The following is a 60,948-nucleotide window of genomic DNA, read 5'->3' as shown; positions in this document are numbered from 1 at the left end:
CCTGTATTATGTCATATTTTTGAAAGCACAAGGATTCTAGAAAAAGCTGGACTTTTGGTCAAGATGGCAACGTAGAGGCAGCAAAAGTTCAGACCTCTGAAAACTCTTCCTAACCGATCACAAACTGAATGCTCCTAGGGGACTGAAATTCAAACTTAACAACAGAACAGAGCTGGGGATGCCTCCTTCTGGGCTAGGATCAAAAGGTATGCCCCCCAAAAGCCAGAATCCTAGATCACTCAGGTCTAAGGGGAAGGCAGAAGGAAGGTCCCAGGACCCCTCCCCCCCCAACCCAGAGCGCTGAGCCCGCGGCAGCAGCGGAAAACTCAGGGCCAGCAAAAGGGCCTCAGGGCCTGCTGTTTGGAAGGGCACACCTTGAAAGCAACCTGGGCCAGTCTCAGGGCATCCAACAGAGATGGCAGGGAATCAGAAAGAGACGGGGGAGCCTGTAGCCCCCTGGCTGGGTCCTTCCATCTGAGTCTCACTGGAGGTTTTTGCTTTGGGGAACATCCAAACCAACCCAGCTGAACCTAATCCCATCAGGAGCCCTCAGAGCTCAAGGAGACCAGGACCCCTCCCCCCATAGAGTGCAGGGCCCTCTGAAAGGACAGGAACCTCAGGGCCGGCAAAGGCACTGAGGTACCTTGTGGACAGTACTGTGCCAGGCTCAGAGCATGGAAGTAAGGCAGCAGAGAAGCAACTGGAGGGAACTGAGAGCAGTAACACCTGAAACTCCGGCAGGCAGGGGAGGGCAGACCCTGGGCTTCCCCAGGAAGACAGCGCAGCTGCGGAGAATGGACAATTTGCCTGGGGCTAAAGCCAATGACCATCAGACAGATACACGAAGAGATAGTCCTCCTCACTCAGATAGAGATGGCAAACAGTACAGAAGTGCAAAAGCCTCCAAACACCAAGAAAAGCAAGAAGAAGGGGGTGACTTTGGACACATTTTATGGAGCAAAAATACAAAATTCAGAGGAGATAGAATAAGAAACACAAACAAATGCTCCAAAACCGTCCAAAGGAAATGGAAATTCTCCACAAATTCTTGAAGAATTTAAATTGGAAATTATCAAAAAGATGGAAGCCTTCTGGCAGGAAAAATGGAAAACAATGCAAAAGGAACTCAGCAATCTGAGAGACCAAAATATACAAATGCAGAAACAGCTTGAGGCCTCAAAAAACAGGTCAGACCAAACTGAAAAGGAAAATCAGTCTTTAAAGGTCAGAATCAGGCAACTGGAAGACAATGATCTTGCAAACGAGCAAGAATTATTAAAGCAAAGTCAAAAGACTAAACAATTAGAAGACAACATAAAATATCTTACTGACAAGGTGACAGACCTGGAAAACAGAGGAAGGAGAGACAATCTGAGAATCATTGGTCTACCAGAAAAGCCAGAAATAAACGATAATCTTGATATTATAATACATGATATCATCAAAGAAAACTGCCCAGAGATTCTAAAAAAAGGGGACAAAATATGCATTGAAAGAGTTCACAGAACAGCCACTACACTAAATCCCCAAAAGGCAACTCCCAGGAATGTAATTGCCAAATTCCAAAGCTTCCAAACAAAAGAAAAAATCTTACAAGAAGCCAGAAAAAGATAATTTAGATAAAAAGCAACACCAATCAGGGTCACATAGGACCTAGCAATTTCTACTCTGAATGACTGTAAGGCATGGAACATGATATTCAGAAAAGCAAGAGAGCTGGGTCTTCAACCAAGAATCAGCTATCCATCAAAACTAACTATATACTTCCAGGGGAAAGTATGGGCATTCAACAAAATACAAGATTTCCAAGTGTTTGTAAAGAAAAGACCAGATCTCTGTGGTGTAACCCTTAAAATTTCTTAGACTTATAAATATTGGAAATTTCACCATTGGGAAATTTCATACTTGAAAAATTTCCTATTGATAGTGGGAACTCTATTGGAATGTGAACCCCATTGGCATGGGAGGTTCCTCCTCCTCCCTTCTTAAGATTACTTTAGGACAGAAACCTTTTGCTGAACAATGGAAAGGGCTTTGACCTATGCTTAAGTATAGAACAGGAAGTTCTTTGAGTCATGATTGATTTTAGAATTGATACAATAGAGATACTTGGAATGACAGAACCAGGTCTTGGAAAATACAATTTCCACCCCACTCAGTCCTAACAGGATTTAGGAAGGGCTGCAGCAAAAGATCAAGATTTAATTATTTGAGAATATGACCTTCAACAGACATGTGCAAAGCCACAGACCTCTGGGCGGTCCTGGGTTAAGCTAGAGCCACCACTGGCACAGGGAAGACATGGACAGTGATTGGTAGATGTGAGAACTGAGGGGAGGGAACTTGGATGGTTTCCTTAAAAATAGAGGGGTCTGAGGACTGAGGGGTGGTTGGTTGGAGAGGTTTTTGCTCTGAGAGGTGGTGCTTTGAGAGTTGGCTCTGAAGGAAGCTGGAGGTGGAGGCCCCTGAGACTGTTTCTCCATTTTGGTCATGTGAGTGATAGGGACTGATCTCTTTTCTTTGCCTCAGCTATCTAAGGGCTTGGGCCTTTTGGCCCAGCCTAAACAGAAGGGATATTTAAGCCCTATTCCCTTCTCTCCCCTTTCTCTCTCCCTCTCTCTCTCTATCTCTAATTCCTTTCCTCCTCCTGTTTTTAATTAAACTCTATAAAAGGTTGACTGCTGACTTGAGTTTTCATTTAGGAATTACAAAGCTGAATTCCTTGGCAACCTTAAATTAATATATATCAGTCTTTTAAAGTGATTTCCTTGTCACAGTGGAAAGTTTGATATCCAAACACAAAGAGCAAGAGAAACATGAAAAGGTAAATATGAAGGAAAGGGAAAAGTAGAAAAATGTTATCTTTTTCTTTTATTCAAACTCTCTTCTATAAGGACTACATTTATATCAATTTATATATATTAATATGTGGTAGAAATGTAATGTGTAACTCTCAAAAATTGTATGCATCATTATTACAGTAGTAAGAAGAATCACGCATAGGGAAAGTTTGGGGCATCAAGATGATATGGAAAAGGGGAGGAAAGAAAGAAAAAGGGAGGGGAGGAATCGTTGATGGTACTAAGATATACTCCAAGAAATAGAAAAAAAACTAAATAGAATAATCTTTCTCACACAAAGATACACATGGGAAGGGGAGGGGAAGAATTCTCCTATAAGAAGGAGAGGAAGACAGTTTTTACTTAAACCTTACTCTCAGTGAAATCAACTCTGAGAGGGAAGAACATCCATATCTATTGGGATCTTGAATTTTATCTTATCCAACAGGGTAAGGGAGAAGGGAAAACCAAGGGGGGTAGGAGGGGAGGGAACAGAAAAAGGGAGGGTAGGAGAGGGGGGAGGGGAAGGGAACAAAAAGGGAGGGGCTAGAAAGGGAAACATATCAAGGGAGGGGACTAGGGGGACTGATTTAAAGTAAATCACTGGCTTAAAAGGTTATAGCTAAAGAAGAAAGGTCAGAATTAGGGGAGGATATCAAAATGCCAGGGAGTCCACAAGTGATAATCATAACTTTGAACGTAAATGGGATGAACTCACCAATAAAATGTAGATGAATAGCAGAATGGATTAGAATCCAAAACCCTATGATATGTTGTCTTCAAGAAATACGCATGATGCAGGTAGATACTCACAAGGTCAGAATTAAAGGATGGAGTAAGACCTTCTGGGCCTCAACTGATAGAAAGAAGGCAGGAGTTGCAATCATGATATCTGACAAAGCCAAAGCAAAAATAGACCTGATTAAAAGGGATAGGGAAGGTAAATATATTTTGTTAAAAGGGACTTTAGATAATGAGGAAATATCACTAATCAATATATATGCACCAAATAGTATAGCACCCAAATTTCTTTTTTTTTTAAACACTTACCTTCCATCTTGGAGTCAATGACTCCAAGGCAGAAGAGTGGTAAGGGTTAGGCAATGGGGGTCAAGTGACTTGCCCAGGGTCACATGGCTGGGAAGTGTCTAAGGTCAGATTTGAACCTAGGACCTCCCATCTCTAGGCCTGGCTCTCAATCTACTGAGCTACCCAGCTGCCCCCAGCACCCAAATTTCTAATGGAGAAACTACGAGAATTGAAGGAGGAAATAGACAGTAAAACCATATTAGTAGGAGATTTGAACCAATCACTATCAAATTTAGATAAATCAAATCAAAAAATAAATAAGAAAGAGGTAAAAGAAGTGAATGAAATCTTAGAAAAAATTAGAGTTAATAGACATATGGAGAAAAATAAATAGGGACAAAAAGGAATATACCTTCTTCTCAGCACCACATGGCACATTCAGAAAGATTGACCATACACTAGGTCACAGAAACATGGCATACAAATGCAGAAAAGCAGAAATAATAAATGCAGCCTTTTCAGATTATAAGGCAATAAAAATAATGATCATTAAGGGTACATGGAGAATCAAATAAAAACTTAATTGGAAATTAAATAATATGATACTCCAAAATCGGTTAGAGAACAAATCATAGAAATAATAATTTCATTGAGGAAAATGACAATGATGAGACATCCTTTCAAACCTTATGGGATGCAGCCAAAGCAGTAATCAGAGGAAAATTCATATCCCTGAGTGCATATATTAACAAATTAGGGAGGGCAGAGATCAATGAATTGGAAATGCAATAAAAAAACTTGAAATCTAACAAATTAAAAACCCCCAGAAGAAAACCAAACTAGAGATCCTAAAAATTAAGGGAGAAATTAATAAAATCAAAATTGATAGAACTATTAAAATAATAAATAAGACTGGAAGCTGGTACTTTGAAAAAACAAACAAAATAGACAAAGTACTGGTCAATCTAATTTTAAAAAGTAAAGAAGAAAAGCAAATTAACAGCATCAAAGATGAAAATGGGGACCTCACCTCCAATAAAGAGGAAATTAAGGCAATCATTAAAAATTACTTTGCCCAATTATATGGCAATAAATATACCAATCTAGGTGATATGGACGAATATTTACAAAAATACAAACTGCCTAGACTAACAGTAGAAGAAATAGAAGTCTTAAATAATCCCATATCAGAAAATGAAATCCAACAGGCCATCAAAGAACTCCCTAAGAAAAAATCCCCAGGGCCTGATGGATTCACAAGTGAATTCTATCAAACATTCAAAGAATAGCTAATCCCAATACTATACAAACTATTTGACATAATAAGCAAAGAGGGAGTTCTACCATATTCCTTTTATGACACAAATATGGTACTGATTCCAAAACCAGGCAGGTCAAAAATAGAGAAAGAAAATTATAGACCAATCTCCCTAATGAATATAGATGCAAAAATCTTAAATAGGATACTAGCAAAAAGACTCCAGAAAGTGATCAGCAGGGTCATTCACCATGATCAAGTAGGATTTATACCAGGGATGCAGGGCTGGTTCAATATTAGGAAAACCATCCACATAATTGACCATATCAAAAAAGCAAAGCAACAAAATCACATGATTATTTCAATAGACGCAGAAAAAGCCTTTGATAAAATACAACACCCATTCCTATTAAAATCACTAGAAAGCATAGGAATAGAAGGGTCGTTCCTAAAAATAATAAACAGTATATATCTAAAACCATCAACTAATATCATCTGCAATGGGGATAAACTAGATGCATTCCCAATAAGATCAGGAGTGAAACAAGGATGCCCATTATCACCTCTATTATTTGACATTGTACTAGAAACACTAGCAGTAACAATTAGAGAAGAAAAAGAAATTGAAGGCATTAAAATAGGCAAGGAGGAGACCAAGTTTTCAATCTTTGTGGATGACATGATGGTCTACTTAAAGAATCCTAGAGATTCAATCAAAAAGCTAACCAAAACAATCAACAACTTTAGCAAAGTTGCAGGATACAAAATAAACCCACGTAAATCATCAGCATTTCTATATATTTCCAACACATCTCAGCAGCAAGAATTAGAAAGAGAAATCCCATTCAAAATCACCTTATAAGATATAAAATACTTAGGAATCTATGTCCCGAGACAAACACAGGAACTATATGAACACAACTAAAAAACACTCTCCACACAACTAAAACTAGACTTGAGCAATTGGAAAAACATTAACTGCTCATGGGTAGGATGAGCCAATATAATAAAAATGAACATCCTACCCAAACTTATTTATCTATTTAGTGCCATACCCACTGAATTTCCAAAAAAAATTTTTACTGATTTAGAAAAAACCATAACAAAGTTCATTTGGAAGAACAAAGGGTCAAGGATATCCAGGGAAATAATGAAAAAAAATACAAAGGAAGGGGGCCTTGCAGTCCCAGATCTCAAACTATATTATAAAGCAGCAGTCATCAAAACAATTTCGTACTGGCTAAGAGACAGAAAGGAGGATCAGTGGAATAGACTTGGGGCAAGTGACCTCAGCAAGACAGTATATGATAAACCCAAAGATCCCAGCTTTTGGGACAATAATCCACTATTTGATAAAAACTGCTGGGAAAATTGGAAGACAGTGTGGGAGAGATTAGGTTTGGATCAATACCTCACACCCTACACCAAGATAAATTCAAAATGGGTGAATGACTTGAACATAAAGAAGTAAACTATAAGTAAATTAGGCAAACACAGAATAGTATACATATCAGACCTTTGGGAAGGGAAAGACTTTAAAACCAAGCAAGACTTAGAAAGAGTTACAAAATGTAAAATAAATAATTTCGACTACATCAAATTAAAAAGCTTTTGTACAAACAAAACCAATGTAACTAAAATCAGAAGGGAAGCAACAAATTGGGAAACAATCTTCATAAAAACCTCTGACAAAGGTCTAATTACTCAAATTTATAAGGAGCTAAATCAATTGTACAAAAAATCAAGCCATTCTCCAATTGAAAAATGAGCAAGGGACATAAATAGGCAGTTTTCAGATAAAGAAATCAAAACTATTTATAAGCACATGAAAAAGTGTTCTACATCTCTTATAATCAGAGAGACGCAAATCAAAACAACTCTGAGGTATCACCTCACACCTAGCAGAGTGGCTAGCATGACAGCAAAGGAAAGTAAGTAATGCTGGAGGGGATGTAGCAAAGTCGGGACATTAATTCATTGCTAGTGGGGTTGTGAATTGATCCAACCATTCTGGAGGGCAATTTGGAACTATGCCCAAAGGGCAATAAAAGACTGTCTGCCCTTTGATCCAGCCATAGCTCTGCTGGGTTTGTACCCCAAAGAGATAATAAGAAAAGACTTGTACAAGAATATTCATAGCTGAGCTCTTTGTGGTGGCCAAAAATTGGAAAATGAGGGGATGCCCTTCAATTGGAGAATGGCTAAACAAACTGTGGTATATGTTGGTGATGGAATACTATTGTGCTTAAAGGAATAATAAAGTGGAGGAATTCCATGGAGACTGGAACAAACTCCAGGAAGTGATGCAGAGTGTAAGGAGCAGAACCAGGAGAACATTGTACACAGAGACTGATACACTGTGGTACAATCGAACATAATGGAATTCTCCATTAGTGTCAATGTAATGTCCCTACACAATCTGCAGGGATCTAGGAGAAAAAACACTATCCACAAGCAGAGGACAAACTGTGGGAGTAAAAACACCAATGAAAAGCAACTGCTTGACTACATGGGTTGAGGGGACAGGTCTGAAGAAAGACTCTAAATGAACACTCTAATGCAAATACCAACAACATGGAAATGGGTTCTAATCAAGAACACATGTGATACCTATTGGAATCGCACATCAGCTAGGGGAGAGGTGGTGCGAGGAGTGGGGGAGGAAAAGAAAATGATCTTTGTCTTCAATGAATAATGTTTGGAAATGAGCAAATAAAATAATGTTAAAAAAAAAGAATTCTAGAGAAAACAAAACTGTGAACCTAAAGATAATATATGGAGATCAATCAATTGATTAAATATTAACATTTTTTTCTATTTGTAATATTGTGTTTATTAAGCATCTGTTATCTGTCAGGCATTATGCTAAGTATTGAAGATAAACATATATACATACATGCATATAAAATACATACAAAGTAGAAGGAAGGTAACCCAAAAGTGGAAGATATTAGCTCTAGGGCAGTGATGGCAAACCTATGGCATGGGTGCAAAAGATGGCACCAGAGGCTTCTCTGTGGGCACTCTGCCACCAGCACCCCCTAAGAATTCATTACTAGAAAGGCAGAGAGACTTAGGCACAGCTACTCCCTTCTCCCTTTCCACTGTGCCTGATGACATTTTCTCACATCACCCACCCCAGCAGCCCAATGCAGAGCTGGAAGGAAACAGAGAGCTTGAGACCCTTCCTTCTCCCTCTCTACACTTGCTGAGGACATTCCTCACTTCACCTGTCCCTCCATCCAACAGCCCAATGGGGGAGTTCCCTCTCTCCCTTCCCTGTGTGGGGTAAGGCAGGGCACTCAGTCTAGGAGGGTGGGGTAGAGGTGGATCTGGCACTCTGTCTCTAAAAGGTTCACCACCACTGCTCTAGGGGGTGCCAAATGGAACCAGGATAGCCCTTATACAAAAGAGAGCATTTAGGTTGTGACTTGAAAAAAAAAAAAGCAAGAATTCTAACAGGGGAAGCTAGGGAGGGAATTGTAAAGTATGAGAAATAGTAGAAAGCTAATGCAAAGTCCTTTGAAAGGAAATGGCACATTGAATGTGGAGAACAGCAAGCCAACCAGTATAGCTAGACCATAGAGTGAGTGAGGGAATGGATTATGCAAGATTAGAAAGATAGGACAGGCCACATTCAGAGGAAGAACTGTGGGAGTAGAAACACAGAAGAAAAACAACTGCTTGATCACATGGGTCAATGGGGATATGTTTGAGGATATAGACTCTAAGCAATCACCCTAGTACAAATATCAACAATATGGAAATAGGTCTTGATCAATGACACATGTAAAACCCAGTGGAATTGTGTGTCAGCTATGAGAGGAAGTTGGGGGAGGGGAGGGAAAGAACATGAATCTTGTAACCATGAAAAAATATTCTAAATTAATTAATGAATAAAAATTTTCCCAAAAAGGAAAAAAGAAAGAAAAAGACAGAAAGAAAGAGAGAGAAAGGAAGGAAGGAAGGAAGGAAGGAAGGAAGGAAGGAAGGAAGGAAGGAAGGAAGGAAGGAAGGAAGGAAGGAAGGAAGGAAGGAAGGAAGGAAGGAAGGAAGGAAGGAAGGAAGGAAGGAAGGAAGGAAGGAAGGAAGGAAGGAAGGAAGGAAGGAAGGAAGGAAGGAAGGAAGGAAGGAAAGAAGGAAAGAAGGGAAGAAGGAAAGAAGGAAAGAAGGAAAGAAGGAAAGAAGGGAAGATAGGATAGGGTCAGGGATTTGAAGGGCTTTCAAAGCCAGAGGATTTTGCATTTGTTCTTAAGGAGCCACTTGGGTTTACTGAGTAGGGGGGAAGACACAAATTGATCAAGATGTGATAGCTTTGTGGAAGGTGAATTGGAGTCTGAAAGACTTGAAGAAGGAAGACCAGGTAGGAGGCTATTACAATAGATAATTATAGATCTTCCCAGAGAGCATGAAAAAACTATGCTGCAAGGAAAAGTACAAGTAACCAAATTAGCCATAAATTTTTAATATAGCTAATAAATGTATTGATTCAAATCTCTAGAATAATTCCAAAGAGAAACTCCATGCTTGCAACCTTTAAGATGCAGTGTTTATATTTCACAATTTTTGCACCAAATAACAAAATTTTATAGTTGCTAGGGAAAAGATTTTAATCTATTAAGGAACATTACTTAAAAAAAAAAAAACTTACCTTCTGTCTTAGAATGTATTGGTTCCAAGGTAGAAGAACAGTAAGTGTTAGGCAATTGGGATTAAGTGACTTGCCCAGGATCACACAGAGGAATATTATTTTAAATAGCTCACAATTCCTCTTGATGCCACAAGAAATCACAGAACTCAATTAAATATACTATTCAAAAAGCATATAAGGTCAAGCTTATATAGTCATATAAGATCAAGATATAGATATAGATATAGATATCATCATTATCATCATCAAGAAACTTCCCAAAGCTATAATATATCTTGCAAAGTGAAACCATTATAAATGGAATATCAACAATAAAAAGGCATCTGGTGCATTTTTATACAAATGGTAGCAACACGAGCTGTACGGCAACTAGGTGGTATTGAGGATAGAGTACTGGGATAGAGTCATGAAGTTGAAAGTTCATATTTGGCCTCAGGTACTTACTAGCTGACCCTGACCAACTCATATAACTCATGCTTGCCTTGGTTTTCCAAATGGGAAATAACAGGATTGTGAGAATCAAATGAGATAACATTTGTAAAGTGCTTAGCACACTGCCTGGCACATAGTAGATGCTAGATAAATGCTTATTCCTTCCCTGCCCTCCTCAAATAGGTCAATAGTCAAAGGAAATGACCAAGCAATCCTCAAAAGAAAATAAAACAAACAAGTTTTCAATAGCCAAACTTTTTTAAAACTCCAAATAATTAATAGATAAATCAGAATTAAAGTAACTCTAAGGCTCCATCTCATACCCATTATGCTTCCAAAAATGATTCCAAAATAGGGAAAATGTCACATGTTGAAGGGACTGTTTGTAAATAGACACTAATGCATTTATGGTGGAGATCTCGATTGGTTCAGGGATTCTAGGAAGTAATTTAGGACTATGCCCCCAAAGGGCATTGAGCTTATGTATACTCTTTAGCTTGGCAATACCACTATTAGACCCGAAGAAATTAAAGAAAGAATAAAAGGATCCAAATTGCAAAAATATTTGTAACAGCTCTTTTGTATTGAGTGCCAAAGAACTTGAAACTAAGATAGGGTACATTAGTTGAGGAATGGCTGAATAAATGATATTATATCAATGTAATAGAATACCTTTATGCCTTAAGGAATCAAAAAGTGATAGTTTCAGAAAAACTTGGGAAATTTTTAAATGGGCTGATAAAAGTATTCAGATGCAGGAGAACAGTTTCTACAGCATTGCAACATAATGAAAAACAGCTTTGGAATTTTTGAGTACTCTAATAAATGTAATGACCAGTCATGTTTGTATCAGTGATAAAGGATGCTAATCACCACCTGACAGAGAAGTAATGGACTCAATATGTAAAATGATGTGTACATTTCATACATATTTAGTGTATGAATGTTTTGTTTCACTATGTGCTTACTGGTTTAAAAATGTTTTGTATTTGGGCTTTTTTCCCGACTGGAATGAAGGAATATGGAAAGGGGAACAGGACGGGGAAGAAGATCCCTCTCCCTTATCTCCTCAAAAAAAAAAATGAAAAGAGAATGGAAAGAAGTTGAAAAAGAGTCACCAAGCTGGATAGCTTTGAAATCTACCTATCTGGAAACTAAGGAGCTAAACAACTGATTCCAGGGAAGAATGATACTCAGCTCATAACAATCACAATGAATTAATTTGAACAATTACAAACTTTTTTAATATGACCAATTTGAAAAATAAGTTTTGCTTGATTTTGCTTGATACTATAATTTTGTATTTTTTTCTTCCTTTTCCTTTCTTCCTTTCTTCCCTATCTCCCTTTCTTCCTTTCCATATTTGTTTCTTTCCTTTTTTCTTTCTTTCCCTCTTTACTACCTCCATTCATTCCTTTCTTCCTCCCTTCTGCTTTCCTTTCTTTCCTCCATTCCTTCTTTCCTCTGTTTCTTCTTTCTATGCCTCCTTCCTTTCATTCTATCCTCCATTTCTCCCTTTCTTCACTCTCTTTCTACCTTCCTCCCTTCTCTCCAGTCTTTCATTTGTTTCTGCCTTTATTTTCTAAAATGTTAGGAAGTAGAAAAGAAATAAAATAAATGATTAATCATTTAAAAATTTATCCATTCTTTTCTTTATTTTTTAGAATATTTTTCCATGGTTACATGATTCATTATTTTCCTCACCCCTCTTCCGTCCCCACTCCCAGAGCTGACAAGCTATTCCATTGGGTTATACCCATTTCCATGTTATTCATATTTGCAATAGAGTGATCTTTTAAAATCAAAACCATAATCATGTCCCCATCAAACCACATGATTGATAATATATTTTTCTTCTGCGTTTCTGTTTCCATAGTTCTTTCTCTCGATATGAATAGCATCTTTTCTCATAGGTTCCTTTGGATTGTCCTGGATCATTGCGCTGTTAGTAGAAAAGTTCATCACATTCTATTGTGCCACAGTGTATCAGTCTTTGTGTACAATGTTCTGGTTCTGCACCTTTCTCTTTGCATCAATTCCTGGAGGTCTTTCCAGTTCATATGGAATTCTTCCAGTTCATTATTCCTTTCAGCACAATAATATTCAATCACCACCATAAACCACAATTTGTTCAGCCATTCCCCACTTGATGGACACCTCCTCATTTTCCAATTTTTGTCACCACAAAAAGCGCAGCTATAAATATTTTTGTACAAGTGTTTTTCCCTACTAACTCTTTGGGGTACAAACAGCAGGGATATGGCTAGCATTCTTTAAAACCCTTTGCACATAATTCCAAATTGCCCTCCAAAATGTTTGGATTAATTCACAACTCAACCAGCAGTATATTAATGTCTCAATTTTGCCACATCGTCCCCAATATTTATCACTTTCCTTTGCTGCCATATTGGCCAGTCTGCTAGGTATAAAATTTATCCCTTCTTAAAAGGAAAAGCAGCCTCTAAATAACAGAGACTGACAATTCCATAGACATGCTCTTCTTTTCTAGAATATACATGGAAATAGTTCATTTTATTTGGTGTTTGCTAATTCAGAATTATTACTTACATTTATCTATTTGTTTGTTACTCAAAGTCCCAAGTATCTGCCTCTCTCCAACCCACCCTTCATGAGAGAAGGCATCATTTGACAAAAACTCAGTTGTTTCTATCTATCAGTTAATTTCTCTATAGGTAGACATATACAAATCATTATTCAATCAATATTTCTTTTGCTGTATGTTATGTTCTCTTGGTTCTGCTCACTTTACTCTTTATAATTTCATGTAGATCTTCCCTTGATTTTTAAAAAATTAATTTGTTCCCTATTTCTTATGGCATAGAAGTATTCCATCACAACATTAGGCACAAATTGTTTACTCATTCCCCAACTGATGGATATCCTCTCAATTTCTAGTTCTCTACTAACACAAACAGAGCTTCTATAAATATTTTAGAACATATAGGTTCTTTTCCTTTTTCTCTGATCACCTTAGGAAATAAACCTGATAGTGATATTACTGAGTCAAAAAGTATACAGAGTTTTATATCTCTTTGGGCATAATTCTAGATTGCTTTCCAAATTGGTTGGATTGGTACACAGTTCCAACAAAAATATGTGTCCCCATTTTTCCACACCTGATCCAATATTTGTCATTTTGCCCTGTTATCATTCTATCCAATGTAATAGGTATATATATATATATATATATATATATGTATATATATATAATTTTTTTGTTTAAATGGATATGAGTAGAACCTTTGAATTGAAAACACAAAATAAGAGAAATATAAGAAAGGTAAACAAGGTCAATTACAAAAAAAAAAGGTGATCAGTGAAATAAAGTCTCATGTCTGTACATTATTGTTTTGTTGTTTTTTAAAAACTTGGAATAAGTTATTTTTTTAAAGTGATCATTAGGGGGCAGCTGGGTGGCTTACTGGATTGAGAGGAAGACCTAAACATAGGAGGTCCTGGGTTCAAGTTTGTCTTCAGAAACTTCCCAGCTACCTGATCTTGGTCAAGTCATTTAACCCCAATTGCCTATCCCTTACCACAATTTTGTCTTGGAAACAATACACAGTACTGATTCTAAAATAAAAAAATAAAGGTTTAAAAAAATTATTGTTAAGAGTCAAAAGGGGACTAATGATGTATGAGAGACCTTAAATATTCAGGAAAAGCAAAAAAAAAAGAAAAACTAAAATTACATTCAATGGAAAAAATTCCATGTTACCTTATAAGTGAATCAATATCTCTTATGCAAGGGATTACATAATTGGAAGGCATATACCTGGGAAAATGGGACACAATAAAAAGAGGGAATCTGAGGGTGTGTCCCCACTTTACCCTGTAGTAAAAAGAGAAGAGGGGATGGTTTTTTTTTAGTCTTTCAATAAGAAGGGAAACTTGGGAGCGTAAGATAAAATCATTGGATGAGAAGGCTGAAGGGAGTAGAAATCAAGTCTCATCCCAGAAGGGGAAGTTGGAGGAATGCAATTAAAAATGCTACCATATCAGAAAGGTATGAGTAGAAGGAAAGACTATGAATGTGTCACATGCAAAAAGTATTTTATATTGAATATCATATGAATGGAATAGGCACAATGAGAGGTTGCCTCATCTCAAACAAGGTTATACTACTCAAGACTTCATTTCAACCTAGAAAAGGGTATATATAGGCCCAAGGGGCAACCAGAATCCAAAAAGATAGAAGGACATGGAATCAAAGGTAGAATAATTTGATATAAGGGGCAATGAATGATCATAGTAAGGACATGGGGAAATAGCCATCCTATCTCAGGAAATTAGAGACCAATGTCATTAAATATTATTAATGCAAAAAACCTTCAATATCATCCTAGAAAAAAGTTATTGGTTATATCTAGCCTGCCCTAGACCAGGTCAAACCATGTTTTATATCTCATCCAAACAAGCATCCCGGGATACTTACTGAGATCCATCATTTATTATGTGCTTTCTCTTACTGTCTGCAAGCTATAACCTCTTCACCCAAATTTCTTCTACTTGGTCTAGGAATCATAATCAAATCAATGCTAGCTTATTTCTCATAAAGACCTGTCAATAAATTATCCCATGGATCTACTTGCCATCCTATGACTTTCCAGATCATAACATCCTTCTTTGGCCCCAATTCTCTGTTAGTGATTACTTAGTTATTATTATTAGTTATATTTAGTTTTTATTGCTTCTTATTTGAATAAGTATTTTCTTAGGGAAGGTTCTGTTTTGATTTTATATCTGAGTAATAAGCACAATGCTTGCCACATGGTTAGGGCTTAGTGAATGTTTTTCATTAATTCATTTGGAAAACTAGAACGTTGGACTATGAAATTGCTATGGTCCTTTCCAGTTCTAAATCCTATGACCCTACTTTAACAAACAGATGATGCCCACAGAAGTCCTTATATAAAATATCCTAATATACTTACAGGTGGGGGTTCATAATGGCCCAAATTTGGGAACTACTAATGTAATCACAGCTGAGTAAGCGAGAAGCAGTTAGCTAAATAAAGGTACCTGATGACAGGGGTGGAGGGAGAGGTGGCACCGGGTTTGGTTGAGAATGAATCAGACTATCCCACAGAAAGGGTGTTGCCATCATAAAATGGACAATTAAACACAGTATAAAAAGCCCAGCATCCCAGAGAGTTGATCTACTGCAAGTTGCTTTCATCTCCATCCTACTATCCTTTGGTGAACTAGGTAAGTGGGAATTTCCTCAGGCTTGCTAAGGTTTCAGGCACATGGTGTTTATGTAGAAGTAAATTCAGGAATTAGGGTGAATGGTACATGAACCTCAAATTGGAGTTAGAAGAACAGGGATTAGACCCTGGATCCTCCACTTAGTGGTTGTGTGATCTTCAGCAAGTCACTTAATCACTGATTCCTCAATTACCTCCGGTGTAAAATGAGGATCATAATAGCAACTACCTTTCACGTTTGTTTTGTAAAGACCAGAAGAGTTCTTTTTAGAGATCTTGGCAGTGCATAACACATAGTAGGCACTTTATAAATGCTTGTTCAATTTCCCTTCCCTTATGTCATTTGAACTGTATAAATCTCACTCTCCTTATCTATAAAGGGAATATGAAGAACCAGACAATTTATAGATGTTTTTTCCCTGACTGTTGTGATGCCTATAATACACTTAGGTACCATAAACTTCTGGGAGCTTTGATTTTATCACATTTTAAGGCCATTCTAATGGGAAGGGCAATATTTCCTTTCAGTGAGTCTTTACTGGCCTACTGTAGTAAGTTGGACCTTAATATCTCTAGGAACATTTCATTGCATTGATGAGGATGAATCATCCTTACATCTGCTTTTCCTGGCTGACTGCTACCAAGATTAAAGAGATAATAAATGGGAAATAAATTCAAGAATATTATTCCTAATAAATACCACTGACCATTTTTAAAGAAGGAAAAAATGATAAAGATTCTCATTTCTCCCCTATAGGTTCACTGAGTTGTACACCAAGATGTCTCAACTCTTGACAAGTATGGCCACCATCATGGATATTTTCTACACATACTGTGGCAAAGATGAGGAGTGTGACACAATGAACCAAAGTGAACTGAAGGAATTTCTGGAAAAAGAGTTGCAGTTTATTCTGAAGGTGAGATAATGCTGTTACATCTAATGGGCTGTGACACTACACAGGCCTGTTTTGATTTTTAAATTTGTTATCCATAATATTCAGACTCACCTAAAAGAGGGAGCTGAGTGGTTAGGTAGATAAGAGTAGTGGAGCTGAGGTCAGATCCTACACATTAGTTTTAAAACCCTGAGCAAATCATTTAACCTGTTTCAGCCTCAGTTTCTTCATCTATAAAATGGTGTGAGGTGGGGAACTAGCATCTATCTCACACGGATTTTGTGAGGATCATCAAGAGATATTAGGTTAAACGTGCTTTGCAAATCCTAAAGAGCTGTAGGAAATATTAACTATCATTTGTTTCTAATAAGGGAGAAGCAAATGATTCACATCATTGTTCTAACTCCTCTAGAAATCATTCTAGAATCTAGCATAACAATAATATGTGCTATTCCACAAATAAGGTAGTAGATAATAAGTTGACCTTGAAACTGGCTCATTATCCAGAGGGATAGTGGTTAATGAGTTGGCATTGAAATAAAAAAAGATATGTACTCAACTTTTGTCACTAAAAAATAGAGGCTGTGGGATGCTGGGCAAATTACTTAATCTCTACGTACTAAAGGCAACTCTCTGAGACTATGCTTTGGTAAAAAAAATTTCTTAACCTATATTGGTACAGGTAAAAATTCCTCATTTGGGAATTTCCTATTGGGAACTGCCTTGGGATGTGTGTTGAAAGCATACATTTAGTGATTTTGGGAGGGCCAGAGAGAAATCCAATTTCATTTGCTAATTGGTTATTCCCAAAGACATGATGCAAATTTAGTATACTGTTTGTGTTGTAGCCATCATAGGTTAAAAAAAAAAACACCAGCTATCATACATTCACTGAATTCACCAAGCTCTATTCCCACCTACCTAATGCTGTCAATTCCCTAATAATGTCCGCCTATGGAGGAACAATGAACAGGATAAGGGCAGGGTAGAGAAACTAGTTGGAGTCCACCTATTTGCACCATTATGGACCATTGCACATTTTTGCAGTGAGTGGGGATGTATTACAGATTCATTGTTTTCTTTCTGCATCTTGTTTTTGTACAGAATCCAGATGATCCTGAAACCATAGATATAATGATGCGTAATATGGATCTAGATCATAATAAGAAAATAGACTTCCCAGAGTTCCTACTGCTGGTATTCAAGCTGATAATGATTTTAAACAAAACCTTCAAGAAGGAGTACTGCCAAAGTCATACAGAAGAGCAGAGTGAAAAAGAAGAGGAAGAAGAATCAGATTCCAGCAAGTCAAGTAGGAATAGCAAACAGGGACGAAAGAAACAAAATTCAAGGACAAGGCACTCAAGAAGACATAGAGGGAAAGAATATGAATCTGACTCTGAGAACTCAAGTCAGCATCGTGGAAAAAAATGCAGATCCAAAAAGAATCAAGAAGATGACTTAAAGAAACAAAAAAGTTCAGAATCTGACTCAGATCATTCTCCAAGTTCTAAGCAACAGGGCTCTAGAACAAGTCACTCTTCCAGTTCTGGGAGACATAGTTCAGGTTCAAGTCAATCCTCAAAATCTGGTAAACATGAGTCAGGTTCAGGTCAGTCATCAAGCAGCAAGGGACATGGATCTAGTTCAAGTGGCAAGTCAAACAGTTCTGGAGGAAGAGGACATAGCTCCAGTTCCCACCAATCCTCCAGTTCTGATAGCCTTGGATCAGGCTCAGGGTCTGGCTCTGACTCTGGCTCTGGCTCTGAATCTGACTCACAGTGTGGCTCTGATCACTCTTCAGGCTCTAAGCAACAGAGATCTAGATCAGGTCATTCCTCCAGCTCTGGCAAACATGGTTCAAGTTCAGGTCAATCCTCCTCTCAGAGAAGACATAGGACTCAATCGGGGGAGGAATCAGAAAGCAGTGGAGGAAAAAGAAGCAGTTCTGCTTCACATAAGTCCTCTAGCTCAGGGAAATGTGGCTCTGGCTCTGGATCCAGTCAGTCCTCTAAATCTGGCAAACATGAGTCAGGTTCAGGTCATTCATCAAGCAGCAAGGGACATGGATCTAGTTCAGGTGGAAAGTCAAACAGCTCTGGAGGAAGAGGACATAGCTCCAGTTCCTCCACTTCTCAGAGACATCGCTCTGGCTCTGGCTCTGGATCTGGCTCTAGCTCTGGTTCTGAATCCTGTTCATGCTCAGGCTCAGAATCTGGCTCAGGTCACTCCTCAGGCTCTAAGCAACAGGGATCCAGATCAGGCCATTCCTCCAGCTCTGGAAGACATGGTTCAACCTCGGGCCAATCCTCCTCTCAGAGAAGACACAGGTCCAGCTCAGGGGAGGAATCAGTGAGCTCTGGCCAGAAAGGACATAGTAGTTCCAGTTCCCATCAGTCCTCTAGCTCTAGCCAGTATGGCTCAGGATCAGGGCGGTCATCTAGCAGCAAGGGACATGGATCTAGTTCAGGGAAACATTCAGGAAGCTCTGGAGCCAAGGGAGGCAGTTCCAGCTCCCATCAATCCTCCAGCTCTGGCCAATATGGCTCTGGCTCTAAAAGCTCTGGCTCTGGATCCTGTTCAGGATCAGGCTCAGGCTCAGGCTCAGGTTCAGGCTCCAGTAAGTCCTCTAGCTCTGGCCAATATGGCTCTGGTTCTAAAAGCTCTGGCTCTGGATCCTGTTCGGGATCGGGCTCAGGCTCAGGCTCAGGCTCAGGCTCAGGCTCAGGCTCAGGCTCCAGCAAGTCCTCTATCTCTGGCCAATATGGCTCTGGCTCTAAAAGCTCTGGCTCTGGATCCTGTTCAGGCTCAGGCTCAGGCTCAGGCTCAGGCTCAGGCTCAGGCTCAGGCTCAGGCTCAGGCTCAGGCTCTAGTAAGTCCTCTATGTCTGGCCAATATGGCTCTGGCTCTAAAAGTTCTGGCTCTGGATCCTGTTCAGGCTCAGGCTTAGGCTCAGGCTCAGGCTCAGGCTCAGGCTCAGGCTCAGGCTCAGGCTCAGGCTCAGGCTCTAGTAAGTCCTCTATCTCTGGCCAATATGGCTCTGGCTCTAAAAGCTCTGGCTCTGGCTCAGGATCTAGCTCAGGCTCAGGCTCAGGCTCAGGCTCCAGTAAGTCCTCTATCTCTGGCCAATATGGCTCTGGCTCTAAAAGCTCTGGCTCTGGCTCAGGATCTAGCTCAGGCTCAGGCTCAGGCTTAGGCTCTAGTAAGTCCTCTATCTCTGGCCAATATGGCTCTAGCTCTAAAAGCTCTGGCTCTGGATCCTGTTCAGGCTCAGGCTCAGGCTCAGGCTCAGGCTCAGGCTCAGGCTCAGGCTCAGGCTCAGGCTCAGGCTCCAATAAGTCCTCTAGCTCTGGTCAATATGGCTCAGGTTCAGGTCACTCATCAAGCAGCAAGGGACATGGGTCTAGTTCAGGTGGCAAGTCAAACAGCTCTGGAGGAAGAGGACATAGTTCCAGTTCCTCCACTTCTCAGAGACATCGCTCTGGCTCTGGCTCTGGATCTGGCTCTGGATCCTGTTCATGCTCAGGCTCAGAATCTGCCTCAGAATCTGGCTCAGGTCACTCTTCAGGCTCTAAGCAACAGGGATCCAGATCAGGCCATTCCTCCCGCTCTGGCAGACATGGTTCAAGCTCAAGCCAATCCTCTCAGAGAGGACACAGGTCCAGCTCAGGGGAGGAATCAGTGAGCTCTGGCCAGAAAGGACATAGTAGTTCCAGTTCCCATCAGTCCTCTAGCTCTAGCCAGTATGGCTCAGGATCAGGGCAGTCATCTAGCAGCAAGGGACATGGATCTAGTTCAGGGAAACAGTCAGGAAGCTCTGGAGCCAAGGGAGGCAGTTCCAGCTCCCATCAGTCCTCTAGCTCTGGAAAATATGGTTCTGGCTCTGGCTCTGGATCATGTTCAGGCTCAGGCTCAGGCTCAAGCTCCAGTAAGTCTCCTAGCTCTGGTCAGTGTGGATCAGGATCAGATCAGTCATCAAGTAGCAAAGGGCATAGATCTAGTTCAAAAGGCAAGATAGGCATTCCTGCAAGAGAAGGAGATAGTTCCAGTTCACACCAATCTTCCAGCTCTGGGCAACATAGCTCAGGCACTGGCTCTGACTATGGCTATGGCTATGGCAGTAGTCAGTCCTCTATCTCTGGTCAGTGTGGATCAGGATCAGATCAGTCATCAAGTAGCAAAGGGCATGGTTCTAGTTCAGGAAAAGAATCTGAAAGCTGTGGAAGTAAAGGAGAGAGATTTGAATCATATTAGTTTTCTAGCTCAAAAAAGTATGTCTCTGGTTCTGGTTGTATTTACTTTGCTAACTTATCAACAAAGATCTAGTTTAGGTCAGTAATCAAGTAGCAGGAGACATGGATCCAATTCAAGTTGCAAGTCAGAAAGTTCTGGTGGTCAAGAGAGTATTTCACATGTAAAACCTTTTTCAGATTGCTTGCATTTTAAGTGAAGAGACAACATAGGGAGGAAGGGAATGAATTTGGATTGCAAAATGTCAAAAACAAATCTTAAAAATTGTCTCTACGTGCAATTGGGAAAAACACAATAAAATATAAGATATTTTTTTAAGTATCTCTTACTTTTTAAGTGATAGTGAAGTCACAGGTGCTATTTCCCTCCAAACCACAAGAAACAAATTTAATGATTGGTTCATCACTCTATACAATGCACAAATAGTCAAGCAATGTTGATTTCAGCATAAAGAGAGAACAGGAATCTTGCTATAAGTTGCCACATTCTAGTTCTAAATGATCCATGTTCTTCTTCTAGTTAACCAGATGCAGTGGCTAATATACACTATATTTCCATGATTCTTCTTAGTAATAGGTATCCATTTATGGGAAGGGACCTATTCATTTTTTCACTCCACCTTTCATATATTTTTGATAATTACTATATCATAGAGTATGAATGGTATTACTTAATTATATGCCCTCAGGAGCCTGACCAATGAAATTAGCAAAGAAATGAAAAACACAAGCTGTGACCCACTCTTTCATTATAACACTTCTAGTATCAGAGACTCTTTTTTTTAATCATTCTTTCATTCAGCATAGAATTTTATGATTTAATTTCTATTTGCTCTTGATTTCTTCTAGCTATGCTATTTAGTAATATAGCTTATAGATTCCTTTATTAGCATATTGTGAAAGGCATACATTAAATGAGGTAATTATCCCTGTAATTGATTAGGAAATCAAATTAGTAAGTTTCTTGGGTGCTTGGCATAATAATGGGATTATTCTTCATTTGAGAACTCAATTTATGTAAATTGACGGATATGGTTGATCAATAATCTCCAGATCACTAAAGATAATTGACTAGATTCTCAGTCCTGAAAGCCAAGTTTGTATTTCTATCCTATTGTTCCATGCTGTGGGAAAATGGGTGTGGACCATCAAAGAAAAAAGAAGAGATGCATCTTCAGCATTTTTAAAGCTCATTATGGTCACCAAACCCTGATTCCTTTAAAGCATCTTAGATAAGCAAATCAACAATTTAAAAGGGAAACTGGCACCATGCCTTTCTCCAGCAGAAGTTGATAATGTGGTTATAGTTGAAAGACAGAAATTTCTCTGATACTGTTCCAAAGAGCAGAAATGTGAACTCTAACAACATTAACAGATTAACAGAAACAATTGCAGACTGGATAGAAAATCAGAAAATTATTCATGGACCTCTGGCATTAGACTACTTCTTCCCTTCATCAGCCTTTTTTCCCTAAAGAGCATTATCTATAAGGAATATATTGTTATTGTAGCTCTTATAATTCATTGCATCAACCTCAAGATTACTGAACCTTCCTTTAGGACATTTGGTAAATTTTCAAAACTGAATTTCACTGAAATTGACAATAAACAATTGGTTCTCAAATACTTCAGTCTGTATTGTCTCTGCTTCTCACCAACAAAAGTCAGAAAGTATTGATTCTGCCCAACTGCAAAAGTAGGAAGACAGAAACGAGTGGAAGGCAGCAACCCATAGATAAATATGAGATGATTCAAGGTCCTCTGATCCTTCTACAAAATACAGCAATGAAGTTGAATGTTGAAAAGAACACAAATTCTAAGAGGAGGTAAGAAGGGAATTTCAAGTGACAGAGATAGATAGCTAATAGAAATGGAGACAGGTACATTGAGCGTAGAGAACAAAGCAGATCAGTATAACTAGACCAAAGAGTGGGTGAGGGAAAGGATTATGTGAGAAGATTCAAAAAATAAGAAAGACTTTAAAAGCCAAGTAGAGGAGTCTGTACTTAATCCTAGGGAGCAGTACACTGCAATCTACTGAATAAGGCTGAAGGGGCAATATGGTCAAATATGTAATTTAGTAAAAATCTCTTTGTCAGTTTTGCGAAAGGTGAATTGGAGTATGGAAAGACTTGAGGTAGGAGAACCAGTTGGGGGCTATTGTAACAGATAACTTAATCATGGATCTTCCAAGAAGAATAGTATAGAAAATTGGTCATTAACTTATGAATATAGACAATAACTGTATTGACTCAAATCTCCAGAATAATTCCAAAAAGAAACACCAAGCTTGAAATCCTTTATCATGTAGTGTTTATATTTCACAATTCCAATACCAAATAATAACACTTTATAGTTACTTGGAGAAAGATTTTCATTTATTAAGAACTATTATTTTAACGAGTTCTCAATCCCACTTCAGCCACAAGAAATCAGAGAATCAAATCAAAATAATAAAATTGCAAAAAGCTTACAAGGTCAAGCTGCAATCCAAAGTTATATGTTTCACAAAGTTGAGCCTAATTATAATTATAAGTGGAATATCAACAACAACAAAAAGACATTTGTCACATTTCTATACAGATGGTAACGATATTTTAGATTCAAGGCAGCTAGGTGATATGGAGGATAGAGTGCTGGGCCTGGAGTCAAGAAGCTTTAAGTTCAATTTTGGCCTCAGATACTTACTAGCTGAGTGGCCATAGTCAATATCTACTTACCTCAGTTTACTCAGTATTAAAATGAGGATAAAAGCAATACCAAAATCCAGGATATTGTAAAGATCAAATGAGATAATATTTGTGAAGTGTTTAGCACAGTACATGGAACATGGTAGACATTATGTAAATGCTTATTTCCTCCCTCCCTTCCTCAAATGAATCAGTGGTCAAAGGATATAAACAAGTAATTCTCAAAAGAAAAAAAGTTATCAATTTGTGGTGACTGTTGTTCAGTCCTTTCTATCCTGTTTGACTCTTCATGACCCCATTTGGAGTTTTCTTGCCAGATATACTGGAGTGGTTTGCCATTTCCTTCTCCAGTTTATTTTACAAATGAGGAAATTGAGGCAAACAGAGTTAAGTGACTTGGTCACCTAGCTAATATGAGGCCAAATTTGATGAGTCTTCCTGATTTTAGTACTGGCACTCTACTATGTCACCTAGCTCTCCAAAGTTATCAGTAGTTAACTTTTTTAAAGTCTCAAGTCATTAATATTTAAACAAACAAGAATTCATGCACCTCTCAGGATCTTTCTCATACCCATCATCAGACTTGCAAATATGACCCAATTATAGGGAAAATGACAAATGTCAAAGGGACCAACTGTTAATCAACTAGCACATGAATGCATACTTGGTGTATATCTGGATTGGGATTCTGGAGAGCAATTAGGAACTAATGACCAAAAGATAAGTTAATATCTTTTATGACATGGATTACATAATGGGAACTCATATATATATATATATATATATATATATATATATATATGTATGTATATATACATATATATATGCATATATATGATGAGAGACAAGAAAAAGAGGAGATATGGGGGTGTATTCCCGCTTGACCCTGTGGTGAGCAAAGATAGTAATGTTTGTAGTCTCTCTACTTGAAGGGAAACTTGGGAGAGTAAGATGCAATCAGTGGAGGAAAGGGTTGGAGGGAATAGAAATCAAGACTTGTTCCAGAAGGGGAAGTTAAGGCCATTAAAATCATTATCATATCAAAGAGGTGGAGGATGGAAGTGAAGAAACAAATTGATATTATGGGAACTTACCCTCCAGATGATACCCTAATGGTCCCCTTATCCCAAGAACTAAAAATGACATATCCTTATTTATGTAGATTCACAAGGATATGTTATCTCAGGTTTCACAAGGATATGTTGCCCCAGGGTTCACTGACCTGACCGATCAGACCATATGTTAAAAGGAGCCATAAAGACCCTGACTCCAGGAGTTCTTGTCCCTCCTCCTCCTGACATATGCCAGGAACTGATAAGGATCCCAGCCCCAGGAGTTCCTGTTCACTCCCCCCACCCCAGGAATCCAGGAATTCCTCTGTACTCCCACTACCCTAAAAGTGTATAAAAAGCCTGCAAGCCCAAGACCCAGGACTAGCACTTTTGGTGCTCAGCCCCAAGCTATAGTTTGGTTAATAAAGTACCTCTTGTGTGTTGCATTACTGTGTGTGTGTGTGTCCTCCATGGAATCGGAACCAGATCCGGACATTACAGAAGGAAGGGCTATAAATCTGTCACACAAAAACAGATACCTTATATTGAATTTCATATGAGTATGTTATGAGTTGAAAGGAATCATAATTCTCAAGAAATCTACCTATTGGGAATTACAAGGTGCCCCAATAAATTTAAAGAGATTTATTAGTGTGATTAATGGTCAGAAGGCAAGCTTACAGGAAGAAGCTTGCCTCTTCAAAGTAACAAAAGATGGAGTTATTTTATGGGTTGAACCAGAGAGCTGGTTACATGACAGAAAACAAGGTGGTGAGGGAGCATGTGATTTCAAGGACAGGTGATCTTTGGGGGGAAAGAAGAAAGAAAGGGGGACTGAGGTTTGGGAATGCAGTCTATCACAGAGATTCACAGATCTCAAAAGAATGGAACTCAAATTCCATCTTTATCTATTTATTGGGGCTTATCAGGAAAGATCTTGTCTAGCCATTCTGCATTTGTTAGGTCCAAAACTCAGATGATTCATGTGCTCTTTCTCATCTAGGATCTTTCTGGTGACTTGGGGTTATCAGGAGACCCAGTGCCCCCACTTCTTGTCTGCCTCTCTAATTTCTGAGGGATAAAATGTTGGCAGTCTATCTTCCATAATTTCTTCATGGCTGAAAAATGGGGTGTAGAGCTATACCTGCCTATGAAGGAGAGAGAGAAAGTGACTGTGGGCACAGGGATCATAGGGTCATGGCTTCAGTGAATGCTTGAGTCCTAGAAGTCACAAAAAATCTGAGGGGCCAGCCTTGGTTGATGGCTTCTCTTAGTTTACAGATGGAGTGCAGGTGGGATAGTTTAGAACCTGAATCAGCAGGCAGTAATAGGAAAAAAGACCAAAACAATAGATATAAACAGAAGAAATTAGTACAGTAGCAACTGGCAACATTGACTAATATCTTCTGACAGTCAGGGATAGGTCTCAGGAAATTTGCTTTTTTGGTTCTAAGTTGCTTATAGAGATTCTTTAAAGGTTCCTGCTAAAATCTTTTACAAAGCAGATCTCAATAGAGATTAGTTCAGCTATTAGGAACACATAAATAACAACACTTTTACAGATAGATTTCTCTACCCCAGGTTCTGTAAGAAATACAGAAATTTCTCAGCCATAATTCTGAGCCAAAGATCCAAACTTCAATTGTGGTGAATTAAAGCTGGAAGTCCCAGGGTTTTCCCAGGTGTTTCTACATGCCCTTGACAGCTAACACAAATGACTGATTAGCAAAAACCCACATAATTAAAATATGTTAGCTAACAATTCATAAATTCTTGTCTTATGACTGATACTCTGAGACAATAATTCTTAGGAAGAGACATAAAGGAAAGTCATTTCTCTTGGGCAAAATATGAGGACCCTGTTATTGACATAAATTTCTAGGAATGCAGATACCATTACCTGCTTTTACAACTGACTCTATGGTTGCTTTGGTTATCTTTAATCAGAATCAGTATTTAATCAAACTGCACAGTTAGTATTCCAAGGCTGGTAATAGGTGCTCTAATGTTTCTATGAGATGACTTGATTTTTAAATGGTATGAAAGCAATAAACAAAATTGCATCCTTTTCAATTCAATGGATTTACTTACAAGAGATTAATTACATTCCAATTAAAACAAGCACTTGGAGTGGGGTACAGACAACCTTAAGTAATTAAATTCCAATTGTATCGTATGTATCAATTGATTTGCTTATAGTAGAATATATTTGGTTATTAAGCACATTCAAATTTCAGAAGATTTCATCTACCAATTCATTTGATTGTTTGGGATATAGAATGTATACACATTTGAGTGAAAACTATTACATCTTACAATTTGCATTATGCTCATATCTTCCCTTGACCACTTGCTCTAATAATAAAAATTTTTCATAAAAGGAAAAAGCAGGGAATTGATTAAACAACATTAGCACTAGTCCTTCTAGGCATAAACCTTAAAGGCAGAATGATTTGACTCTTTTTTACTTCAGGTAAGAGTCAAAGCTATGAAACATTCATGAAGTAACCATTGCACTTCATAGTCAGACTCAGGAATATTCAGAATCAAGAGGGAAATATTTCAACCAAGTCAGAAGGATACCATCCCAGCTTGGACTGAGATTGTCATTTCAACTTTTATAAGGACCGGCACCTGTAACTGTTCATATTTGTCTGAGTACCTTGTGACATCAATGGTACAGTACTGGGACGATCCAAAAATACCTGAATTCAAAACTCAAAATAATCAGTTGCAAGCCCAATAGTTTTTTACCTCAAATGGCAAATCTCACCAATCACAACTTGGAGCTGAAAATTTACATTTTTAATAATCCAGTTTCATTGTCTTGGAATGCCATAACCCAACCTTTTTGTTTTACAGGACTGGTGACTGCAAAACAAATTTTACCCTCTGTGTGCTGATAACAGGGCTTACTTAGTATGGCCCTGATCACAGCTCTGACAAGCAGCAGTCTGGCTACCTATTTTCAAGATTCAGAAAGACACTGGTCAATTTTCAATTTGAACTTACCAGTATGAAAACCATTCATGATATGTGAAGAGAATGCAAAGAACAAAGATCCGTGAGAAAAATGATGTTGCCACACTGACTCTTAAAGCAAAAGCAAGGATTCAGTAAAAGACAAGATATTATTGTGGAAGCAATTGTCTTGTTTTGACAGAATCATAACACATCGTGAGTTTCCTAGACTTCTAAAAAGATTTGGACGACAATTTTCGAATTCCTATAAGTCTATTCGTTGGCAATATGGCTAAATTCACAATTGAGATTCAGTGTCTTCAAGCATCCTTGGACTTAGTATTTCAAACACTCCCCACACTACTAACCTAGGAATTTCCAGACCCAGTGTCTCAAGTTCCTCTTTGAAAACTTACTTATCAAAAGTTACATAGCCATAAAAATAGGAGCTTTTCCTGTAACAAGAATTTGGCTAACCTGTGTTAAACTGGACCTCGTATCTTTGATGTAACCATCTGTGTTGTTTCTCCTGTCTATTACTGATGTCAATCATGGATCAATGTGTACTTGTTTTCCTAATAAGGACCTCAAGCTGGGGCATGTAAGTATTAAACTGTAGGGTCTGGGAATTTTTAAGGTTCACAGGCACCAGGGAGAGCACTTTTCCAACCTCTATTCTGGCTCCTTGTATTTTTCTTCCTCTTTCTCTTTCCTTCTTTCTATAATTTCTGCCGCATCATGTCAGTTGTTTCTCCCCAGTCAAAACAACCCTTTCTGGGCCTCATTGTACCAGTGGTGACAATATGTTTAAAAGTTTTAATCCTTTTGAATGTTGTAGTTGGAGCTAAAGAGTCCTGCACTTGAAATCATTTAACTATCTTAGTCACTCAAGTCTGCATGATAAAAGCATCCTTCACACTACTAAACAAGAGGCTTATTTGCATCATACATTAAAACTTCACATGGGAGAAAGTTATAGAAACCTCACTTTTTATCAGAAATCCTTCAAAAGTACTTACAATATTTTCTCTAATAAGAGTAGATTGGTGAAGTTTGTTTAAAGCATGATAAAACCACAGTCAAGCTTAGAGAAAATTTTCAATAGTTCAAGTGACTTTATAACACTTCCATGGATAACTAACAGACAAAAAACAAATTTGAGTATGGTGCTGATCCAAAAGAAGATCAGAAATCTATACTTTAACCAACAAATTATCACATTTTAGAATATGTAACATAATGTTAATAAACACTGAAGGAAACAAAATCAAAATCCCACAGATGAGAATTCAATCTTATATCACAAACTCTTTCATGATAACTAGAAAAGCGTTAAGGGTTTTTTCTTGTTTGATTGGTTTTTGGCAAGTCTTTAGAATATCACAATTTGTAGGCTGGAGCTGATTAGATCTTACCATTAAGTATTTTAAGAAAGTACCAAGGAGTTTTACAGAAACCCAAGAAGTTATCAGAGCCACGTATCTGTGGTAGCATGGGCATTGCTTTAAAAACTCTCTCAAACCTTAATTCACTTTGTTCATCATTTAGACCCCTTAATGAAATATTTCACAGCATCAACTCTTTTTAGGAAGGTAGATTAAGAAATTACACACTCTTTTACCTTTCAGGTTAAAATCAGGTAGGTCAAATAATTTCCAATAAATCCTTTGCCATAAGTTAGAATAAAATCTTTTAAAAGGATAATTTTACAAATATAATTATATGTAGATAATGTTTACCAAATCTATGATCATTACTGAATATGAGATTCTTAAAACTTGTACAATTAACAGTACACACAGCTTCTACAATTCTATGAAATCTGATAGACAATTAGCAATACCAAATTTTTACTTCATGTTCAGAATCTGAAACTTCCCTGAGTTTCACAAGCACAATGGATGCTATTTTCAAAACCACATGTACACACATTCTAATTCTGAAATAAACACAGTTTAGGAAATCCAACTGAGAGATTAGATATTTCTAGTCGTCAGATGATTCATTTCCAATTACTTTCTGTCTATTCTTTGTTTCTAGTCTCCTTCAATATGGATGGCACTGAATAAGAAGGGAGAGAACATACTGAGATTTTTTTCCCTATTCTTTTCGCCTGCCTCTATTTAGGGTCCATCAGGCCCAAAAAAGAGAGTAAGGCTGATGAATAATTCATTTTTTACTGGTTAAACTAGTTTCTCTTCCTTTAGAGTTTAAGAACTCAAAATTTAAGGATTTTTAGCTCCACACCTAAATTCCATTTACCCCTGATTTTGCTCTTACTTTCTTGTCCTCCAAACATCTTCAGCATTCAGGAATGCTGAGAGACAAACAAATCACAAAAGACACAGAGATTTGCTTTCTAAAATTCTAACTTGTGACAGACAAACAAACCAGTGAAATGGTTAACATTTAACATTCTTCTGCCTGCCTGGTTTACCAGCTCTTAGAAAAAGTTACATAGACTATTTCCACAGGCTCAAACAAGCTGAAAAACAGTCTGACATGGAAAAACACTGAACTTTGAGGTTTATCTCTTTGTTCTAGACTTTCCTGTACTGCTGGTACAAAGAGGATAGGGGAGGGAGAGGCATTGGGGTACCAGGGCCTGAAGCTACAGAGCCTTGGTGGGAGGAGAGGTAAGGCACATGCAAAAGGAATTCCACAACTCCAAATTTTGACTTAGACACTAGAGACTTCATCCATTTGCCCTTTATCCTTCAAAATGAGTCCAATTGAAGGATGGTGTGATAGTTTAGAGTAGTGTTAACCTGCCCTCTTTCTTGAGCTATATTGCAGCCGTGTAAATAATTTGTTTCTTTTTAAAAACTATTTTGACAGTTATTTCCAGTTGGCCCCAAATCCACCAGAGTGGAGGATCGAATGCTTTCCTCTCTGTCCCATACTAGAGGTTGTGCTAGACCACACCCAGAATCATAGTGGGCCAAGGCAGGGGGACCTCACCAAGAAAAAAAGCACCCTACACCTGCATTCATATGAAGCATGAGAAAGGGGCAGTAAATGCCACAGTGCCCCTCTCACCTTCCCCCAATATAAGAGAGGTCTGGCTAGTCTGATCCTGAGACCATGGGTAGCCAACAGAACAGGTCTGGGGATCCTGACAGGCAGGAAGAAAAAACAATGAAAATCCCAAACTCAGAGGTGGGGTAGTATTAGTATTGGGGCTGGGATTGGAGTTATAAGGATGATATTAGAAATTAAGTCTTAATTTGTTTAGAGATAAGAAGTGAAGAAGCTGGTTTGAGAAAGAATTAGTTTGAAACACATCAGAGACAGAATGTCAGTTTCAAATGTTGACAGTGTACATGGGAAGGGTAATGGTTTTTCTGTGACAGTTGGTCTCTGGGAGTGGCAGTTGACTCTCTCAGAGTGGTGGGAGTAAGTGACATCTTCTTTTATCTCTCTCCTCACTATCTGAGGTATAAGGAAAGAAGGGAAAAACTTGAAGGAGCTAAGTGATTTTCCTTTTCCAAATTATGAAATATTAGTGACTATCTATTGCTGTTGCATAAACTGTTTTATCTTTGATAAGACCAAAGAAAGACCTGGTCTTTGGTTTAGACTCTGAGTCTTCTAAGGCTCAGAGTCCTAACTTGGTTCTTGCTGAGGCTCAGCCAGCTAGCTAGCCTTTGTTATTTTTTTTATAACTTGGAGACAAAGTTAAGAATTATATACTTCCTATAAGGATAATAATGTTTAGTTTATTGTAGAACAGTGGAAATTTGGGTAAGTCAGATCAGGAAGGATCAGTGTAGCCTGTGGAAATAGGAAAAGTGGTTCCTTGTGGAACCAGGGAGTTTTATTTGGGTGGAGTTCGAATCCCTTAGAGTTAGAAATCCTTTTTTATCCTTATACTCTCAAATAATTTATTTTTTGCCTATTGTTTTTACAGGGTTGGGGTTGGGGTTAGAAGGGGCCAGATGGACTCCTCTTTACCTGAGTGGCAATCTTGTTCCTGGGTTTCAGCACCAAAATATTATGGAGTAAAAGCAATCCTGATTCTCAAGGAGTCCACACCTAAGGAATTACAAGACACACCAATAAATTTATAGAGATTTATTAGTGAGATTGATGGCCAGGAAACAAGCTTGCAGGAAGAAATCTGCCTCGTCAAAAGTAACAGAAGTTGGATGGGTTTGACAGGAGAGCAGGTTACATTAAGAGGCCATGTGACTTCATGGACAGGTGGCTTTTGGGGGGAAGAAAGGGGAGAAAAGGAGCCTGAGTTTGGGAAATATAGTCTATTAGAGAGATATGCAGGTCTCAAAAGTATGGAACATGAATGCCATCTTTATCCCCCAAATCCAGAAAAAATCTAGGAGAAGAAAATGGTTAGCAATGTCAAATGCTACTGAGAGTAAAGGACCAAGGGCAACAGAAGCTATTACCATACCAAAAAACTAAATATTTTAAAGGTTGATTCATCTTTCCCTTTTTCTTACCTTTTCTTCTTTTTCAGAAAATGTGTATGTGTATTTTACATATATATGGCAATAAAAATAGCCATTCCCAAAATCTGTTTGGAAATGTATTCTAGGGTACCCAGAAAATAAAACAGTGCCTGCCTGCCCTCAAGGAGCTTACAGCCAAGTAAGAGAGATAAGATAGCCACACAAATTAGAATGTTTTAATCACCTAGAATCATAGGATCACAGTGGTAAGGGAAATAAGAAATCATCCACTCTATCTCTCCCATTTTGGGAACCTCCTTTACCAAACTGCCAAGGACTGATTACATGACAACTTCTTGTAAAAAGAAATCCACTACCTCCCAAAGTGTACCATTCTACTGTTAGATTTCATTGTTAGGAAATGAGCTACACATGGGTGGCTTTGTTGATAGAGTACTGGACCTGGTGCTCCATCTTCCTGAGTTCAAATCTAGCCTCAGACGTTTACTATCTATGTGACCCTTGGCAAGTCATTTAACTCTGCTTACCTCAGTTCCTTAGCTGTAAAATGAACTGGAGAAGGGAATGGCAAAGAACACCAGTTATTTTTTCCAAGAAAACCCCAAATGGGAATACAATTGTTAAGAAATATTTCTTTATATTAAATCTAAATTAGACTCTCTGCAATCTCTTTCTTTTGCTCCTAATTCTCCCTTCTGGGACCAAGCAAAAGACATCAAAACCCCTCTTTAACACAACAGCTTTTAAATTAAAGAGATTCTCTGTCTCTAACCTCAAATCCTTTTTTCTCCTGGCTCAACATCCCCAATCCTTTGAACCACTCCTTATATAATGTAGATTCAAAGCCCTTTCCCATTCTGGTTGCTTTCTTCAGGACACTCCCAACTTGTCGATGTCTTTCCCAAAATATGATTTGTTTGTTTTTTAATAGGAATTAAAATAGTATTTTAGGCATTAACCTTCCCCCACCATTGGCCATGATCTTTAAATCTTGCCTAGTAGGAAACACTACACCCATCAGAAAGCAGGCTTGCTGAGCCAAGGAATAAGACAAAAGGATCTTGGTGAGCTGAGAGTTCCCTGGTGATCAGGATTTGAGCTGCAAAAGCCCACAGTGCTCTGCCCAACAGAAAAGCTGCACCCTTAAGAACAGAAGGTCTCAACAATGCTGGAGGTATGAGTATCTTCATCCATGTGTGTTCTCTGTATAAGTATCTAATTTTTCCCCAAGATATAAGGAAAGCCAAAGACTCGTTTTCTATGACACTGTTCAGTATCCTCAAATTTAAAAATTGGAGGTCTTTGGAAACATAATCTGCTTCATTCTGAAAAGACCTTCTCTGTGCCTATGTTCTCCAGAGTAATAGCACCTGAATTAAGGAGATCTGGGAAATGGACTCATTTTTCCTACTTTCATTTATTAATGGTTACACACATATACATATGTATCTTCTACAAGGGTAGATTATCTTGTGGGGTTTTACACTTTGCAATCTCATTATCCACCTCTGGAATTCTTCCTTTAACTCTCCTTTTCCCTCAAACAAGCTAATGTCAGCTGAAAGACGCAGACCTGTATGATCTCGCACTTTTCTTATAGATACATCATTCTGACTCATATTGCATGTCTACCATCAAAAAGAACGAGGGAATTAAAAATGCGATACTAGAAGCACCTCAGAAAAACTTGATCGTTTTGACCAAAGTCAACTTTCTTCTCCTTCAAATACTTCCCAAGAGATAATAGGAGCATATTGAAATATTGTTGTCTTACATAGTCATATAGGCATGCAGCATGACAAAAAATAAAACACCAGCTTAAACTCTGCTATGAGAGAATTCATTTGGACTAATCCCAATCTAGAAACAGCTTCTCTGTGGTAATAGCCAGCTCCTGAAGGAAGTTGGGGCTCACCAAACAAGCCCTATGCCAACTCCCCTTCCCTCCTACAATCTCAGGCACACCTCTACAATAGCTGTTCCCTAAGTGAAGCAATGGCTACCTAGAAGAAAACAACATCCCAGATACCATATAGAAACAGGAACAGTAGTGAGTAATTTGCCCAGTGGGTAGGTTCTTGGAAGAAAATGAGCCACAATGACAGAAAGTAGTAGAATACTTCTTTGGAGGTCTTCCAACAAAGGATAGATGTCCATTTATTATAAAAGCTTGCATTTATATAGCACCTTGAAGGTTTATAAAGCACTTTGCAAATATTATGATCTTTTATTCTTACCACAACTTTATTATTTCCCCCCCCCATTTAACCATAGAGGAAACTGAGGCAGGCAAAGGTTAGTGACTTGTCAATGGTCACACAGTTAGTAAGTAACCAGGATCTGAACACAATTTTCCTAAGTCCAAGTCCCATCCCATATCCACTGTGCTACAGAATTGTTTACAGGGTATGTTCCTGAAGAGGACCATTTTATTCAGTATGAACTAGACAAGATGGTGGATAAAGTCCCTTTAAAATCTAAAATTCCATGATTCTATGATAGATAAGTTAAATTTGGGATCATGTCATTTTGAATTTTCCAATATCCTCATCTTTGCTAAGTTCTTTGTCCTCTGACCCTTAGCAAACCCTGGATAGCCAAGTCTGACTCAGTAGAACCCAACTGAACTTATTCTGTCACTGTGTTGGTGTTTACTATCAGGTCACAGTAGGATACAAGACAAAGGTTCACTCATTGACATTACAAGAGAAGTCCAATATTCCCCTCTAATCTGAATATTCAGTTAAATGTCTCCCCTAAAGAAAATCATGTTCTAGGATAGAAAGAGGTTCAGAGTGCCTCTCTAGCTGTTCCCCATAGGTAGTGTCCCGTCTCTTCTCTCCTTTCCATTGCACAAATGATCCCCTATTTCTGAATTTACTTCACCTCTACTTCTTAGAATTCCCAACTTTCTTTAGGACACCATTCATAGTACAGTAGAACATTAACTCAGGATTTAGAGGAGCCAAGGTCAAATGCTACAACCAAAATTTAGTACTCTGGGCTTCATTTTCTTCATCTATAAAATAAGGAGTCTGGACAAACTGGACCCTGAAGTTTCTTCCAGCTTAATGTTGTAATTCTATCTCCCAAAGAATGTAAATTCTCTGGGAGCCAAGCTGGTTTTCATTTTTGTCTTTAAATCCCCAGCACCAAGCACTAGTCCTGGACATAGCAGGAAGTGTAATATTGGTGGAACTGAGGCTAGAATGCCTCTAGCATTAGTTGTAAAGGCAAGCATAGGAGCCAAAGCTGAATCTCACCCTCCTATCCTTGCCCAACAGTGCTGAATCTCTTTATTCCTTGATCCCTGCTATCCTGAAGATGCTAAATGCAAAGCTTGCATGGATCATGGAACCTAAGAAGGTGCAACAAGAGCAACAGCAGCAACTCTTCCCATGTAATCTCTATGACATTTCTCTCAGGAGTAGCCCATTTCTACCTCCCCACAGTGTTCCAAGTATCCTTCTGCCCTAAGACAAACAGATTCCAGGTTAAGGTGTTTCCTGGGTGTGGGATTCATTATAAGGAGATCACCCATCTTAGAAGGGACTTTTTCCATGATTTCATAGCCATGTTGCTCTGCTTGGCATCCCAGCCCAAGGCTGATAAGGGTGATCCATAAGCTGGTAAATTATTACCAAAGAGATGCAAGTGAACACGATTGGACTCCACCCTAATTTCTGTACCCAGCCTGGCCTGTTGGGTGGATTTACCTAAACTCCATCATCAGCTCTTTGGGACTGACCCAGATTAATGACAGATTTTCCATTCACAGAGCTGTGCCACATATGGTTTACATGATGCCCTGTGCTCAAGTTCATGCTCTCAAATAGGCAAAGGTTGGCAGCTGGACATGGCTGCTAGACCTCTACCTTGCAAAAATCCAAGTCCCTTCCCAAATAATGTGGCCTTTCCCTAACAAGCCTTCTACCCCTCAGCCCCCAAATATGCCCCGTTCTAGTCTAGGCAGGTGGGTCTCACTCAACAACACACCACACAGAGCTTTGGCTTTATGTTATGCCTCTCACATGAAGTGTCCTTCTTTCTCCCCACAAGCTTACCAAATCCACCCTAATCTTCAAGGGACCAGTGTGGTATAACAGAAAGATAACTGAACAGGGAGTCAAGAGAAATATAGACTTCTGATACTAGCTAGGTTAGCATGGGTTTAGATTCATGGTGGAAATAACATAAGTGCTGAGCTTTAAAAAGATCCTAGAACTTCAATGGCAAGAGGGTCGAGGCAGGAGAAGTCCAGGCACAGGGAATACCATAAGGATAAGGACAGAAGAAAGAAAGAACATGGCCTTAAAAAAGACATCGTACATAGTCAGGTAATAGAATTAGAGGATATAACCTCCTACAACCCCACTTTACTCATCTAAAAAATGGATACAATAATAGTTGGAGTATTTTCCTCACAGAGTCAAGGTTTTTTTTTTTTTTAATCAATTTAGAACATTATTCCTTGGTTACAAGAATCATATTCTTTCCCTCCCTCGCCTCCCCCCTCCCTTCCTGTAGCCGATGCACAATTCCACTGGGTTTTACATGTGTCATTGATCAAGACCTATTTCCATTTATTGATATTTACACTAGGATGATCAGTTAGAGTCTACATTCCCAATCATTTCCCTCTCGACCCATGCAATCAAGCAGTTGTTTTTCTTCTGTGTTTCTACTCCCACAGTTTTTCCTCTGAATGTGGATAGTGTTCTTTCTCGTAAATCCCTCCAAGTTGTTCAGGCTCACTGCATTGCCACTAATGGAGAAGTCCATTACATTCAGTTGTGCCATAAGGTATCAGTCTCTGTGTACAACATTCTGGTTCTGCTCCTCTCACTGCATCAATTCCTGGAGGTTGTTCCAGTTCCCATGGAATTCCTCCAGTTCACTATTCCTTTGGGCACAATAGTATTCCATCACCAACATATACCACAATTTGTTCATTCCTCAATTGAGGGGCATCCCCTCATTTTCCAATTTTTTGCCACCACAAAGAGCGCAGTTATGAATATACAGAGTCAAGAGTTTTGTAAACCTTAAAGTGCTAAAAAATGTCATCTATTATTATCATCATTATTAATTATTAATAACCTATAATTATTATTCAAGACCTCAGATGCTACATCCACCAAGGAGTTTTTCTGATTGTTCTAGTTCTAATTTATTGGCCTTTCCCTTGATCTTTTTGTTTTTGTTGTTGCTGTTTGGTCATTGTGTCCAGTTCTTCATGACCCTATGGACTTGTCCACGAGGTTTTCTTGGCAAAGATAGTACAGTGGTTTGCCATTTCCTTCTCTGATATGTCCCCATTTTTACAGATGAGCTCTGTGTATTATAGTGCCACATAGCTGCCTAGTAACTTCCCAGTGATTCTCCATGGTGGAGAGTACTATGCTCAATTTGAGCATGAAAAGATTAAATGAGACCTATTATTTTCTTGAGTAGAAATTCCTGGGGAGAAGAGAAGATAGAACACTCAGAAAAAAATATATATATCTTTCTTTTCAGAAAAGATATATATATGTATATATATCTTTCTTTTCAGAAAAGATATATATATGTATATATATCTTTCTTTTCAGAAAAGATATATATATGTATATATCTTTTCTGAGTGTTATATGTATATATATATATTTCTATAGTGCAAGATACATGCATTGGAGGAGGAAGCTGGGTAACTTGGTGTATTGAGAGCCACATCTAGAGATGGGATATCCTGGGTTCAAATCTGGCCTCAGACACTTCCCAGCTGTGCGACCCTGGGCAAGTCACTTAACCCCTATTGCCTAGCCTTTATGACTCTTCTGCCTTGAACCAATTCATAGTATTGATTCTAAGATGGAAGGCAAGGTTTTAAAAAAGAAAAAGAAGGATAAGTGCATAGGAGATATCCAAGCAAAGTCTCCACATCATGAGGGACAAAGGCAATTGGAGATCATTGGGAGGCGGAGATTTTCACATCAGGCTTCATGGTGGAAGTTATATGTGAGCTGGCCTTGAAAAAGATTCTAGGATTTCATTACTCAAGAGGGTCAAGGTGGAGTGGGAAGTCCAGACACCAGTAATACCATGAGGAAGGATCCAGAAAAAATCAAGAATGTGGCCTGAACAAGTTATTTTACATGGTCAGGCAAACTAGAGCATGGAATTAGAGGATCTCAACCCTCAGAACCCCACTTTCCTCATCTGCAAAAGTAGTGCAATAATACCTCGAGTACTTACTTACCTCACAAAGACAAGAGTTTTGCAAACCTTAAAGTGCTATATCAACATCAGCTATTATTATCTCCATCATTATTAATTATTACTAATATGTGATATTATTCAAGGCCCAGCCCAAATGCTACCTTATTGTTGTTCAATTGTGCAAGATATATATGACTCTTTGTGACCTTGTCCAACTCATGACCCCATGAACAAGTTCATCGGGTTTTCTTGGCAAAGATACTGGAGTGATTTGCCATTGTGTTCTTCCAGTATGTTCCCATTTTTACAGATGAACAACTGAGGCAAAGAGTGGTTAAGTGACTTGCCTAGAGTCACACACCTAGTAAGTGTTCAAAGACAGATTTGAACTTAGATCTTCCTGACTCCGGGCTCATTGTTCTATCCATTATACAACCTAGCTGCCCCTTGATTTCTTTGTACAATTCTGCCTATTAGCATTTCTTAAAAATCTGTATTCCTGTGTTTTTCTCTGTTGTCTTCAATTATTCAGCAACTCAATAATTCAGACTGAATTCAGAATTCAATAATTCAATTCAGGCAATAATTATTGAGTACCTACATAGGATGATAAGATTTTAGATGTAGATTTGGAAGAGACCACAACTTCTTAACTATTTTGGTTAATTGATTGAACTTTCCTAATTATTGAACTAGGGGAATTGAAAGGAACAAACATTTATTAATAATATACTAAGGCAAGGCATTATGCTAAGTGCTTTACAAATATTTTATTTCATCCTCACAACCCTGGGAGGTAGGTGTTATTATTATCCTAATTGAGGAAATAAGAAAAAAAGAGATCAAGTGACTTTCCCAGGGTCATAAAGCTGGTAAGTGCCTGAGGCTGCACTTGAACACGGTTCTTCCTGATTTTAGACCCAGCCCTCTGTGCTAGACACTATGGCATCTCCTAGTTTCCTAGTAGGAGGAATGGTACCTCTTGTATGAGGGCTTGCCAAGCTCTTTTCATGGCTGTTCTACCTTGTTCTACCGTGGCTGGTGTATACCTTTCACCTAATTATCATCTGTGGCTTCAAGAAGCCATAGCCTACATAGCAGTCACACCTCTGTAAACCATCTTGGAAGATGGACTAAACCAGATTAAGGATAACCAATGAGCCATAAACTCATTAGTGGGTTAGGGATGCACCTATCCCAAGCCAACGAAGACTTCCCTCAGTTGAATCCAATGGCCATGAAGGCAACTTAAGTGCTTAGAAATTGGTCAAATCTCAAAGATGGCAAAGTCATCCACTACATCTCAAGCCACCACCAATCATTGTGACTTTTGTCTTGCCTCTGGATTTTGATATTTCTAGGAGGGAGAGTAAAGTTGATGATTTTGTGCAACTCTGCTTCATTTAAATCCAATTCAGGCACAAGTTAAGACATCACCTTCATGATGTCATTGGTCCTCTGAAAACAAAAAACAAACAAGAACTTCCTAGCAGATCTCCATGGTGAAGAGCACTGTGCTAGGTTTGGGAAAGACAACAAGAATAGAGACCTATTCATTCCCTTCATAGAACTTTCAGTGGGCAAGGAGATAGAACACATATTATTATATTATATTATATATACATATATTGCTTTATAATTCAAGATAAATGCATGGGAGAGACACAAGAGACAAGATTCCCACATCATGAAGGACAAGAGCTATGTGAGATTATAGAGGGGAGGAGATTCTCACATCAGGACACTCAAGAAATCCATACATTCCAACCACTAGAAAAAGGTTTCCAAAAACTGACCTCTTATATTGATTTTTCCAAAAGAAAACATACACCAAATGGCATCAGTTTCTGCCATTTACTGCTGTCTGCACTACAGTGAAGAAGTCTCCACAGGCTGAGCAAATATGTGTTTAGAAATTATTTGGTTTCCAAGTATCCAGTTTTCCCAGTCTAAAAGGAAGCAGCAACCACAACAACTGCTTAAGCAGTTTCCTTCTTGGCAGGGTGAGCACATAATACTTCAGTGGCCTTCTCACCCTTTAACTTTTTTTCCTTTTATAAAAATGTGTTTTTATTTGTTTTGTTAAGTATTTCTCAATTATGTGTAAATGTTTTTAACATTCACTTTTTAAAATTTTGCATTCCAAATTCTCTCCCTCTCTCCCACTCCTCCCCAATCCTTGGGAAGGTAAGCAATTTGATATCAATTATGCATGTTAAGACATACAAAACATATTTCCATATTAATCATGTTGCAAAAAAACATAAACAAGAAAAAACAAGAAAAAAAATTTTTTTTGGAAATTTTTATTTAATTAATTAATTTAGAATATTTTTCCATGGTAACATGTTCTTTCCCTCCCCTCCTCCCTCCCCTCTCCTGGAGCCAATAAGCAATTCCACTGGGTTTTACATGTGTCATTGATCAAGACCTATTTCCATATTATTGATATTTGAACTAGGGTGATCACTTACAGTCTACATCCCCAACCATATCCCCATCGACCCTTGTGATCAACCAGTTGGAAAACAAGAAAAATAAAGTTTTCAAAAATATGTTTCAATCAGAGTTAAACAGTTCTCTCTCTAGAGGTGAATAGCCTTTTTCACCATAGGTCCTTGAGAATGATAACATGGTCTTGATATAGAGAAGCATCATTTGACAAAAAGATATGTGTATATATAAAACTATCTCATTTATTTCTATTTATCAGTTCCTTTTTTGGAGATGGACATACACAAGTCATTCTTCAAACAATATTTCTTTTGCTTTATATAAGGTTCTTTAGGTTCTACTCATTTCAGTCTTCATAATTTCATATAGGTCTTTCCATGTTTTTCTAAAATTATCCTGCTCATTTTTTCTTACAGTGCAATAGTGTTCCATCACCATCGTATGCCACAACTTGTTCAGCCATTCTCCAGTTGATGGGCATCCTTCAATTTCCACTTCTTTGCCACCACAAAAAAAAAAACTGTTATAAATATGCTGTTTTGAGGTACAAGGATCTTCTGTTTCTGCTCACTTCACTTTAGATGAATTCATTTAAATCTTCTCAAGTTTTTCTGAAACCATCCTGTTCATCATTTCTTTTTTTACATGTCAATATAAGTTTAATAATCTTTTCCTGACATTTTGTGACCTGTGTTCTGTCCCTCCCTCTCTCTCTTTCCCCCTCACCTAGATACCAGGTAATATAAGTTATGCATATGCTATCATACAACACTTATTTCCATGTTCATCATGTAGAGAAAGAAGACATCTTGATTACACAAGAAAAAACTCATAAAAGACATAAAATAAAAAATGATATGCTTCAATATGCATCCAGATTCCATCAATTCTTTCTATGGTAGTGGATAGAGTATTTCACCATGAGTTTCTTGAGGCTGTCTTGGATCCTTGCATTGTGGATTATAGTTAAGTTATTTATAGTTCATCATCATATATTTATTACTGTTTTCCTGATTCTGCTCACTTTGTCCTGTTCATCATTTCTTATGGCACCAGAGTATTCTATTACAATCATACATATACCACAACTTGTTCAGTCATTCCCAAGTTAATGGATATTCCTTGTAAGATTTAAATTAATATCTAATAACTCCAAGTATTATATTTTATGAAGTTTATTAATAATCACTTGAAGTATAAAGAAAATAAACTAAAAGAAAAACAAGTTCAAACCTAATTATCTACCAAAAAGTAAACCCACATGTGTAGATTCTCCTACCTGGCATAAAGCCCACTTTCCCAGCTGTGATCAGGGAAAAAAGAGAGTGAGGGATGGAGCTACACAAAACTTATATTCTACCTACATTAGCATGTAACATGAGAGGGAACATGGGAAGCTGGGATTTAGAGGAACAAATTGGGGAACAAATCCTAATTACACACCCTTCAGTTTCCAATTCTTTTCCACCACAAAAATAGCTACTATAAGTATCTTTGTGCAAGTAGGTCCTTTTCTCCTATGTTTGATCTCTTTGAGACATAGACCTTGTAGTGGTATTGCTGGGTCAAGGAATATGCATAGTTTTAGAACCCTATGGGCATGGTTCCAAATTGCTCTCCAGAATGGTTATAGCAACTCCATCAACCGTGTATTAATAGCTCCATTTTCTTAAAACAACAAACCAAAAAAAAAAAACCCAACAACCTTACCTTTTATCATAGAACCAATACTAAGTATTAGTTCCAAGGCAGAAATGATATGGGCTAGGTAATAGGGGTTAAGTGACTTGCCCAGGGTTACACAACTAGGACCTCCTGTCTCTAAGCACTGAGCCAACTAGCCCTAATGTCCCAATTTTCCCATATCCCCTCCAACATTTAGCATTTTCCTTTGTCATATTAGTCCATCTAATAGGTGTGAGGTGATACCTCAGAGTTGTTTTAATTTGCATTTCTCTAAATAATAGTGATTTGGAGCATTTTTATATTACTAAAGATAGTTTTAATTTTTCTTCTCCCTTTAAACAGGGAGATTCTGGTGACCCCAACATGTACAGCATTCTGAATTTTCATTTTCTAGCTATATATCTGTGATCTTCCCAAAAAAACTATCATGCCTGGCTTAAATCAGTGGGAACAAAGTCTCTCCCACCATCTACTTCTTTTCATACAGAGAAGCAGCAGCCAACATGGAAGCCTATAAAAGCTCCAAGGCCATAAGCATAAACTATAGGCTGAGGTGCTTACAAAGGCTGAATGGAGGCTTTGGGCATTTGAAGCCTACAGAGGATCTAAAAGATAATTTCTGCCTAGCAGTGGGAACCCCCAGCTCACTAAGGTGTAGGAGGGAGGCCATGAGAAGCATAAGCATTACTGATCAGAGCCTGGTGGCAATGAGTTGGACATGGCCCAGAAGGACAATAGCATTTGACATTTCAAGGGAGCCATAAATCCTCCCAAGTTGTTATGTTTCACCTAGGCTATTTGATCAAGTTCATAATAAGAAGGATCATTCTGAACCTGGGTTACTCTTAGCAGGGAGTATCCCCAGCACATCAGTTAAAGCTGATTAATGACCATAATATCAGGGAGAGCTCTCATTCTTGCTACATATACCGATTGTTAAAAACGAGCTTTTCTTTCTTCTTGCTTTTAGACAAATTTGGCTTTCAGGAACTTAGAGATCATGGTGGATCCATTCATTTCTGTTACTCCTTTGATAGCCTCATCAAGTGAGAAAAGTTAGACAAAAACAAGACCTTTGCTGCACCCATCTTTGAGTATCACATTGGCACCACTAATTGAGCTAAATGGAGGAAATCTTTTTCTTAATTAAATTTTCATCATCATTAGTGTCATACAGGTTCATAACAAAGAGATTCACACCCTAGTCTTAGTAACTATTCTCTCCTGTTTTAGCTACTCAGATTCCCATTTTAACTCAGCCTAGAATTCAACTTTTTCCCTCTGTTCAGGCTACAGATACCATTTTCTAGTTGATATCTTTTCAATCCATTTTCTCAAAACTCATAAAACCAAAACCTTTCGATTCCCCATTGGGGCCAGTCATCACTTGTACAGTCAGAGTTCTACCATCTCTGCTGAAAAGTTTCTTTAATCTTTCATCATCCACATCATCTCCAAAGTTTTCAATATAAATGTGGGTGAATTTCTTTGCATTGGCTCCCAGCTCACCTCCCTGCTCTTTCCTTGACTTGAATCTACCAAGGAATATTTTGCAGTCCTTGAGAAGCATGCTTTTCTTCTTCTCCATAGTCTGATCTGCAGAATCCTGGGTCTTAAAATATGCAAATAGTTCATCTTTAGAACTATTCTCATCACACAGCACTTAAAAGGACACAATGTCATCAAATGCTGAAAAGGTGTCAAAAATAAAATTTATTCAAGCTTGTAATAATAATGATGGTGGTACAGTGGTGCAATAATCTTTAACCTTACTATATACTAGGCACTGTGCCAAAGATTTACAATTACTGTCTCATTTGAGCCTCAAAACAACCCATGGATAATACAACCATTTTGGAAAATAATCTGGAACCCATAAAACAAAGCATACTCTTTGACCTATCGACACCACTCCTAGGTCTGTATTCCAAAGAGATCAAAGGTAGGGGGAAGGGGCCTACCTGTACAAAAATATTTATATCAGCTCTTTTTATGGTGGCAAAGAACTGGAAACTGAAGGGATGTCCATTAATTGGGAAATGGCCGAATTAGGTACGATATAAATACACTTATAATGTGCCTTAAGAAATTACAACCTTCAAAGGCTTTTATGAAGTGATACAAAGTGAAGTGAGCAGAACAAGGACAGTGTTGTTCACTCTAACAACAATAATGTATGATGATCGACTGCAAATGACTTATCCACAAGGTAAAGATCCAGAACAACTCCAAAAGATTCATGACAAAAAAAAAAAGATCCACCACCATAGAAGAAACAGAGTTCAAATGCAGACTGCAACATACCATTCCTTGTTTCCTCCATGAATTCTTCTCTAGTATAAGCAATATGTGTCTTCTTTCACAATATGATGAGCATGGAAATATGTATTATATGATAATATATGTATGACCTATATCATATTACCTGCCTTTTTAAGGGAGGAGCGAGGAATGAAAGGATGAGAGAGAATATGGATTACAAAATATCAGAAAATAAATATTAAGAAATTGTACTGGGGGCAGCTGGGTGGCTCAGTGGATTGAGAACCAGGTCTAGAGATGGGAGGTCCTAGGTTCAAATATGGCCTCAGACACTTCCCAGCTGTGTGATCCTGGGCAAGTCACTTAACCCCCATTGCCTAGCTCTTACCACTCTTCTGCCTTAGAACCAATACACAGTATTGATTCTAAGAAGGAAGGTAAGGGCTTAAAAAAATTGTACTGACATGTAAACTGGAAAAGATATAAAATATATATAAAGGAAAAAAAAAACCCTGGGAGGTAGGTGCTATTTTATTCCCATTTTAAAGTCGAGGAAACTAAGGCAGACAGAAGTCCTGAGGTCACACAACTAGTAAGTGTCAGATTGGATTTGAATTCTGGGTTTCCTTACTCCAGGATCAGTTTACTATCTATCCAGTGCTGCACTGAATTGTTTGTTTTTCCTTACTGTTTTTGAACCCATCACTTCTGTCTGAGAATCCATAAGGAAGAAGAAAAGTAAGGGCTAGGCAACTGGAGCTGTGACTTCCCCAGGGTCACACAACTGGGGGAGGGTGGGTGTCTGGGTCAAATTTGAACCCAGTACTCCTGAGTCCAGGCCTGGTTTATGTACCCACTGAAGCACCCAGCTGGCCCTCACCTAGTGGTTTTTAATGAAAATATTCCCAAATTCTGATTTCCTCAATGAGGGATCCTACATAAAACAAATAGGTTTGCCCTTCATTACATCAAAGTTCCTGGTAGACAGGGCATAATCAGTATCAAACCGGGCTGCAGACCTCCACGGAGAGCATAGTAAAGAGGTTGAACATCTCTGAGATGTCTCCTGACACCTGAGTGCAAACAGAGGGAGGCCGTAAGAGAGCTACTGGCAGAAGTGATTCCCCCCTCTCCCCTTCTCCCCCCCCCCTCCCCCAGTGCCCAGCAGAATAAAGGCATTTTGGTACCAAGGCAAGGGAAAGAAAAGACGCTGAAAATCTTGGCTGAGACCAAAAGGTTGTAGGAGACAAGGGCAAGAGAAAGTCTTAGTGGCTCACTGCCAAGAACAACAATGTCGGGGAATCCCGGTGGCTTGTTGAGAGAGATAACCTGATGAGCAAAAAAGCTCAAGCCCAAATCGGGCTTTTTCTCCCCCTCTCCCTGGGGAACGCCTCGGAGTCCACCTTTAACCTCAAACTCTGAATCTCCCTTTCTCCTTATATCAAACTGGACCCTCAGTTTCCTGGCCAGAAAGCCCACGCACCAAAAGGACTTTCAATAGCAGCGTCCCGGGTTCTATACGGTGTTTTTTTCTCCGACAAGCCTTGGGGTGAAGAGGTTTTTCAAATGAAACCACCAGCAGGCAGCTGCAGCGCAAGGAGGGAATGAGGTGTATTCAGTCCCCGGATTTGTTCTGGGTGGAAGCAGGAGACCACAAAGGGGGTCTTGCCCGGCAGCGGACCGCCCCGCGGGGAAGCAAAGGAGCGTCCCATGTAGAGCCTGTGGGTGCGGGAAAGGGAGGTTGATTGGGGGATGCGGAGGGGATTGAGGGGAAAGGGATTGGTGAGGAGTGTCTCGGCAGAGGGCAAATTAGGGGCAGAGAATGAGAGGAACACGCAGGGGCACGCGCATGGGAGGCGGACACGGAAACAGACCGCCCAGGACAGACAGGTAGGGGCGACAGACAGACACGCGTTCGTCGAGAGTGGGCAGACCGACAGACTGACAGTAGCGCGGACACGCGGGAGCCAGCTACCCAGGCACGATGGGGAGGCGACAGTGGGAGGGCGACGGGGAGGATGGGGCAAAGACGTTCTCTTTCAACGCCAAAAGGATGAATGGATGGATGGACGGACGGACCGACGGATGGCTGCCTGGATGGATGGATGAATACATACATGCATGCACATACATACATAAATACACAGGAGAAGTCATGAAAGAGGAAGATAGGGAGAATTTTCTGGCTTCTACTCTTCTGCCTTTACTGTAAGGGTTTGTTGTTTTTGCGGGAGAGAAGGAAGGTCTGGGTTTGGAGGGTTTTTTGGTTGACTAAGTAGGTCGGCAGTGTTCTGGGGCCCTCTGCTGGCGGTTCTATTTACAGAATTTCTCAATAATAATAAAATAAATCAAACAAATAAATAAGTGAATAGATAGATAGATAGATAGACAGACAGACAGACAGACAGACAGACAGACAGACAGACAGACAGACAGACAGATAGATAGATAGATAGATAGATAGATAGATAGAGAGAGAGAGAGATAAGTAAATAGATAGATAAATAAATAAATGGGTAAATAAATAAATGGGTAAATAAATTATTAAAATAATAAAATAAAAGCGGCAAAGGGATTCTCTCCCTAGGAAGGAAAAATCCCAGAGACCAACCTGCCCCAGGAGCCACAGAGTATAATCAATAGAGGGTTCCTATGAGTATGCAAAAGACTCACAGAACAAAAAGAGACCTGATAAGGGATCTTATTCTCTGGGCCCCTAGAGAATACCCACTAAAAGAAAACATGTAATTCACAGAGTGTGGTTTTATTATTATTAGTCACAGGATCAAGTTTTGTTAGTCAATGAAAACAAATCAGATCTCAGAATGGAAGGCTTTGGAAGTTAAGGCACAGTCTTGAACCCAGACATACTACTACAAGGCTTATACCCCAAAACAAAAAATTTTAAAAGAAGATGTATACAATAGTCTTTATCATAGCTCTTTAGTAGTAGCAGGGGAAAAAAAAACCCTATGGGGTCTAGTGTGGGCTATCAACTGGGAAATTACTGAACAAATAATATTGCAACAACAGTGTGAGATAGGGGGTATTAGTATCCTAAGTTTACAGGTGAGAAGAGTGAGACAAACAGGTTACACAGAGTCACACAGCTAGTAAGAATCTGAGGCTAAATTTGAACTCCATGTTTCTGGCACCAGCCTCAGTGCTTTATCTGTTGGGCCACTTAGATGCCCATATGTTATACTGTGGAATACCAATGTGCCACAAGAAATGATAAAGGAAAACATGTAGGGACTGGGTAGAACAAAGCAGACAGAACCAGAAGAGCAATTAATTATACAATTAAAACAGTCTTGTAAAAAACAAAGCATTTTGAAAGACTTAACAACTCTGATGAATGCAAACAACCAACCACAATCAAGAAGACCCATAATGAATCATTGTACCCACTTCCTGACAGAGAAGTGATGGAATGGTGTAAAGTGAGGCTTGGATGTAGGCAGGGTGGGAATGTGTTTTTTTCCTATTTGCCAAGTGGGTTTTGTCTTTCTTCCTTCCCTCCCTCCCTCCTTCCTTCCTTCCTTCCTTCCTTCCTTCCTTCCTTCCTTTCTTCCTTCCTTTCTTTCTTTCTTTCTTTCTTTCTTTCTTCCTGCCTCCCTGCCTCCCTCCCTCCCTTCCTTCCTCCCTTCCTTCCTTCCTTCCTTCCTTCCTTCCTTTCTTTCTTTCTTTCTTTCTTTCTTTCTTTCTTCCTTTCTTTCTTTCTTTCTTCCTTCCTTCTTTTTCAATGGAGTTGGGTAAAAGTAAAATATAAGAACCCACCAATAAGAAACCCCTTCCAAAATATTTCAGCCTCTTCTATGCCCATTATCAGGTCCAAGTATATGCTGGTCTGTGGCACCCTCTAAAGGTCTCTTCAAGCTTTGATTCAGAGGTAGCTAAAAAAGTGGAGTAGATAGAAGACTGATCCTGGACTCAGAAAAATCTGGTTTCAAGTTCACCTCAGATATTTACTACCATGTGATCCTGGGCAAAATAGTTAACTTCTGTCTGCCTCATTTTCCTCCTCTGTAAAATGGGGATAATAAGAGCACCTACCTTCCAGAGTTATTGTGAGGATCAAATTAGATAACATATATAAAATGTTTAGCACAGTGTCTGGCACATAAGTGTTTAACAAATATTTGTTGTTCCCTTCACTCCTCTCCTAGGTAACGGTAAGACAGAACTGTTACTCCTCAGAATAGTTGTACCATCTTAGGATGATTTGAAAGATCCTATTCTGAGAAATTATTTGGATCTTTTTTGGTCCTATTTGTGATTTTATTGATGTAAGAACTCCCCAGTGAGAAAACTCCCTCTACCAATCCAGACTGACAACAGTTCTTCAATTTAGAGTCTAAGGGACATATCCAGCACCCTGAGAGGTTCAGCAGATTGCCCAGAGGCACAGCCACTTTGTGGCAGAGACAGGACTTGAACTCAGATCTTCCTGATTCTGAGAGTCCTCCATCCATTCCTCTCTGCTGCCTTTCACTTGAGACTTGAGAGTAGTAAGTAAGGCTGTTTTCTCAGCTCTGGGCTAACTTGGATCAGAGACACCTTTCCCAGAAGTGTGAAGGGCAAAGGATATCTCTGAGCATTGTAGTTATTGCACTCGAATCTGTTCTCCAAGAGAGGTAGGTTCTTGGAGGCAGAGGGTAGCAGTATCCCTGTTCCCTTTGTGAGGGGCAGCAACAAAGTGGAGCACCTGGTGGGTGGGAGAAAGTTTATTGAAACTGTATGGTTAGGGTCCCAGAGTAGGCAGAACTGTGCCTTTTGTCTAACAGGGAACACCTTGGAAGTTTTACCCTCTTTAGGAGATAGGAATGAATGGAAAAGAAAGAAAACTGAGGCTCCCGGACAGGACCAGAACCCAACAAGGGCAGAATGTGGACTCAGTTCCCTTAATCCAATTCCAGCACTACAGAGGGCTCCTTGTCTACTTCAGAGGAATTTAGTGAGTATCAAATGTGATAAAGATCAGATTGCCAAACAAACAAAAAAAGGACAATTCTTAATCCAAAGAAAAGAGACTCTAATGGTGGGATTTCAGATACTAGGTCTTATCACTTGAAAAGATAGATGCGGAAACCCTCCCTAGGTGCCTCAGAAATCTCAGTTTAGGTCACTTGAATAGAGGTCAAGAGCACTGGTTAACAAGAAACAAGAACCAGAGGGACTGAGGAGGATGTTGAGAGGAATTATGGAGCCTTTCTGCCACCTGCTGGCAGTTGCCTAGAACTGCAGGAGATCCTCATGCCTCCTGCTGGGACTGCCTAGAACTGCAGGAGACTCTCATGCTTATTGGAAAGCTACCTAGAACTGCCAATCATACCCCCTGCTGGGAACTGCCTAGACTTGAAGGAGGCATCATGCCACCTGCTGGGAACTTCCGAAAACTGCAAGGGATAGTGTCCTGCTGAGTTATAAATGATACTTTTTAGATGAAGTTCTTTGTAAGAAGTTATTCAATGATGGATACCTTTATTTAAATTATTTTAATAATGTCTTTCAGTTAACAAGGAGGAAGGGAGGAAGGGAGGAAGGGAGGGAGGAAGGAAGGGAGGAAGGAAGGAAGGAAGGAAGGAAGGAAGGAAGGAAGGAAGGAAGGAAGGAAGGAAGGAAGGAAGGAAGGAAGGAAGGAAGGAAGGAAGGAAGGAAGGAAGGAAGGAAGGAAGGAAGGAAGGAAGGAAGGAAGGAAGGAAGGAAGGGAGGGAGGGAGGGAGGGAGGGAGGGAGGGAGGGAGGGAGGGAAGAAGAAGGGAGAAAGGAAGGAAGGAAGGAAGGAAGGAAGGAAGGAAGGAAGGAAGGAAGGAAGGAAGGAAGGAAGGAAGGAAGGAAGGAAGGAAGGAAGGAAGGAAGGAAGGAAGGAAGGAAGGAAGGAAGGAAGGAAGGAAGGGAGGGAGGGAAGAAGGAAAGAAGGAAGTAAGACAGGAAGGAAGGGAGGGAGGGAAGAAGGGAAGGAGCAAGGGAAGAGGGAGAGATAAGAAGAAAGGATAAAACAAAGAAAACCCCCTTGACTGCAAATTCCCATACTGTTTATATACAAAAAAATAAATCTCACTCTACCCCCAAGACCCAGGGGTAAGTGGCATGTTTCATCATGGAGTCTCTGGAATGGCGATTGGTCATTTGCATTCATCAAAGTTCTTAAGTCCTTCAAAGTAGTTTGTTTTCACAATATTATTTTTATCATATATATCATTCTCTGATTCCCCTACTTCATTTTTCAGAGTTTGTACAAATTTTCCCAAATTCCACTGTTATTCCTTTAGTCATTTCTTATGACATGCTAGTATTCAATTATGTTCATTTTTAATATATTTCTATTTCATTAAATATTTCCCAATTTCATATAAAAATATTTAACATTTATTCTTTAAAATTGTGCATTCCAAATTCTCTCCCTTGCTTGCCCCCCTCACTCCTCCTTAAGAAGGCAAGCAATTTGTTATCAATTAGACATGTAAAGTAATGCAAAACATATTTCCATATTAGCCAAGTTGCAAAAGAAAACAAATACAAAACAAAAACCTGAGAAAATGTTAAAAGTCAGCTTCAATCTACATTCAGAATTCATCAGTTCTCTCTCTGGAGGGAGACAGAATTTTTCATCTTGCATCCTTTGGAATTGTCTTATATCATTGTTTTAATAAGAGAAGCTACGTCTTTTGCAGTCAATTATCCTTATGATATTGATGTTATTAAGTACAATGTTCTCCAAATTCTGCTCACTTAAATTTGTATGAATTCATATAAGCCTTCTCTTGTATGAACTCTTCTCTTCATTTAAGTCTTTTCCTAAAACAATTATACTTGTCATTTCTTATAGTACAATAGAATTCCATCATAATTATATACTACAACTTGTTCAGCCATTCCCCAATTGAAGGCATCCCCTTAATTTCCATCTCTTAGACTGACAAAGAGGTGCTTCAAATATTTTTGCATAAATAGGTCCTTTTCCCTTATCTTTGATCTCTTTGTGATACGACTGGAATTTCCCAGCCAATTTTTGTCAAACAATGTGTTGTTCTATCAATAACTTGGCCCATTGGTTTTATCAGGCACTAGATTACTATAGTCATTTAATATTATCTGCTATATGCTTAATCTATTCCAATGATCCACCACTCTTATTTCTTAGCCAGGACCAGATTACTTTAATGTTTAGTGCTTTGTAATAAAGTTTGAAATCTGAAACTGCTAGTCCAACTTGCTAAAAATTTTTTTCATTGATTTTCTTGATATTCTGGGTTTTTTTTTTCTTCCAGCTGAATTTTTTTGTTGCTTTTTCTAGCTCTATAAAACAATTCTCTCAAAGTATGGCACTGAATAAGTAAATTAACTTGGGTAGAATTATCATTTTTATTCAATTGATGTGGCCTACCCAAAAGCAGTTAATATTTCTCCCATTGTTTAGATCTGTCTTTATTTGTGTTTAAAGTGTTTTTGTAATTGTGTTCATATAATCCCTGGGTTTATCTAAGTAGGAAGACTCCCAAGGACTTTATATTATCTATAGGTATTTTAAATAGAATTTCTCTTTCTGTCTCCTCCTGCTGGACTTTGTTGGTATTATATAGAAATGCTGATGATTTGGTGGGTTTATTTTATGTCCTGCAACTTTGCTAAAGTTGGTGGTCATTCCAGCTAATTTTTAGTTGATTCTCTAGACTAAGTATGCTACTACATAATCTGCAAAGAGCAATAGTTTAGTTTCTTTATAGTTCAGTTTAGTTTTAATTCTTTCCACTTATTTTTCTTCTCTTATTGCTATACCTAACATTTCTAGTTCAATATTTTGTTATAGTGGTGATAATGAGCATCCTTGCTTCCCCTTGATCTTAGAGGGAGGCTTCTAGTTTATATCCATTACAGATAATGCTTGCTAATGGTTTTAGATAGATAGAACTTATTATTTTAAGGAAAGTACCATTTATTTCTATGTCTTATGTTTTTAATAAGAATGAGTGTTGCATTGTAAAGGTTTCTTTATATAACCATATGATTTGTGTTTTTATTGTTATTGATATGATCAATTATGTAGATAGTTTTCTAATGTTGAATCAGAACTGCATTCCTGATATAAAGCCCATCTGCATTTCTGGCATAAATCACAGCCTGTGATATTTATGATATATTGCTGTTATGTACTTGCTAGTATTTTATTTTAAATTTTACATTAATGTGTGTATATTCACTAAGAATGTGTTTTGTTTTGTATTAATTTGGGATCATTCTATGTTTTATTACTTCTTTGTGTAATATTTTCACCCACATGCAAATCTACTTATTAATCTTTTTTTTTTTCTTCCAGTGTTGGAGGGAAGTCAAATAATGATTGTTGGCTGTTTAAAAAAAAATGTGTATATACTTACCTCTTTGGATTAATTTAGATGTGAGTGAATTTCAAGCATTATCTACACCACCACACACACACACCATTCCCCCCTCTACTTGTGAAAAACCTTCCTTGTGTACCTCTTCTTTGTGAGATAATTTCTCCCATACTTCTTCTCCCTTCCCCATTCTACCAGGGTATCCTTCTTTCTTGTCTATCAATTTTTTAAAAATCATTCCAACATAACTCATTCCTGTACCATCTCTCAATGTAGAATCCTTCTAACTGCCCTAATAATTATATCATCCTTGGAAGTATAATCTTCCCACATAGAAATGTAAACCATTTATTCTTTTTTTTTTAACCCTTACCTTCCGTCTTGGAGTCAATATTGTGTATTGGCTCCAAGGCAGAAGAGTGGTAAGGGCTAGGCAATGGGGGTCAAGTGACTTGCCCAGGGTCACACAGCTGGGAAGTGTCTGAGGCCAGATTTGAACCTAGGACCTCCCGTCTCTAGGCCTGGCTCTCAATCCACTAAGCTACCCAGCTGCCCCCTAAACCATTTATTCTTACTGCATGCCTTATAATTTCTCTTTCATGTTTACCTTTTTAGGTTTTCTTGAGTCTTGAATTTGAAAGCCAAGTTTTCTATTCAGTCCTGGTATTCATATCAGGAATACATGAAAGTTTCCTATTTAATTAAATATTCATTTATTATCCTTGAAGGATTATACTAAGTTTTTTTTCTGGGTAGGTTTTCTTCTTGTAAGACCAATCTTCCTTTGCTTTCATTTTAAACCTATTTTTCCTCTATCATTCATAATGATTTTGAAAATATTTTTTTAGCTCTTCCAGGAATTCTTGTTGAGCTTGTGACCAATTCACATTTTTCTTTGAAGCATTTACTAAATATATGGCCCTGAACAAATCACTTAACCTATTTGCCTTCATTTCCTCATCTATAAAATGGGGATAATAATAGCATCTACATCCATGGGTCATGGTAATCATCAAATAACATAATATCTGTAGTGATTTGCAGACCTTAAAGAACTATATAAATGTTAGCTACAAAGATGATAAGGGATGATGATTATGGTGGTGGTGGTTGTAGTGTTGGTGATAATGTGGCCAACCACTTTCCAAATTGGAGATGAAGAAGAAACCAATCAGAAGAAAGAACTTCTGGGACAGAATGTACATATGGTTTGAGAAAGCCAAAAAGGTAGAGTCAACTTCCAGGATAAGAAAACTACTGTGACATGGTGGAGAAAGGTTCAGAAAAACTGGATTGGAGCCCTATAATAATAGCCATGATATACTGTATATAAAATAATGCTATGAACCTCCAGAGAAAGAACTGATGGAGTTTGAATGCAGACTGAAACATACTATTTCACTTTCTTGCTACTTTTTTTTTTACTGTCTAAGCTCTCTTCCACAAAATGACTAATATGGAAAAATGTTTTACATTATTGCACATGTAAAATCTACATCAGCTTGCTTGCTATCTTAGGGAAGGAGAAGAGAGAGGAAGGTGAAGAATTTGGCTAAATTTTTTTAAACTAATGTTAAATTTTCTTTTTGCATGTAATTGAGGAAAAATAAACTATTACTAATAAAATAACTTGAAAACTACAAAACATTATGCAGAGGTCAGTAATTATCCTTATTGTTAGATGAAGCACCAAGACTGACTTTCAATATACTGCATAGGTTCAGTTTTAGACCTCCTTCTAGGTTATAGAAAGCAAAGTTAAGCATATTAGACTAAGGAGCCAAAGCAATGATCCCTCCCCTGGATGCAAAAACATCATTGTCTTTTCAAAGTTATTCAGAGCGAGTCTCCAGCCACATTTCTGGGCTTTTGGTCCTAAACATCATATGCCTGATCCCTAGATTGCCACTAGATGTCTACCAAGACTGACTATTCATTTCTCTAGTGCAAAGCTCCATAATGCCAAAGCAAAAGAGAAACCTTCCAAAAGGAGAGCCCAACTTCGAGATCAGATACTGGAATGAAACCTACTTCCATCCTCTAAACAGAAATGTGTATGACTACTAGGGCAGAATATTGCATACATTATAAGAAAGGGCTCTAAGTGAGTTGTTTATGCTTAAGTGTTCTTCTTCGTTATAGGGAAGCATTCAAGGCTAAAGGGGATATGGGAATGAGGTGTCCAAACAAATAACCTCATTGTAAAAACAAAACACATCAATAAAATAAAAATAATAATACCTAACATTTATATAGTGCTTTAAAATTTGCAAGACACTTTATATATGTTATCTCATTTTATCCTTAACAACAATCCAATGAAGAAGATGTTATCCTAATCTCTATTTTAAACTGGAGGAAACTGAGGTTTAAAGAGGTCATATAACTAACCTAGGTTCACACATCTAATGAGTGTCTGAGGCAAAATTTGAACTCAGGTTACCCTGACTCACAATGCCACCTCACTATCTTAATTAAACAGCAAAACAAAATACAATGGAAATCAGAAAGTCTTGGACCTAGAAAGAAACCCACTGAATTTCCTTACCTTCCATTCAGGTTAGCACTTAAATAATTCCAACTATATGGGACACCTGTTTTGTTTTTACATTCTACCTACAGAGAGAATAATTCAGATGAACTTCCTGTGTTATTCAAAAGCCAAACATGCATTTGCCTAAAAGACTATTTTACAAAGAATGTTTAGAAGGCAAGGACTCCCAAAAGTCAGAAAAAAACTCCAAAGGTCTCTCTGAAGAACTTTGGTATCAATTGTGAGACATGGGAGACCTTGACACAGAACCATCCAGCATAGCATGCTCATCAACAAAGGCACCATATGATGGAATACTATTGTGCTCAAAGGAATAACGAGCTTGAGGGATTCCATGTGACCTGGAACAACCTCCAGGAATTGATGCAGAGTGAGAAGAGAAGAACCAGAACATTATACAAAGAGACAGGCACACTGTGGCACAATTGAATTAATGTACTTCTCTACTAGCAGCAATGCAATGATCCAGGACAATTCTGAGAGACTTATGAGAAAGAATGTATCCACATTCAGAGGAAGAACTGTGGGAGCAGAAACACAGAAGAAAAACAACTGCTTGATCACATGGGTTGATGGGAATATGTTTGGGGATGTAGATTCTAAAGGATCACCCTAGTGTAATTATTATTGCAACAGTTAAATAAGTTGTAGGGATTGAAGAAGTACAGGGGATAAGGAAAGTGTTGTAATAGGGAATGGAGGGGTTGAAGGGATAGAGGGAATATGGATGCTGGTGAGGTAAAAGAAGAGAGATACCCCCTGCTGAGAGGCTATCTATGAAAAATGGGGTTCCCCGAGAAATGGGCCAACTATGATAGCCTGAGGGGGTATCTTCTCTATTGATTGATGTTGAAGATACCCAAGAGCAGGTAAGCACAGACCCTCCTGAGGAACAAGCCTCCCTCCAGACCAAGGCCACCCAGCAAGGGTCTGATAAGGACCATTTATGGTTGAATGGCTGTCCTTAGGTTCAGCTCCCTCTATGTTCCCCTGAAATGATAGTCCTCTTATCTTACTGTGGTTAATTTAAATAAATATGAATTTAATAACAAATGTGGATTGGGAGGTATCAGGGAAGAAGGAATCAGGATTTCCCTAGATTGGGTTTGAGTCTCTCTCAGTTTTTGAGCTGAGGCCAGGCCTCACAGGCTGGTGGAGGGTTTCTTTTATTCTTGTCTATGCTAATATGTGCTACTTTTCTTAACTTCAAAGTCTTTAGCAGTAGACAGCAAGAAGAAGAAAAGGTTCTGACTTTCAGAGCTGGTTGAGCCTGTCTCTTTGGACTGACACCCCTGAAGTCAAGCTATACAGTTCAAACCGCTCCCTTTAAATCCTTTTGTTCGATGACATGATCACAGGAATTCAGGTAGAGTACACAGTTGGGAAAATCCAGGAATAATGGTACTTCTATCCAGAAACAGGGAGAGAGTACTCCTTCCAGTTTGAGGGCCAAGAAAGAGAGACATTCAAGAGCAATTGTCACTCTCAAGTCACCCCTCCCCCCACAATTGTCATCACTATTCATCAATTTCACTCTAACCTTCCAACTGCTGTTTGCTCCACCTCAGTGGCAGAAAGTCCCAAGATTTATTCAGTTTTCCTTTCCACATTATCAATAATATGGAAATGGGTCTTGATCAATAACACATGTAAAACCCAGTGTTGGCTTTGGTAGGGGGTTTGGGGAAGGGGAGGGAAAGAACATGAATCTTGTAACCATAGAAAAATATTCTAAATTAATTAATTAAATAAAAATTTTCCCCCAAAATGAAAGTACCATACTTCATGAGCAAAGAATAATTGCTGTGGTTCAAAAGAAATGTGAGATGTACAAATTTTGAGATATTTCCAACCCAAATGTTCATATAGGCTATTCATGCCCAACCTATGGTAAATCCTTCCAAGATCTTATTGCTCTGATCAGCCACAGCCAAACACACTATAAGTTGATTCCAACATGGTGGTGTTATTTTGGTCCTCTTCAAGTAAGAACAACAATCAACCAACCAACCAACTTGAAATAAAAGGGAAACATACTCTCAGTCTCTCAACCTGTATCTAGAACCCTTCACTTCTCAGAATCTTTCCCAAGGCAGCCTCAGAATAACCAATGAGAGTGCTTTGGGACTAAAAGTCTTTGACCTGAGTGGGACAGGAACCTCAGAGACAGGGTCAGTCCAAGCTGATTTATCACCTTATATCAATAAACATAGACTTTCCTTAATTTCTCTCAGAGAGCAGAAGTCAGAAGGATCAGAGGATTTAGAGCTAGAGAGGACATTAGACATTATCTAGTTGAAACTAGGCAGACACAGAAAGACAAAACATTCTCTAACTCCAAACCCAGTGCTAGTTCCACTACAATATTCTTAGGTGAAATGTCTCAGCTCCAAAGTTTCACCATCCATCCTCTCCTCTCTCCTTCCAACCACTTTTCTAGCACAAAACTTGGACTATACATAAAAATATCAAGCTAGTGGGAAAGGATTCCAAAATTCTAGAGCTGAGGACTTTGAGTCCCTAAAAAGGAATCATTTTTAGTAGGAGAGAAAATGCCCCCTCTCTTCCTTTATCTCCTCTCTCATCCCCACTGAACTCAAGTTACCAGAGTCTGGATTAGTAGGACTCAACATATCCAGAAATAGAGTCAGGCATGCCAAGAACAAATAGAAGGTACCCCAAGAAAAAGCAGCTAAGCATCCAGAGACAAAATTGATTAGTCAGTTAACACGCATTTATTTAGTGCCCAGGTTATGATTTGGTGGATTGCCAGTACCTAGCAATCCTGTCAGTGGTGGTAGCAATGACCACAGAATAGCAGTGGCTTGTGGAAACACCTTTATTAAAAGCTGAGAGACACTAAAGGTAAACTTTACATACTGAGGAGAGTCAGTTTCAGGACTCTACACAATAGGAAAGCAATGAGTTCTTGGATTCCTGCCAGATCCAGGTGACACACACATCCCAAGACTTCACCCCAATACAGAAACCAACCACAGCACATCCTTCTTACTCAGGTGTCAGCCAAAATGAAAGAATATGAGACAGCTCAGCTCCACCTTAGTGGCTAATCAAAAGCCCCATCTCTTCACCACTGGGTTAGTAGAAAATAATAAATTACATAATGTTTTTGCATGCTCCAAAACAGAGACTAGAATTTCCTATTACATGTTTTCCTGCTTTACTAGAAGCAGGCTTCCCAGCTTCTTATAAGTGGGATAACTGCTGGCAAAGTCTATGACTTGCACTCTACGAATAGGAATCCATTGGTCAGACCTTTATAATATGCTAAAAAGAAACATGGTCATTTATGGGAGAGATCACAAATAACTGGAGATATCATGAAGAAGAGATCACTTAAATGTAAGATTAAAAATTAATATCCAATACTCCAAGTATTATATTTTATAAGATTTATTAATAATCACTTGAAGTAGAGGAAAGTGACAGCCTGAGTAAAGAGGAGTTTACCTGGATGGTGATAGCGGGAGAAGAGCATGAGAGGGCAGAGCTATAGCAACTTATCTACAAAATGTAAGGACTTAATGTGGGGATGAAAGGAAAGGGATTCTGGGAAATGAAGTCTAAGAGTACAAAATTCTAGTTACACAAATATGAATCTCAAAGAAAACTAGGCATTCAAGAGATGGAAGTGAGAAGAAAGTGCCTTCTAACCAGGTGGTACAAGCAATACAAAAGCACAGAGATAAAAAATAGTCACAGAGCTACGTATGAGGAATAGCTTAGTTTTACCATAATTTCATGAAAGGGAACAACAGAATTCAAGAAAGTATTAAAAGCCTTTGAAACCAAACAAGGGAATTCCTATTTAATTCTGCAAGTAAGAGGGAGACAGTGGAATTGATTAATGAAGTGGCATCATCAGACTTTAACAGCTAACTAGAGAACAGATCAGAAAGATGCAACTAGATACAGAAAGATCAGGGAGGAAAGAAAAAAAATATTTGTAATATAATAAACATCTTCCAAAGTGATGCAGAGAGGGTAACTATGTGGCTCAGTAGATAGAGCACCAGACCTGGAGAGAGAAGGTCCTAGCAAATTTGATCTCAGACACTTCCTAGCTGTAGGACATTGGGCAAGTCACTTAGCCCCAGTTGCCTAGCCCTTACTGCTCTTCTGCCTTGGAACCAATACATAGTATCAATTCTAACACAGAAGGTAAGGGTTTTCAAAAAATGATGCAGTGGCTGGTTTACCACTTCTCAGCGATATCGTAGGGAAATTCATATCTCAAGTGTTAGATAAAAATATTTGAATATTTTTACTGTATGTATTTATAGTGTTTAGGAAACTTTTTGCATAAATCATATTTTATAACCTTCAAGTAATTCCATACTCTCACCAATCTATGATTTTATGGATCACAGGTTGCAAATCATTCACACCTCACTATGTGGGATTCTTGTCCATGTACTCTTACACCCTAGATAAGCATCTATCTAATAAGTTGGGAATCTTCCCAGAGATCTCCATCGACATTCCCAATAATATTTTTTTTCAGAATTTCATTCTTTTTTAAAATTTGTTTTTATTTTTTAATTTTTCCATGGTTACATGATTCCTATTGTCTCTCTCTCTTCTTCCCTCCCCACTCCCCTGGCAAAAATTGGGACTAATGCATTGTTGGTGGAGTTGTAAACTGCTCCAACCATTCTGGAGGACAATTTGGAACTATCCCCAAAGGGCTGTGCATACTCTTTGATCTGGAATACCATGACTGGATCTGTATTCCAAAGAGATAATAAAAGGGGGGAAAGGATCCACTTGTACAAAAATATTTACAGCAGGTCTTTTTTGGAGTAGCAAAGAATAAGAAATTGAGGGAATGACCATCAATTGAAGAATGACTGAATGAATTGTGGTACTTGTTGGTGATGGAGTATTATTGTGGTATAAGGAATGATAAGCATGATGATTTCAGAAAAAGCTGGAAAGATCTGTAGGAACTGATGCAGATCAAAATAAGTAGAACTGGGAAAAATTGTACACAATAACAGCAATATTAGATGATGATTATCTGTAAAAACTTGTCTATTCTCAGCGATGCACTGATCTGGGACAATCGTGAAAGACTTAGTCAAGGATTGTTATCTTCCTCCAGTGAAAGAACTGTTGGAGTCTTCTTTCACATTAGTGTATCCTTGTTTTTATTTTGATGTTTTGGTTATGTATAACTTTGCTCTTACAACAATGAACAATATGAAAATATATTTTGCATAATACTAAAAAGAAAAAAGAAAATGAATTGATCAATTGGATGAGTGCCCTGTGGGCGAGATCCTGGCACACTCCCAATTCCATATCCAGGTTGTGTGCCATGGAGCACAGACAGAGAATCCTGTGGGAAGAAACTATACAGAGCAAATACCAGCACTGTTCCTTAAAAGCAAGTCTTGGCACAATCTACCTTTCTAACCTGATTATACTATATTCCCCCTCCCTCATTCTACAGTGTAGCCAGACTAGTCACCTTGCTATTCTTCAAACATGGCACTTCATCTTCCATTAGTCCATAATGCACCCACATCTTAGATTCTCTTCCTTCAGAACTCAGCTCATGTCCCATTTTACATGGAGCCTTTAATAATCCCACTAGTGCCCTCTCCCCTGAATTATACCTTGTATCTTGGAACGTATCATATATACCATCAAAATGGAAACAGGAACAACAGATTGGCTGAGAAATATAATTTAGACCAACAAGGATTAATT

At 38.5% G+C, this 60,948-nt stretch overlaps 1 protein-coding gene and 1 pseudogene across 1 annotated transcript; one reads left to right on the top strand and one right to left on the bottom strand.

Annotated features, from left to right (window-relative positions):
• The first annotated feature begins 16,198 nt into the window (after positions 1-16,198).
• On the top strand, positions 16,199-22,181 carry LOC103093297 (hornerin). The gene is made up of 2 exons (XM_007485469.2): positions 16,199-16,355; positions 17,439-22,181. Exons 1-2 carry the CDS (start codon positions 16,218-16,220, stop codon positions 20,586-20,588), a joined length of 3,288 nt encoding a protein of 1,095 aa, XP_007485531.2. The 5' UTR covers positions 16,199-16,217; the 3' UTR covers positions 20,589-22,181.
• Positions 22,182-43,021: 20,840 nt separating this feature from the next.
• LOC130456966 (polyadenylate-binding protein 4-like) lies at positions 43,022-46,029 on the bottom strand (annotated as a pseudogene).
• Positions 46,030-60,948: the final 14,919 nt, after the last annotated feature.

Source organism: Monodelphis domestica, chromosome 2 (genome assembly GCF_027887165.1).
Source record: "Monodelphis domestica isolate mMonDom1 chromosome 2, mMonDom1.pri, whole genome shotgun sequence".
Taxonomy (NCBI): Eukaryota; Metazoa; Chordata; class Mammalia; order Didelphimorphia; family Didelphidae; genus Monodelphis; species Monodelphis domestica.
This window is presented reverse-complemented; position numbering and strand designations above follow the sequence as displayed.

What these genes read in the sequence shown, in the direction of transcription:
- LOC103093297 (XM_007485469.2), top strand. Translation starts at nt 16,218, where the DNA reads ATGTCTCAACTCTTGACAAGTATGGCCACCATCATGGATATTTTCTAC. An exon ending in AGTTGCAGTTTATTCTGAAG is followed by an intron (nt 16,356 to 17,438) that starts GTGAGATAATGC and finishes GTTTTTGTACAG; the next exon opens with AATCCAGATGATCCTGAAAC.